Source organism: Rana temporaria, chromosome 10 (genome assembly GCF_905171775.1).
Source record: "Rana temporaria chromosome 10, aRanTem1.1, whole genome shotgun sequence".
In the NCBI taxonomy this organism is placed as follows: Eukaryota; Metazoa; Chordata; class Amphibia; order Anura; family Ranidae; genus Rana; species Rana temporaria.
In genome coordinates this window covers 29,007,524-29,079,612 of record NC_053498.1, presented here as the reverse complement: position 1 = coordinate 29,079,612, position 72,089 = coordinate 29,007,524, and the positions used below count along the sequence as shown (strand labels likewise).

At 43.7% G+C, this 72,089-nt stretch overlaps 1 protein-coding gene across 1 annotated transcript; it reads right to left on the bottom strand.

Moving 5' to 3' along the window:
- Window positions 1–35,069: 35,069 nt before the first annotated feature.
- On the bottom strand, window positions 35,070–49,281 carry APOE (apolipoprotein E). The gene is made up of 4 exons (XM_040327459.1): window positions 49,234–49,281; window positions 47,570–47,629; window positions 44,587–44,737; window positions 35,070–36,769 (listed from the first exon to the last, which is right to left on the bottom strand). The coding sequence occupies exons 2-4, from the start codon at window positions 47,610–47,612 to the stop codon at window positions 36,139–36,141; spliced, it is 825 nt and encodes a 274-aa protein (XP_040183393.1). The 5' UTR covers window positions 47,613–47,629; window positions 49,234–49,281; the 3' UTR covers window positions 35,070–36,138.
- Between the last annotated feature and the right edge of the window lie 22,808 nt (window positions 49,282–72,089).

Genomic DNA, 72,089 nt, shown 5'->3' with positions numbered 1-72,089 from the left:
TCTTACGGAGGCGCAGCATACCGTTTTTACGCTACGCCTCCGTAAATCACGCGCGCTACGCTTCATTCACGAAGCAGTAGCTTCCGTAATTTGCGGGGCGCTCCGTAAAAATGGCCGGTATAAGCGCGCGTAATTTAAATGATCCCTTATGGGGCGTGGATCATTTAAATTAGGCGCGTTCCCGCGCTGAACGTAGTGCGCATGCTCCGTCGGGAAACTTTCCCGATGTGCATTGCGGCAAATGACGTCGCAAGGACGTCATTTGCTTTAACGTGAACGTAAATGGCGTCCAGCGCCATTCACGATTCATTTACGCAAATGACGTAATTTTCAAACATCGCGACGCGGGAACGACGGGTATACTTAGCATTGGCTGCGCCTGCTAATAGCAGGAGCAGCCTTACGTGGAACCCGACGAACGCAAACGACGTAAAATGCTTACGCAGGGCGCACGTAGGGTTGTGAATCGTTGTGAGTATGCAATTTGCATACTCTACGCTGACCACTACGGGAACCCCACCTAGTGGCCATCGTAAGAATGCAGCCTACGATACGACGGCATAAGAGCCTTATGCCAGTCGTATCTTAGGCTGCAGTCGGCGTAACGAGCTTTCTAAATACAGAAAAGTCGTTACGCCGGCGCAACTAAGCAATTGCGCTGCGTAACTATGGTTACGCAGACACAATTGCTTACTGAATCCACCCTACTGTGTTCAGTATTCCGCCAATCACGGACGTCCTTTCATGCTGGGACAAGCGGACGTCCATAAATCACACAAGGGACCAGGAGACCGTGAAATTTAAACAATGAATGGATGCCCGCAGCCTGTCAATAATTTCAGGTACACTGACTCCAGCACAGTGAGGCTGCAATAAGCACAGTAAGGATGGGCACAGTGTGTTTGCAATGGGCACAGTGAGTTTGCAATGGGCACAGTGAGGTTGGCACAGTGAGCACAGTGAAGCTGCAAATGGGCATTGTTGACCCTCTTTTCCGCTTACAGTAGCTGCTACATTTCTCACCCTAGGCTTATACTCGAGTCAATACGTTTTCCCAATTTTTTTGTGGTAAAATTAGGTACGGCTTATACTCGGGTCAGCTTATACTCGAGTATATACAGTATTTACTTTTGAGCACTGCACATAATTTCTATAGACCCACTGATTCACTGCCACTGAATCCCTTGACCTCCTCCAATCTTCACGGTGGTATCTTCCTCAAGCGTCACCCCTGCTTCTCTGCTGGGTCCCTAGCTTGGCACGCTAGATACCTCTCAAGATTCACCCCCACTGGCTTGCTCGGTCCCTGGCTTAACTCACAAGGCTGCTCTGCAAGCGTCCCCTCCGTTGGCTGGGTCCCTGGCTTGATACCCACTGAAGTTTCTCGATTCTTCACTGGTTGGTGAGAATACTGCTCTGGTACTTGCTTCAGTCACTCACTGTGGTCCCTGGTAATTAGTCCCTTACTGGCGACAGCTTCCCCTCTACCCCCGACCATGACAGGTTCTCCGGCCGGCAGAAATGTCACTTTTGGTTGGACTGCAAGCCGCAATCCCAATCCTTCTGGATAGGCCCTAAGACAGCCTAGCAGCCAGATGTGCCAGGGATAGGCCCCATCTCTGGCCTAGTAGCCAGAGCAATACTACACACATCCACCCATACAGCTGCCCAGGTGGCACAGAACATAGATTACCTGACACCACCCGAATATATCGGCTCCCTCATCAGGCCAAGGGAGGCAAGAAAACCCCTGGCCATTGGCTGAGATACCCCACATACCCGTAACCTGACCTTGCATTGCCCTTCTCGTATCTAGCACCACCAAGTACCCGGCTACCTAGTGGTAAAAGAGAAACGTACAAGGCCAAACTTAGGGAGAAATCAATAGATCTCTACCAATCAAACAGGGTAACTACTCCTGGCAAGCAAATTTGCGAGGAGCAATCCTGCCTAAACTCCGGGGTGCTACACAGGACTTACCTTTTATTTTTAAGAACGGTCCTTTGGAGCCTCTTTGGAGCCCTCGAATTCTCTGCTCTGATCCATTGCACTTTACCCAGCAACATTGTAGATGTCGGGTCAGTGACTGTTAAGCTGAATGTTGCAATAGACATAACATTTACCTTATACATAATAGTATTATTATTGATATTAAAAGTATGTTTTATGTCTATTTAACTAGTTCAATACAAGGTACTTTTACCTGCCCAGGGCATTTTTCAACTTTCAGCGCTGTCACAGTTTGAATGAGAATTGCGCGGTTATGCAACACTGTACCCATATGAACTTTTTTTTTATTTTTCACACAACTAGAGCTTTCTTTTGGTGGTATTTAATCACTACAGTTTTTTTTTTTTAATCTTTTGCTAAAAAAACAAGACCCGAAATGTAAAATAAAATGCATTTTTTTTTTCGTTTCTGTGCCACAAATGTAGGCCAAAATGTATACTGCTACATTTCTTTGGTGAAAATAACCCAAATCAGTGTATATTATTTAGTCTAGAGGAAAGTATGACTATACCATATATATGAAAATTGATGAATCCTGATGTACTGACGGCCTCATTTCTTGAGGCCCAAAAATGCCAGAACAATACAGACATAGGTGTGTGCAGCCTATTGCATTAGGGTGTGCACCCCAAAGCTCAAACACTACCTACGGATCACTCACTATCTTCATTCAGGAAGGGAAGGGGCCAATAAATAACATATTAACTGGCCCCATCCCCCATTCATCCTAAAACATTTCTGTAACACCCATTGGGAGAGGAGGGAAGCCGGCAGCAGTGCGAGGAAGGTGCTAACTTTATTGGAGGATGCACCATATTTTATGATGCCTTACAGTCATAGGTGTGCACAGCCTATTGCATTAGGGTGTGCGCCCCAAAGCTCAGGAAGGGAAGGGGCCAATAAATAACATATTTACTGGCCTCTTCCCCCATTCATCTTAAAACATCCCTGCAACAGCCATCGGGAGAGGAGGGAAGCCGGCAGCGGTGCTAGTGCAGTAGGGAGAATCTATGCTGCGCAGGGTGATTAGGGTGTGCCTGGGCACACCTGGCACACCTTGTGTGCACGCCTGTGAGTACAGATATCCTCAAATGACCCCATTTTGGAAAGTAGGCAATCCAGGGTATTTACTAAGAGGCATGACAAGTATTTTGAATTTCAATTTTTTTGTAATTTTTTTGAAAATAGTACCACCATCTGTCTGGATTTTGAGGACAGGATCGGATAGTTGCAGATGACAGGTGGACCTGATCAGGCAGCTTGAAAAAGGGCTTTAGGTGCTACCTGCTCCTAAACAGAAGGTGGCCTGCAGACACACGTTTGCATTGTCTGTTCTAGAACAATCCAAAAGGTACCAAACTTTAGGTACTCTATTATGAAAATACCTTTCATCTCCTGTAATTGTGGTCTTTAGCTCACTGTCTCCTAATTAATGTGACTTTTCTTGTAGTGATGGGCCAATAATGATGTAACTCTTCTTCTGCAGGAGCAGACACACAGAATTTTTGGTACTCTTCTTCTGTCTCAAAGATTAATCTAGGGGTTTCTTTATTTTAACAGTAACTTGGTTAGAGATGGGAAGCATAGGATGCCCCAGAACTGTAGAACTAAACAGCTTGATGGGTGCTTATCTTCTGGCTGCTCTTTTAAAAAATCAGGCTGTATTGTACAACCTCTGGCTGCACTGCACTCTCTTGACCAGGGCCGGTGCTACCACTAGGCAGCCGCCTAGGGCACACTGCTGCCAAGGGCGCCTGGCCACTGGTGTTCTGATTTTCTTCTCTCTGTAGCATCGATGGGAGCTGGTAGGCTGCATTGATGGGCGCTGATGAGGCTGCATTGATGGGTGCTGGTAGGCTGCATTGATGAGCGCTGGTGAGGCTGCATTGATGGACACTGATAGGCTGCATTGATGGGCACTGGTGAGGCTGCATTGATGGGCGCTGGTGAGGCTGCATTGATGAGCACTGTTGAGGCTGCATTTGATGGGTACTGGTGAGGCTGCATTTGGTGGGCGCTTCATTAAAAATGTGGGGAGTACATGGGCAGGGCAAAGGGGAAGAGTCAGGGGTGGAGCCAGGGGGGCGGCAAAATGAGGTTTCGCCTAGGGTGTCAAAAATCCTTGCACCAGCCCTGCTCTTGACTGTATTGCACATACAACTCCAGGCTGTACTGGGCAAACTTTCAGCAGTATTGCACTGCTTCTGGCTGTTTTGCACAATTCCTCTTAAAAAAAAGGGGTCAATGATTCACTTAGCCCTAAGATGATTGGACTTCCTCTTACAAACTCCCTTCTGGCTCAGCTCAGTCTCTGAACAAGTATCTTAGGTGGGCCCCCTAGCTAAGCCTAGCTGGGACCTCAATGACTTCACTCTGGCTCCTCTAGCTTTCTCTGCCCCCAGGGGCAGATCCCCTGTACATGGGTCTCCTCCTGCAGGACTGAACCCAGAACTCTGCACTCTGCTGCCAGGCCTCAGACTACTTATGGGCTCTCCCTACACCCTCTGGGCACATCTCCCCAGGGATTGGTTGGTGTTACATAAATATTTAGGCTGCCTCTCCTGCTCTCCCTCCCACTATGCTTCCAGAACACTTTATGCTCTACTACTGTATATACAGATGAGCAGCCTACTTTGGACTAGAAGAGTGCTACAGTGAGAGAAGGAATGTTGAAGAAGAGGAAGAGAGTTCCCTCATAGTAAATATTGTACACGATGGCTAACAGGTAGTTTGGTCTATTCTAATAAGGATGACAGAGAAGCAGAAGAGAAACACTGGAGGATATTTTGATAAATCAGTCCAAGTCTAATGAGATTTGGGAGGCTGAAGGATCCAATTATGTGCCAATCCAAGACTCCCTAAATGGGAAATACTAGAATATTTTTTGGTGGGCACTCCAATTTACCAAAATGGTGAAACTGGAGTCTCCACCAGTGGGTCAGTCCAAACTCACCAAGAAGGGAAAAGCCAGAGGATCGTTGTATGAGCCAGTCAAACCCTACTGAGATGGGGAAACTTGGAGGATTCCCTGATGAGCCTGTCTAAGCCTACCAAGATAGGGTATCCTGACTTACCCTCTAGTTAACCAGTTTAAACCCTTCCATACAGGGCATTTTCACCCCCTTCCTGCCCAGACCATTTTTTAGTTTCCAGCGCTGTTGCACTTTGAATGACAATTGCGTGGTCATGCAACACTGTACCCAAACTAAATCTTTATGTTTTTTTCCCCCCACAAATAGAGCTTTCGTTTGGTGGTATTTGATCATCTCTTCGGTTTTAATTTTTTGCGCTATAAACAAAAGAAGAGCGACAATTTAAAAAAAAAAAAGCTATTTTTAACTTTTCTATTTAATAAATATCACAATTAAAAAAAAAAAAAAAAAAATTTCCTCAGTTTAGGTCGATACGTATTCTTCTACATATTTTTGGTAAAAAAAAAATCGCAATAATCGTACATTGATTGGTTTGCGCAAAAGTTATAGCGTCTACAAAATAGGATGATAGATTTATGGCATTTTTATTTTATAATTTTTTTTACTAGGATTTGACGTCGATTTGCGATTTTTTTTACTGTGACCGTGACATTGCGGCGAACACATCGGACACTTTTGACACGTTTTTGGAACCATTCACATTAATACAGCGATTAATGCTATAAATATGCATTGATTACTTTGTAAATGTGACTGGCAGGGAAGGGGTTAATGTGACTAGGGGGCATTGAAGGGGTTAATATGTTCCCTAAGGTGTGTTCTAACTGTAGAAGGGATGGGACTCTCAAGGGGAGGAGACCGATGTGTGTTCCTCTGTACTGGGAACACACATTGGTCTCCTCACCGCTGACAGGAGGTGGATCTGTGTGTTTACACACACACATCCACACTCCTGCCGTGATTACCGACAATCGCGTGCACCCGGCGGCAATCGTGGCCGCCGGGCACCCGCGCGCCCTAGATCGCCGGGAATACAGGAAGTCATATGACGTCCACCCGGATCGGCGAGGGGTTCCTGCCGCCGTCATTTCACAATGACGCGGTATGGAAGTGGTTAAACTTCTTAAGACTGGCACCACTGGAGAAATCTTATATGGGCCAGTTGAAACCTACTTAGGACCAGCCCTCTATATCAAGCTGACAACCTATGCACTTTTCTGGCATCCCTATGCAGTATGAATTCTGCAGCAGTGGAAGCTTCAGAGTTTTGTTCTGGGACCCTTATACAGCACACGCGGAAAGGTTGTTTCATTCTGGCTCCAGCCTTTGTATTTATGATAGGATAACACAGTGTTAAAGCAGCTGGGGGATGGTGAACATTATTAATAATAGGATTACCAGATTAGTTATTTGAGATGCTCTCACGGAAGGTGTTTACGTGATTTTTTTTTTGTTCAGCGAAGCAAAAATACATTGAGGTGGGAAAAGTTTTTATGAACACAAGGGAGAAATTATTTCAGTATAAACAAGCCACACAAAAGAAATAAAGGAGGGTAATGTCTGGGGATTAAGAAAGAGACGAAAACTGATGATTATGAAAATCGTAAAATAACAGTGCAGCTTGAAAATAACAGAAATATTACCAAGAGAAAGGAGAACTAGTACTACACACTCCAAATGTATAAATGAGGTCCATTGTTACAGCTACTTCTAAAGGTGGCCATTGTTTTGGGCTATTTCTATAGCTTCTCATACTTGAAAGCAAACGGTGAGCTACTAATGACATCAACTATACAACGCAATTGTGCTAGAGTGAGAACATTCATATAAAGGAGTTGTAAAGGAAAAAAAAATTTGCCTAAAATTAATGTCTGCAAGGTAGACAGACAGAATAGTGTAATGATTCTGTTAAAAAACGAGTAAATACCTATTAAATTCCTTCATCTATATCACCTCTGGCGTTCTAGTTTCTGTTCTCTCATTCACTTCCTGGTTTGCATCATTCGTTCATGTAAGAACTACATTTCCCAGTATGCATTGCGGCACGCCCAGTAATTCACACCTCCTTGAAGTCTCTAACACGTAGAGAGCGTCCTGTCGCACAGATGTAGTTCCCAGGAGGGGGTGAGCACGTTACTGACCACCGCAGTAAACCCTCCCGTCATGGTGGTCAGTAAAATCAGACAAGCAGGGAGTGAACAGAACAGAGAAGAAATAGAGCAACTTCTGAGCAAAAACGAACAATGAGGAAGTGAAAAGAGGAATGTCTGCAGGTAAAGGATGCTTATTATGAAAAAAAATTCACATGGATGGAAAAGGGGCAGTAAAAACAGAGACCCGATCCATGTTTTATTCAACCCCTGACCAGCCACCTAATTTCTGACATTATAGCAGTGACTGTGGTGCTTTGCGGCCAAAGCAAATTTATCTCAGCTTTCAGAGTTTGGCTGGTGGCAGGCACCACCTGTGAAACCCGCCCATTGAGGTCAACAGGGTCCCACCCAATGCAAAATCCCCCTTGAGATTTGAAAAACAGACATTCAAGGGGGCAGCAAGCTCGCCTCCTGAATGCCTAGCAGCCATTGGTCTACCACTCTCTAAAACCCTATCCACCATGGAACGCTTTTCAGAAAACAGTAGAGACTGCCCTCCACATGAAGGATGCAAAGACCAAAGTACTTAACTAAATTTGTGCTCATGCTACTGCCTGGGTGAGGCAGAGTCTTCCTGTCCAGCAGTGGCGTAGTCTAAGGCAGTGTTTCTCAACTCCAGTCCTCAAGGCGCACCAACAGGTCATGTTTTCAGGATTTCCCTCAATTGAAACAGCCGTGGTAATTACTAAGGCAGTGAAACTGATCAAATCACCTGTGCAAAATAATGGAAAGCCTGAAAACATGACCTGTTGGGGCGCCTTGAGGACTGGAGTTGAGAAACACTGGTCTAAGGTTACAGAGGATGGCACTGCATGATGACGCCACAAAATAGGGGCAAATCAGAGTGGGCTTGCTCTGGGGGTACTCGGCAGGGGAAGGAGCCAGGAGTGATTGGAGGGGACTTGAGAAAAAAGGATGGGGCTGTCCTGTGCAAATTAAGTATAACTTGTTTGTTATTAAAAAAAAAACATTGGATTTGCGCTCCCACGTGCCCCCACGCACACAGGAGTATCCCTGACCTTCTCCGGACCTGGCGCATCACGGATCATGGTAAATGGCCGCATGGGGTGATCACTTGTAAACAAACCGGCGTCATGTCTGGTTCCTCTCTCCCCTCTCTGTACCGATTGGTACAATGTGAGAGGAGAGGGGAGAGATCGGGTGCAGCAGCGCTGTGGGCTGGATGTGTAGTGCCCACAGCGCTGCTCTGTGACAATTCCATCCCTCCATACTCGGCCATCCCTCCATACACAGCAATACTCATCCATGCTCAACCATTCATCCCTCCATGCTCAGCCATCCATTCATACTCAGCCATCCATTCATACTCAGCCATCCATTCATACTCAGCCATCCTAACATACTCAGCCATCCCTCCATACTCAGCAATACTCATCAATGCTCAGCCAGCCATCCATCCATACTCAGCAATACTCATCCATGCTCAGCCATGCATCCTTCCATACTCAGCAATACTCATCCATACTCGGCCATCCCTCCATACACAGCAATACTCATCCATGCTCAGCTAGCCATCCATCCATACTCAGCAATACAAATCCACCCAAATTAATGCTCCGCTATCAATCCATGCTCAACAATACTCATCCATCCCACCCATGTTTAGCCATCCCATCCATACCCAGCCATAGGAAAAAAGGAGAAGTTGCGCTGGTTAAATGTGTATACCTAAACAATAAATTGATGTGAAATATAATGCATGGAATTGAAGCCAATAAACCCAAAATCAATGGGAAGCTGTGAAAATAAATGAAAAAAGCTCAGTCCCAGTATATCCGCAATAGATATAGTTCATAATAAAGTGAATAAATGATCTAGAGAAGAGCATATGCGATAACCACCACCACGAATTAGTAAAAATTGGAGGCTTACCACATGGCAAGCAATTAATGCTTGCGGCTGCAAACCCCAGCCAGGGCCTTTAAACGATCCTCACAGGGGGGGGGGGATGAATGTTGAAACCTCCAACGAATCCACGGTGTTGAAGCGTGTCACAAGAAAAACACTCAATGGTGAAGTATGACAAGAACCGGCACACACATGAGGTAAAATGTGACTTATGGAACCACCAACACCCTATAGATAGGAGGCTTACCAGAGCGTATTAATAAACCAGCATGTGGCTAAAACCCTAGCCAGGGCCTTTGAAAATCCTGGGCTGTAATTAGTATGTCCTAGAATCCTCCGATGTGTATATTCAGTGGATACATGAAAGGAATAACAGGACCCACATAGTGAAGTACGTTACCAGTAATTCGTTTAATAAATAAAAGGTTGCACTTACAGAATCGCAAATAGATAAAAGCAGAAAAAAGCCGGCCGGCTCAATCAAACGCCCGTCCACTCGGAACGACACGTCTTGCGTCAGCACGCTACCTTCCCGACGCACGTTTTGGTAATTCGGTAATTTTTCTTTGTTTCCATACCCAGCCATACCCAGCCGGACTGTTGTTTTTAGCGCGGTAATTTTTCTTTGTTTCCATACCCAGCCATACCCAGCCGTACTCAGCCATACCCACCCATCCCTGGCTTATCCATCCCCATTCATGCTTATCCATGCCACATCAGTTCTCATCCATGCCACATCCATGCCTCTACAGTGCCCATCAGTGCCACTACAGTGCCTCACAAAAGTGAAATACTGTAGGTAGTCAAATTAGATTTGAAATGTATGCCTCTAGAACACCCGATGGTGCTCCCTGCATATTGGGCCTCTCGATGTGGCCAGGCTGTTGAATAAATCTCACATATGCGGTACTGTTATACTCAGGAGGAGTAGGAGAATCAATTTTGAGGTGTAGTTTTTGATATGTGCATGCTATGTGTTAGAAATATTGTATAAATGGACCACTTTGTGTAAAAAAAAAATGCGTTTTGATTTTCTTTCCACATTTTCCCAAAACTTGTAGAAAAAAATGACATGTTCAAAAGACTCATTATGCCTCATAGATTATACGTTGGGGTGTTTTCTTTCCAAAATGGAGTAATTTTTTGGGCGTTTCTATTGTCCTGGTGCTCCAGGGCATTTAAAAGTGCAAGAGGTTGTCAAGAAATGATATGTGTAATTTCTGCTCCTAGAACACCCGATGGTGCTCCCTGCATGTTGGGCCTCTGTATGTGGCCAGGCTGTGTAAAAGTCTCAGGCCCTGTACACACGTCCGAGAAACTCGACGGGCAAAACACATCATTTTGCTCGTCAAGTTCCTTGTGAAGCCGCCAAGGATCTCGGCGAGCCGAAATTTCCCATTGAACAACGAGGAAATAGATCCTCGTCGGCCAAAAGTGTACACACGACCGGGTTTCTCGGCAGAATACGGCGTGTGTACGGGGCCTTACACATGCGGTATCGTTGTACTCAGGAGGAGTAGTAGAATGTATTTTGGGGTGTAATGTGTGCTATGCACGTGCTGTGTGTGAGAAATAAGCTGCTAATATAACAATTTTGTAAAAAAAAGAAACAAATATCTTGATATTGCAAAGAATTGTGGGAGAAAATTACAACTTCAAAAAACTCACAATGCCTCTTACTAAATACCTTGGAATGTCTACTTTCCAAAAAGGGGTCATTTGGGGGGTATTTGTACTTTCCTGGCTTGTTAGGGCCCTTTCACACGGGGTGGATCAGTAATGATCCACCTCCGTGTGTCCGTCAGCTCAGCAGGGATCCTCCGTAAAATCCCTGCTGAGCCGTCGGCTGACAGGGCGGTCCCCGCACACTGTGGTGGGACCGCCCTGTCTTTCCTCCGCTCTCCCCTATGGGGGGATCGGATGAACATGGACCGTATGTCCATGTTCATCCGATCCGCCAGACGGAAGAAAAATAGGTTTTTCTTCCATCCGAAAAATCTGAGCTTTGCGGAGGCGGGTGATTACGGGTGTCAGCGGATGGTCATCCGCTGACACCCGCAATCACATAGGGACCAATTTATGTCCCGTTTTCATCCGCAACGGATGGATGAAAATGCGGACATACGGTCACCGTCGTGAGCATTGGCTTGTTCCGGGTTAATTTTGAGCATGCGCACTGGGATACCCCCACGGACGGCGCATGCGCAGTTAAAAAAAAATGTTGTTTACGTTGGGTCACGACGTATTTACATAAAACACGCCCCCATCACAGCGCAAATTCTTTGAGGATTCGAAAGTGTATCTTAGATACGCTACTCCCGGCGCAATAATGCACCGCTGTACGTGGATCTACCCCTATAACTTTTACAAAGACCAAATAATATCCACCGATTTTGGTTATTTTTACCAGATATGTAGCAGTATTAATTTTGGCCAAAAATTTATGAAGAAAAGTTACTAATTTGCTAAATTTTATAACAGAAACAAAGAAAAATACGGTTATTTACAGAATTTTCTGTATTTTTTCTTTTATAGCGCAAAAAAATAAAAACACAAGTGATTAAATACCACCAAAATAAAACTATTTGTGTGAAAAAAATACCAAAAATTTGTATAAGTACAGTGTTGCATGACTGAGTAATTGTCAAAATGTGAGCGCACCAAAAGCTGAAAATTTGTCTGGTTAGGAAGGGGGTTTAGGTGCCCAGTGGGTAAGTGGTTAAGGGGGCGTGGCAAGGGGTGTGTCCTATGCCTGTATACTTATGGTGATAGGTGTCCCTCATTCCCATTTCAGAAAGTTGGGAGGTGTGCATTTGCATGTGCATCAATCTTCAGGGAATTTATTCTTGGGCTGAGCAAGGGGGAGAGCAGTTTTTGGGGGTGAAAATTCTTTTACAGGCACACTCATAAAGCTCAAGGGCCGAAGATGCCTAAGCATGCAAAAAAGAAAAAAAAGAGTGAAGCACACTCTACCTTAAGGCCCCTTTCAGACTAGAGCGGGAGCCACGATGGCGGTATAACGCCGCTAAAAATAGCAGCGCTATACCGCCGGGATTGCCGCGGGAATCAGCCGCTAGCGGTGCGGTATTAACCCCCGCTAGCGGCCGATAAAGGGTTAATACCGCCCGCAATGCGCCTCTATGGGAAGGAGCGGTGAAGGAGCGGTATACATGCCGCTCCTCTCACCGCTCCAAAGATGCTGCTGACAGGAGATTTTTTTGTCTCCCGCCAGCGCATCGCCTCAGTGTGAAAGCCCTCAGGCTTTCACATTGAGTCTACAGTGAAGGAGTTTTTCAGGCGGGATAGCAGCGCTATTTTTAGCGCTGTACCGCCTGAAAACTTCTCAATGTGAAAGGGGCCTTAGATAGATGCTAAAGTAGTGGGTTTTGTGTGTACTGCCAGTGCAGGTAAATTTAGGCAAGCCTATGCTGTGAGCTAGGCCTGTTTGTTTTGATCTGGGGGCAGTGCAGTGGTTTAGTATAGCAGCAAGTGACTGACTTGTGCCTCAGTTCTTGGACGACTCCTCTGTTTCCAGGAAGAAGGTTCTGAAAAAGGGTCAGGGCAGAGAGCTGGAGTGACATGGGGTGTATGTGGGATCCCTGACCAATCCCTAACTAGGATTGGCAGGGGACAGGCCTCCTATGTATACCCATGGTCAGCCTGCTGTGGGAGGAGTTGTTGTGTGGGTGAACTGAATGATGGATTGTTAGACTGTCATGGTCTGAGGGAACCCTCTTTCTGGGGGGGGGGGGTGTACCTCAGGCTGGGAGCTCGGGAGCTGGGAGGGAACCTCAAATTAAGCGGTCATTGGAACAGGAGCAGGAAAGAGGACAGTTGGGAACATGTCTGGAGAAAGTCATTCAGGAGGGGTCCAAGCTGGGGTCAGTGAGGGAAAAGCACAGTGGAAAGTTCTGGAAGATACATGCCAGGAGTTGGATGTAGAGTCAGAGGGATAGACTGTGGGGTTGTTGTTAAGTCAAGTTGCTGCAGTCAGGAGGGCTGGCAGGATTTGCATCGGACCTGCTGGGATCAGTAGTCCATCAAGTATCAATTACTTGTATCAATTAGCACATTCATTCTTCTCTCCAAAAATGGTTGCTACCTCAAAGGGGACTGCAGACCCTTGCCTGTAATGGCCTATCAGGAACACATTAGAACTTATTCAGAGTGAGGCCTAGCCAGGTGCTAATGTGACAGGAATCTAGATTGAGACAATGCAGTGAAGTAAGTGATCTCAAGTATTGTGCTGGAGGAGATGTGCAGAGGAAGAGACTGTCAGATCTAGACGCAACTACTTTTATTCTACTAAGAAATAATCATTATCTGGGCATCCCATGTCCCTTTTCCTCATCCAAGTTTTACCCCCTAAAAAACAAACAAAAAAAAACAAAACAAGCAAGAGACTTTTGGGAAAGTGTGCCAAAATGGATGTCTGACCAGCAGAGTGAAATGTGTGGATGTTGAAACACGCAGTGATGGGGCCATCACTTCAAAAGCGTGTGTATTTTTGTGAGCATAGGTCGACTGACTGAACAAGTGTAAACAGAGACCATTAGAAAGAATAGGATTGGAAACTACCTGAAAAACAAAGTGTGAATGGGAGCTTATTAATCTCAAATGTATTGTTTTGTTTGTTCCCTTTATTTCATCAAACATGTTTTCACCTTGTTGCCTATTTTTGTGTGTGTGTTTTTATGAAGATGCATAATTTACCCTTTTACTGCTCAGACCAACCACTTTTACTCCCCCTTAAACTTTAATAAATAATGAGACCACCACTGTAATTTGGAGTAAAAAACTGGCCATAACAGCTTCCTTTTATTTAAATAACTTTAGATATTAAATAATAAATAACACATAAAACACATATCCCTGAGAAAAACAACCATTTTAACTTTCCTAGTGCTGGACTTTGCAGGCACCATTAACACTAACTTGTAACCATTCTAACATTTTGGGCACTGCGGTACCTAACCTCTGGTCATAGGCCTCAAGCCGACAAGCTGGCTCAGAGACGACCACTGACCGCAGTGCCCCCATTAACCAACCTCCCAGCTACACTTGGTAAACTGGCAACTAACACCCCTTCAGAACCCATACCACCTCTGGGTAATGGCATCCATCTTTGGGGTAATTTCTTCTCCTGCAAAGTCCAAACACCCGCCACCGCCACAACATCTTAAAACTCGACCTGTATGGGAGAAACAAAAACAAGGAAAGCACCCAAAACCAAACCAACTATCACATACCTTACAACTACCATACCAGCAAAAAAAAACATAAACAAGGGAGGGTGGGTGGGAAACTTTCTCCCCACGTTGTGTTGCCCGGGAAAGCAGGGAGGAGGAATTTATAACCTCTCCACGCCTCCCCACTGCCCTCTCTCTAACCACTCCCCACCTCCTGCCAAGGGTTTCTATTAACCCTGTCATGGCCGGCCCTTCGCCTATTGCAGATTTTGTCTTCTGCTCCGGGCCTCACTCACTACCTATAACACTATTATATACAGTAGTTTGCTCATTTTGTAATATGGTCTAAGCCAGTGGTTCTCAACTCCTGTCCTCGGGACGCACTAACAGGCTAAATTTGTACGTATTACCTTGGGGAGATGCAGACTAGAATACTGCAATCACTGAGCAGCAAATTATATCACCTGTGATGTATTTCAGTTATGTTGCAAACCTGGCCTTTTAGGCCCCTTTCACATGGGGCAGTGGAGGGGGGCGGTTGCGGTATAGCGCCACTAAAAATAGCGACAATATACCGTCGGAATTGCCGTGGGATTCGGCCGCTAGCGGTTCAGTATTTACCCCCGCTAGCGGGCGATAAAGGGTTAATAACGCCCGCAATGCACCTCTCCAGAGGCGCATTGCGGGCGGTATTACCGCGGTTTCCCATTGTTTTAAATGGGAAGGAGCAGTGAAGGAGCGGTATACATACCGCTCCTCTCACCGCTCCAAAGATGCTGCTTGCAGGAGATTTTTTTCTCTCCTGCCAGCGCATCGCCTCAGTGTGAAAGCCCTCGGGCTCTCACATGGAGAAGGCTGGGCAGGAGTTTTTCAAGCGGTACTTAGGCGCCTTAGTGGGCCCTGAGGACAGGAGTTGAGAACCACTGTTCTAAGCAGTCTATATACCATTCACACAGGGGTGGTCTGACCACTCGGGCACTGCCCGAGGGCCCGATGCTACTAGGGGGCCACATCAGGGTTGCCAGCCTCAGTAAAGCCAGGGACAGTATGTAAAAATCTGTGTTCTTTTAAAAATCATAAGTTTATAGCTGCCCGCCTCTCCAGTACCTTTTCAGTGTGTGTATGTGTTTTCTGTGTGTATGTATACTGTATGTGTGTGTATACTGTGTGGCCCCAAAATCTATTGCCTGGGGGCCCCATAATCTCCTATTGCCCAGGGGGGCCATAATCTGCTATTGCCCGGGGGCCCCATGAATTGTCAGTCCGCCCCTACATTTACAGTCTGGTGCTTTTTGAATCTTCCTTTTTTTTTTTTTGTTCTGTTTTAAAATATACCTAATTTATGCAGTTATGAATTCAAGTGGTATCCTGGTCACACAATTCTAAGGTAGGATTGCAGAGGAAGTTCTACTTAGTTAGTTGGTCATTACTTCTCTTGAGGACTGCCCACCTGCATTGTTCTGTATGTGGCTGCCTGTTTCCTGGTTTTGGGTGCAGGCCCATGCCCGCCTCCCACTGTGATTGGACACAGCAGGATTTTTTCAGCAGGTCCCAGCCAACGATTCATGGTGAGGACCTGCTGATCTGCTGTGTCCAATCACAGCCCAGAGCTCTGTTTTGACAAACAAAACGGGGCTTTGTACAGAGGGAACAATCTCTCTGTTTCTTGCAGAGAGAAGAAACAAACAGATTTTTAGTAAAAAGCAGCACACATTACCACTTGTTAGGCACACAGTTAACCCTTTCATTGACCCTAGATGTTAACCCCTTCCCAGCCAGTGCCATTAGTACTGTGACAGTGTATATTATTATTACTAGTCACTGTATTAGTGTCACAGGTGATGTCAGTGTCAGTTCCCACCAGGTGTCAGTTACTGTCAGATTGCTTATTACACTATCACAATCTCACTATGAGCCGCTGATTACGACCATTACTTGTATACAAATAATGATATACAGTATATATGCAGTTATTTGTGGATGCTACAACACTGTGGCCAGTGAAAGTAGAGTGTCAGTGGGAATAAACAGTGACTAAACAGTGAATAAACAGTGACTCAGGCTTGGTGGTCAGTGGGAGTAAAAAAATTGCATAACACTTGTGGTCACCAGAAGGAATAGTACCCCATTGTTGGTGTCGTGGGAGGAATAGTGCCATATTGTTGGTGTCAGTTTGATGACTAGTGCTCTGTTGTTGGTGTCAGTGGAAGGAATAGTGCCCCCTTGTTGGTGTCGTGGGAGGAATAGTGACCCATTTTAGGTGTCAGTGGAAGAAATAGTACCCCATTGTTGGTGTTGTGGGAGGAATAGTGACCCATTTTAGGTGTCAGTGGAAGGAATGTTGCCCCATTGTTGGTGTCAGTGCAAGGAATAATGCCCCATGGTTGGTGTTGTGGGAGGAATAGTGCCTAATTGTTGTTGTTATGGAAAAAAAAGTGTGCCATTGTTGGTGTCAATGGATGGAATTGAGGTTAATTTATTAAAAGCAAATAGACTTTGCACTCTGCAAGTGCAGTTGCTCCAGAGCTCAGTAAATGAGGTAAAGATTTACTTTGCAGAGAAAACCCAATCACATGCAAGAAAAAAAATGGATTGTATGATGGAAGTCAACAAAGCTTCCCCTCATTTACTAAGTTCTGGAGCAACTTCACAAAGTGCTCTGTCTATTTGCCTTTAGTAAATCTACCTCATAGTGTCCCATTGTTGGTATTATTAGGAGGAATAGTTCCTCATCGTTGGGTCGTGGGAGGAATAATGCTCCATTATCAATTTCAGTGGAAGAAATAGTACCTTGCATCAGTAGAAGGAACAATACCCCAAGGGCCAGAGAAAGGCAAGCAAAGGGCTGTATCTGGCACATGGGCTGAAGTTTGGAGACCACTGGGCAAGGCTAATGAATATTTACAACTCAGATTGTTAACTGGCTAAACAGTGATCAAGCAGCTGTAATTTGAACAAGCAAAATCTATACGTATAGTAGCGGCCTGCTCCTTTTTAGCCAGCGCTGCTTTAAATTTAGAGGTTAGTCTGAGAGTTAGTTATAACGTATGATTTTTTCCAAATTTGGGCCTCTGTTCCAGCCATGGTTGTACTGTGAGTGACCACTATTGTTGTCTGGGGTGCAGTTACCACCCCAGACCAAGGGTGGCAGCAGTCAGGTCAAGGTGTTTTGGGTGTTCCCCTTCGGCAGCCAATCAGTGGGGGTTGATCGTCCTGCTGTGCATGCTGGGGAGGAGTACTTAAAGGACAGACGTCATTGGACCGGGGTCGTCGATCCTGAGACTGTCGTCCCACCACCCCCTGTGTGTGGCCCTCCTGGCCGGGTGTGCGTGTTCAAGTGTTCCTGGCTCCAGGACCACATTGGTCCGGGGTTTTGATCTTCTAAGTAGGCCCGGTAGTCAGACTGGGTCTATGTTTGCAGAGTGGTCCTGTGTCCTCCTTCCTGGAGGGAGGAAGCCATTCGATGAAGAATCTTGGAGAGCAACAAAGCACGAGGCTGGTATCTCAGGAGAGGTCTTGAACTTCATCGAAGGACGCACCATTACTGAAAGGCTGAATCATGGTCGCCTGTCCGTTTTAAGTTTACAAGAAGTTAATCGGGAGAGATCCGGGTGCTGAATCCTGTGTTGAGAGGATTTTGGACCGAACATACCTCCATCTGTTGGAAGGTCTGTGGCAGAGACTTTACCAAATTTCTGTGCGCCATCTCGGCTGCTAGGCTAGTTAGAGAGGCCTATCTGGGTGCGCAATACCTGCTCTGGCTAGAGTGGCGATGAAAGCTGTGTTGCTGGAAGCAGGAGTGTTTTCGGGCAGTGCACCTGAACCTATTACCTATTACCCTTCCACTTCTTTTATTCTTTTACCAAGTTCAGCAAATAAAAGAAAAAGAAGTCTAAAGTGTGGACATTGAACTTTTTCTCAACTCTCATCTGATACCCTAGATGGCAAGGAAATAGAGGTAGCATGCCACCCAAAACAATTCAGCAGCTCCTCCGGGGGTAGTGCTACACGTGTATGGCTATCCTAATGGTCAGCCTACTTTCTTCAACATATTGTTTTCATTTTCGATCAACCTCCCCAATAGGAGTAATCGATCCACAGTCAACAACCCATTTGATTGATATGGCACGCATTGGGAAGTGGATTTCAATCAATATTTGGAATATGCGTTTGTAAGCTATTGATCGCATCTCTGTTTCCACCATGCAATCTCATAATCAGATTGATCTAAATACAATTCAGTTGTAGCTCACCCAGTCAGTAACCAAACGATAATAAGTTACATATCAGATGGTATGGAGATGCATCTTTGGAAGGTACTATGATTTTACGATTAATCATCTACTTTTTTTTCCTGGGATCACGAGCCACTCAAATAACATTTTAGAAGACCGCCCACACACTGGCCGGAAGGAGGCAAAAGTTGACTTATCTTTCCCATTAGGTCAGAGCATCGTATTTCTTATGAAATGTTATTTTTTGCCATCGTTCTCGCTGCTCGCATCAGATAAACTCCAGAGTAGGGCCGGATTAACATAGGGGCTATGGGAGCTGCAGCTCCAGACCCCTTCCTCAAGATAGGCCCATTTGCCCAAAAATAAAAAATAAATCACAAAAAATAAAAACATAGGCCCAGATTCTCATACATTTACGTTGCTCCTGGGCAGCGTAACGTATGTGATTTACGTTACACCGCCGCAGGTTTACAGCCTGATTCTCAGAACACTTACCTGTAAACTTGCGGCGGTGTATCGTTAAATCGCTCGGCGCAAGCCCGCCCTATTCAAATGGGGTGGGCACCATTTAAATTAGGCGTGCTCCCGCGCCGAGCGTACTGCGCATGCTCCGTCGGGTAAATTACCCAACGTGCATTGCGCTAAATGACGTCGCCCCGACGTCATTTGCTTAGACGTTTACGTAAATGGCGTCCAGCGGCATTCACGGACGTCTTACGCAAACGACGTAATTTTTTTTTAAATTTGACGCGGGAACGACGGCCATACTTAACATTGGTTGCCCCTCCTAATAGCAGGGGCAACCTTACGCGTCGCGTACGCTACGGAAACAACGTAAATTCTCTGCGTCGACCGCGCATATGTTCGGGAATCTTCACTTCATGCCCCATAGCCAAACAGGAAGTGAGAGGAAATCTATTCAAATTAAGGGAATCCAATGCCCCCCCGGCCCTAAGAACTAGTGTCCCCACTTGAAAATTTCAGGGCAGGTCTTAAACAGAAAGGAGTGTGGCCTTGACAGGAAGGGGTGGGTCATATTTAAATTAGGGGGTGCACGAGTTTTGTCAGGCCTAGGGCAGCACAAAACCTAAATACACTACTGGGCTGCTAGTACCGCAAACCAAAATTAAACTATCACCCAGAAAAAGATTTTGTATATATGGACTTTCTCGGTACTCATGACACAAGTAGATACAGTAAAAATTCATTTATTGTACATAAAAAAATATACATTTAAAAACAGAACTTATGACAATCAACCTCACACTAGTTACAGCAGTGAAATATAAACGGAAATCTGTATGGTATCTAATGTTGTGAGGTGAAGTCAGAAGGAGACCTCTACCGGTTTCGCGGGAGACCGCTTCTTCAGGAGGTAATCACCAAGAGTCGAGGACCACCATGTCCCCGGCGGCGAACAAGGGGGAAAAAATGTGTTCTCAAGGCTGATAACAGCACTTGATTAGGGCAGCTGGAATGTGAGCGTTGTGGCAAGTAAAAATACAGGTCTGTTGATACAAAGCACGCAGAGGGTAGTCAGCTGTTGACCATCAAGGATGTATGGTCCCACAAGACACACTGTGTAACAATTGACAGTGGTGGGAGCCGGGTGGAAGGGTAACCGCACAGAACCGCTCAGATCCCAGAAATATAGCCCATGGAGAGTCACAGAGAGCTCTCTGTGACTCTCCATGGGCTTTATTCCTGGGATCTGAGTGCATCTTAGTTTTTTGTCAACCGTAATTACAATCGGAGGACAGCTGGTATAGATTTAGGCTTCTGAATTTCCATCGGTTGCTATTTTTATTTAAACGCAATAACCAGTGCTTTCTACCCCAGGTGATGTCAAATATGCCCAAACTCTTCGGGTCAAGCTCCTGTTTGTGAGATGTCATTGCATGCTTTTTCCCCAACTCTTTGGATCACATCTATGACTGGTATTTTTTTAACAGCGCTGTTTTTCTTCAGACTCTGCGTAAGTGTTCTGTAAATGTTTTAATAGATTTTAAATTAGGGTTTTACACTATGTGTGGATGCTTAGTGTTGCCACATACAGTATCTCACAAAAGTGAGTACACCCCTCACATTTTTGTAAATATTTTATTATATCTTTTAATGTGACAACACTGAGGAAATGACACTTTGCTACAATGTAAAGTAGTGAGTGTGCAGCTTGTATAACAGTGTAAACTTTCTGTCCCCTCAAAATAACTCAACACATAGCCATGTCTAAACCGCTGGCAACAAAAGTGAGTACACCCCTAAGTGAAAATTTCCAAATTGGGCCCAATTTGCCATTTTCCCCTTCCCGGTGTCATGTGACTTGTTAGCGTTAGGTCTCAGGTGTGAATAGGGAGCAGGTGTGTTAACTTTGGTGTTATCGCTCTCACTCTCACATACTGGTCACTGGAAGTTCAATATGGCACCTCATGGCAAAGAACTCTCTTAGGATCTTAAAAAAAAATTGTTGCTCTACATAAAGATGGCCTAGGCTAATAGAAGATTGCCAAGACCCTGAAACTGAGCTGCAGCACAATGGCCAATACCATACAGTGGTTTAACAGGACAGGTTCCACTCAGAACAGGTCTCGCCAATGGTCGCCCAAAGAAGTTGAGTGCACATGCTCAGCATCATATCCAGGGGTTGTCTTTGGGAAATAGACGTATGAGTGCTGCCAGCATTCCTGCAGAGGTTGAAGGGGTGGGAGGTCAGCCTGTCATAGCTCAGACCCTACGCCGCACACTGCATCAAATTGCTCTGCAAGGCCGTCGTCTCAGAAGGAAGCCTCTTCTAAAGATGATGCACAAGAAAGCCCCAAAACAACAATATCTGAATGATGCCTACAGCTGTAGGCGTCATTCAGATCTCTCCACTACAACCTAAGGATATCATATGACGTCCACCTAAGGTTAAGTGGTTAAGGGCTGACCTAGCCACCCTGCCAAAACATTCTGTCTGGGTGTTGGCCAAGTCCCCTCAAGCATGCAGATCACTCCTCCTTGCCTCCGCCCACTAACTTCTTGAAGTTTCTCCAAACTTCCAGATCCAGGGGGAGGTACCAGAGACCTGTCTCTGGGAGTCATCCAGCCTGTTCTGCGGTAAATCTTGACCAAATTTCAGACTCACAAACTAACCATGAGTCTTAACATAAATTTGCCTACACTAGTAGCACACTAGAGGGTGCTACACACTTGGGCCCAGATTCAGGTAGGGTGGCGTAACTTTGTGCGGGCGTAGTGTATCTTATTTACGCTACACCGCCGCAACTTAGAGAGGCAAGTGCAGTATTCACAAAGCACTTGCGTCCTAAGTTACGGCGGGGTAGCGTAAATGGGCCGGCGTAAGCGCACTTAATTCAAAGTAGGCTGGTAGGGGGGTGTTGACCGATGGCGCCCACGTAAATAACGCACTTTACGAACGGCGCATGCGCGCATTCTCAGTATCACGTCAAATTTTCAAAGTAAATTACGCCCGCTCAATGCTTAGGCGACGTGAACGTAACCCTTTCGCCCAGCCCCATTCACGGACGACTTACGCAAACGACGTAAAATACGACGCAGTTCGGACGTTTCCGACGTCCATACCCAACATGACGTACCCCTGCTTTATGAGGGGTAACTTTACTCCGGTCCAACGCCTTATGTAAACGACGTATCTTGATACGCCGGGTGCACGTACGTTCGTGAATCGGCGCATCTAGCTCATTTGCATATTAAACGCGGAGATCAACGGAAGCGCCACCTAGCGGCCAGCGTAAATATGCACCCCAAGATACGACGGCGTAGGAGACTTGCGCCGCTCGTATCTAGGCAACAGTGAGGCGTATCTAATTCTATGAATCAGGCACAGAGATGCGACGCCTCACACTCAGTTACGAGGGCGTATCTGGAGATACGCCGTCGTAACTCCTTTGTGAATCTGGGCCATAATTTAATTTCTATGTTGAGGGCCCCAGAGCTTGAATCACCCCAGACCCCCAAGGTCTACATTCGACACTGCATGCAGTCACAGTGCTTTTTTTCCAGAGCAGCACAATGCAAAAAATCCACCGCATTAAACTGCACAATAAAGTTTGTTAAAAAAATAGAAAGTAAAAATAAAAAAAAGTGTGGTGCTTCAAAATCAGCGCATCATCAATACGCTGGTCTCAGCTGGGCCACACTGCACGCCAGCATTGTAATGCAGAGGCTGGTATGAACCTACCCTACCCTACCCTTGAGAAACTTGTTAATAGATATGGTATAAAGAAATGTTTCTTTCATACCCTATTTGTAAAAACCACATAAGTCTGCTGTAATAGTATGGCTTAATTTCTCTTTTCTTCAATTCTCTTTTCTTAAAACGTCCAGAAGCAGTATCAGTGTCGTATTTACAGCTCATGATGGCATAGCTGCATTATGCTGCCCCTTTGTGGAGGATTGATACTTCATCTCCAACCATGCTACACAATTCATCTGCTGCAGTGATAACCTCTGAAGTATTCATTAACTCCAATAGGTTACAGCTTGAAGCTAGGATCCACAGCAACACTGTTCCTGCAAAATTATGCATAAAGACACCCTGACACTACATTACATTTTTAATATGTATATAAAGGCAAAGCTTTTCTTATGGCTTTGGATATTGTAGGAAAAGGCTAAACCTTCTGCCAAGTTTTTATTGCAAGAAAGTAAACTGAAGCACCACACCATTGCTAAAAGCTCCAGATAAGACTTTGATTCAGCAAAGATCAAGAGAACAATGAAAAAAATAGCCAATGCATTTCGGGGGTTCAAAACTGCTCCCTGCATCAAGGCTATAAAAAAACAAAAGGACATCTCCGGGGTCATAGACATTGTATAATATTGTATTCACATGGACATGTCCTTTTATTTTCTCCAGCCCTGCTGAAGGGGGTATTTTTGGGTAGCGTTGGCTACTCTTTCAATTTCCCCCCTGACTTTCCTTGAAATACAGTTTTATCTGGACCTTTCAGCAGCGGTGTGGGCTTCGATTTTCATTTTGCCTCCAAGCCAGGGAGACCACTGAGGTTTTCTGGGATGTAGAAGCCACCTGTCCATGAACCAGATCACCTACAACAACATCAATACCTTAAAGTGATACTAAATCTCAGGTTTTTTTTCTTAAAAAATAACAAACATGTTATACTTACCTGCTCTGTTGCAGTGGATTTGCATAGAGCAGCCCAGATCCTTCTTTTCTTGGGTCCCTCTTCGGTGCTCCTGGCAACTCCCTCCTGTTGAGTGCCTCCACAGCAAGCAGCTTGCTATGGGGGCACCCAAGCCAAGCCGCTGCTCTGTGTGTCCATTTAGACATGGAGCCGCAGTTTAGCCTCCCCTCTCTCTCATCATTGGCTCACTGACTTTAATTGACAGCAGCAGGAGCCAATGGCAACTTGCTGCTTTCTTAACAAATGAGGAGAGAGAGTCCCGGACAGCTGAGTCTCTCGTGCAATCGCTGTATCAAGATGGGCTCAGGTAAGTATTAGGGAGGCTGAGGCATACAGAAGTTTTTTTTTTATCTTAATGCATAGAAACTTTGCACTTATCTCTGTGATGTGATCTCTTGCATTAAAAGAAACCATTGGACAGAAGTTGTTGATCCATGGTGTGCTGGCGAATATGTACACTTAAAAATAGGGTTGTCCCCATACCGAGTACTCACATACATGCTCCTGACACCTTATCCGATACCTGGTCGTCGGGCGGAGTCAGTGGGTGGAGAGGGTGGGCGGAGTCAGCGGAGCTGAGAGCGAGTCTTCATACCTGCAGTGAAACTAGCTAGGTAAGCTGGCAGGATGCAGCCGCATCAGGATCGGTGACCAGAGCCGTCACATTCTGTCGTCGTCAGCTTGGACATCCCGACACCCATCCTGGTACACCCTGCACGCAGCCGTAGTAAGCCAGCAGCGGACATCTTGTTACATGTCCGCCATACAGTTTGGGCTGGGTGTAACAAGATGTCTGCTGCTGCTCTCAGCATAGCATTTCAAAAGAAATCCTTTCCTCATGTCATTTATTGCTGCATTTCAGTGCCTGCCCAAAAGTGACAGCCATCAGTCAGTGCCCATAAGTGCCGCCTATCAGTGCGAGCCACCTGTCAGTGCCTTCTATCAGTGCCCATAAGTGCCAAACATCAGTACCAGACACCTGTCAGTGCTATATATCAGTGCCCATAAGTGCCGCCTATCAGTGCCAGCCATCTGTCAGTGCCACCTATCATTGCCATCTATCAGTGCCCATAAGTTCCCCCTATCAGTACCATCCATCAGTGCCACCTATCAGTGCCCATAAGTGCCGCCTATCGGTGCCATCTATCAGTGCCCATAAGTGTTGCCTATAAGAGTCTATAAGTGCCACCCCTAAGTGCCATCTATCACTGCCCATAAGTGCTGCCTATCGGTGCCATCTATCAGTGCTAGCCACCTGTCAGTACCAATTATCAGTGCCCATCAGTCAGTGCCACCAATCAGTGCCCATCAATCAAACTCACATGACATTAAAAAAGTATTGTAATAGGTATTGGCGAGTACTTGAAAAAAAGTATTGGTACTTGTACTCTGTCTTAAAAAAGTGATATCGGGACAACCCTACTTAAAAGTATAAAAAAAGGTATTCCCGTGCTACCAAAGAAAGGAAGTATAACACTAGTTGCAGCAAACACGGCAATGATCCGTAGCCCAAAAAAATTTGGTAAAATAAATGAATGGTGCTGCACTCTAGGCGATAACAAACAAGGTAATGTGTAAGCAATATAAAGTGCTGAGTGCTTAAAATGATATAATGTAAACATGGATAAGATCCAAAATTATGAAACAAAGATAAATAAAATGTTGGTACCAAAAGAGACAGTGTAAAGGAATAAAGTCCAGGTGAGTAAATGTCCTTAATCCAAATAAATGAATGCTGATGAATCTTGAACAATAAGGTGCTAGAGTCCCTCTAATGCCGCGTACACATGGTCGGAATTTCCGACAACAAATGTTCGAATGTGAGCTTGTTGTTGGAAAATCCGACCGACCATGTGTATGCTCCATCGGACATTTGCAGTCGGAATTTCCGACAGCAAATGTTTGAGAGCTGGTTCTCAATTTTTCCGACAACAAAAGTTCTTGTCGGAAATTCCGATTGTCTGTAGCCAATTCCGACGCACAAAAATCCTACGCATGCACGAAATCCGACGCATGCTCTGAATCATTGAACTTAATTTTCCTCAGCTCGTCGTAGTGTTATACGTCACCGCGTTCTTGACGTTCGGAATTTCCAACATTTGTGTGACTGTGTGTATGCAAGACTAGTTTGAGCGAACAGTCTGTCGGAAAAAAATCCACGGTTTTGATGTCGGAATGTCCGATTTTGTGTACGCGGCATAACACTCTGTGCAAGTGAAACAATGTAAACAGTAACTTATCTCTTCATTGCAATAACACCTCAGTGTAGAATGGCCCTTTACCTTACAGCTTATAAATAGAGACCATGGAAATCCGAGGTCCTGCAGTGAATCACGCTAGGGGCTTCTTATAAATGGTGTAACCTAGAGATCATCTAGGGAACGTTGTATCCTGATAGATGGTTCTCATTATAATAATATGTATAGGCTTCCTTTGTGCAGATGAGCAACAATGAAAGTCCTCCCAGGTTGGTTCATATACGATGCGGAGAAAGAAAAGGGAGTCCAAAATAGTGTAATATGTACAAACTAGAGTATTTTTAATTTTTTTTTTAACAAAAGAGATAGAGTATTTTATTTAAAAGCAACTGTGGTAATCACATTAAAAACAAAGATACAAGCTATTCACCACGAGCGGCGAGCTCGCACACCGACGTCACTTCCGATGCCTGTCAGTTCCGATGTGTAGCGTCACAATCGCGTGACTTCATCAGGACCCAACTGGTAATCGCTGCAGAACCCACCATTTTAAGAGCCATACTTGCCAGGAACATGTGCGATAGGAATATTGACAAGACAGCCTGTGCGTCTTCTGGTCTGTTTCAGGTCTGAATTCAACCAAAAATATGGATCGAAACCAGACCGGAAACCAAGAACAGGGATCTGCTGTGAGCCGCTCTGCACTGCAGTGTGAACCCAGCCCTAAGGGGCATTCACCACTAACCAGAGCACTAACATAAGAGAATACTTGCTCCTGACTCTGACACCCTGACCATACTCTATACGCTATATTGTATGTTACATAGTGATTGACAGCAGCGGGAGCCAATGGCTGCGCTGCTATAAATCTATCCAATGAACACAGAGACTCCCTGGAGAAGAGAATGCCGGGGGACGCACTGAGTAGGTGAACGGGCTCAGAAAAGTAAAACGGGGGAGCTGGGGGGCCCGTGACAGCAAGGTGTTTTTTCACCTTAATGCATAGGATGCTTTAAAGGGGTGGTTCCCCCTAAAACAAATTTCTAACAATACATTCGTAAGACCCGTTACACTGCGGGTAGGCTGGCTTTTGTTTTGTTTTTTTAGTACATACCTCGATCTCGGCGTTTCGTCCCTTGGCGGTGGGCGTTCCTAGTTGATTGACGTTCCTCCGACAGGCACATACGTGACGTCACAACTTTCCGAAAGAAGCCGAACGTCGCTGCGCAGGCGCCGTATAGAGCCGACTCTATACGGCGCCTGCGCAATGACGTTCGGCTTCTGTCGGAAAGTCGTGACGCGCAGTATGCGCCCGTCGGAGGAACGTCAATCAACTAGGAACGCCCACCGCCAAGGGACGAAACGCCGATTTTGAGGTATGTACTAAAAAAACAAAACAAAAGCCAGCCTACCCGCAGTGTAACGGGTCTTACGAATGTATTGTTAAAAATTTGTTTTAGGGGGAACCACCGCTTTAAGGAGGAAAAAAAGCACGAACCTTTAAAACCCCTTTAATGTAGGCCTAGGCGGTGTGCTATCTCTCCCTAAATTATGTGCTGAGAAAAGCATTTGTATCATAGGATTCTAATTTGTTTAAACAATGGGCCAGATCCACAAAAACCTGACGTAACTTAAAAAATCCAATTTAAGTTACACTGCCTTAAAGTTTCTACCTAAGTGCCTGATCCACAAAGCACTTATCTAGAAATTTCAGGCTGTATAACTAAAATTCCGCCGGCGCAAGGCGTTCCTATTCAAATGGGGCGAGTCCCATTTAAATGAGGCGCGCTCCCGCGCCGGCCGTACTGCGCATGCGCGAAGTTACGTTACGCCGAGTTTTGAGGATCGCGACGGCTTAAAGTTGCGTCGGGGAAAAAAAAAATGACAGCGGCATGCATTCCTGAGGGAGAACTCCATGCCAATTTTCAAAGAAAAAAACGGCATGGGTTCCCCCCCCAGGAGCATACCAGGCCCTTAGGTCTGGCATGGGTTGTAAGGAGACCCCCCACGCCGAAAAATTGACGTAGGGGGTCCCCCTACAATCCATACCAGACCCGTATCCAAAGCACGCTACCCGGCCGGCCAGGAAGGGAGTGGGGACGAGCGAGCGCCCCCCCCCTCCTGAGCCGTGCCAGGCCGCGTGCCCTCAACATGGGGGGGTTGGGTGCTCTGGGGCAGGGGGGCGCACTACGGGCCCCCCCACCCCAGAGCACCCTGTCCCCATGTTGATGAGGACAGGACCTCTTCCCGACAACCCTTGCCATTGGTTGTCGGGGTCTGCGGGCGGAGGCTTATCGGAATCTGGGAGTCCCCTTTAATAAGGGGGCCCCCAGATACCGGCCCCCCACCCTAAGTGAATGGATATGGGGTACATCGTACCCCTATCCATTCACCTGGAGGCAAAAAGTAAAATGTAGTAAACACACAACACAAGGCTTTTTAAAATATTTTATTATTCTGCTCCGGACGCCCCCCCTGTCTTCGTTATTAGCTCTTTTACCAGGGGGGGCTTCTTCTTCCACTCTCCGGGGGTCTTCTCCGCTCTCCGGGGGTCTTCTCCGCTCTCCGGGGGTCTTCTCCGCTCTCCGGGGGGGCTTCTCCGGACTCCGGGGGGCTTCTTCCATCTTCTCCCCTCTTCCGCTCTTGACTCGGCGAACCCCGGTTCTTCTGCAGCTCTCCGGTGCCTTCTTCTTCAGCGCTGGCTGCCTGCTATGTTTGTGTGTTAGCTCGATTTCAAACAGGCAGCCAGCGCGGTCTTCTGTGGCGTCAGGGTCTTCTGGTCTTCTGTTCTTCCGATGTTGCCTCGTCGCCTGTTGTCGCTGTAATGATGGAAGCGCGCCTTGCATCCCATTTATATAGGCATCACCGTCCCATCATGCTCCGGTAGGTACCCACGTGGTGGGTGCACGTGGGTAGGCACCCACCACGTGGGTACCTACCGGAGCATGATGGGACGGTGATGCCTATATAAATGGGATGCAAGGCGCGCTTCCATCATTACAGCGACAACAGGCGACGAGGCAACATCGGAAGAACAGAAGAGAAGACCCTGACGCCACAGAAGACCGCGCTGGCTGCCTGTTTGAAATCGAGCTAACACACAAACATAGCAGGCAGCCAGCGCTGAAGAAGAAGGCACCGGAGAGCTGCAGAAGAACCGGGGTTCGCCGAGTCAAGAGCGGAAGAGGGGAGAAGATGGAAGAAGCCCCCCGGAGTCCGGAGAAGCCCCCCCCGGAGAGCGGAGAAGACCCCCGGAGAGCGGAGAAGCCCCCCCGGAGAGCGGAGAAGACCCCCGGAGAGCGGAGAAGACCCCCGGAGAGTGGAAGAAGAAGCCCCCCCTGGTAAAAGAGCTAATAACGAAGACAGGGGGGGCGTCCGGAGCAGAATAATAAAATATTTTAAAAAGCCTTGTGTTGTGTGTTTACTACATTTTACTTTTTGCCTCCAGGTGAATGGATAGGGGTACGATGTACCCCATATCCATTCACTTAGGGTGGGGGGCCGGTATCTGGGGGCCCCCTTATTAAAGGGGACTCCCAGATTCCGATAAGCCTCCGCCCGCAGACCCCGACAACCAATGGCAAGGGTTGTCGGGAAGAGGTCCTGTCCTCATCAACATGGGGACAGGGTGCTCTGGGGTGGGGGGGCCCGCAGTGCGCCCCCCTGCCCCAGAGCACCCAACCCCCCCATGTTGAGGGCATGCGGCCTGGCACGGCTCAGGAGGGGGGGGGCGCTCGCTCGTCCCCACTCCCATTCCTGGCCGGCCGGGTAGCGTGCTTTGGATACGGGTCTGGTATGGATTGTAGGGGACCCCCTACGTCGATTTTTCGGCGTAGGGGGGGTCCCCTTACAACCCATACCAGACCTAAGGGCCTGGTATGCTCCTGGGGGGGAACCCATGCCGGTTTTGTTTTTTACAAATTGCCGTGGAGTTCTCCCTCGGGAAAGCATACCAAATGCCGTCGCTGGAATGGGCCTTTACAAGGTGTTACTAACTTTACACTTTGTAAAACGAGCCCTAATTTTACACTTGCAAAATAACACTTACGGCGCAAAAAGGAAGCTAGAAAGCTTTGTGGATCGCCTTAAGTGCTAATTTGCATACTAGCAACGGCATTTCGACTCGAAATGCCCCCAGCGGCGGATGCGGTACTGCATCCTAAGATTCGGCAGTGTAATTCAATTACACATGCCGGATCTTCTGTCTAACTTTGGAAAAAGCCTTTTGAGGATCGTTTCCAAAGTTACACACAGACTGAACAGCAGTTAAGTCGGAGTATCTCTTTTGAGGATAACCCCCAATGATCCTTTGTTCTGAGGTTTATTTGTGTATGAGATTCTTGCTTATGTCACTTTTATTAGGCCTATTTTGTGGAAACAAGGGCTACTCCATATGTATGCAATGTATACAGCAAGTATGCTAAAGTTCTATTTAACCATTTCCCTCTAAGTCATTCTCACTGTTACATGAGATCTGGCTATGCTCAATATTTGCTGCAGAATTTCCTTGCCTAGGGTTTTCCAGGATGCCTAATGCCGCGTACATACGACCATTTTTCAGGTTGTAAAAAATGACGTTTTTAATGGTCTACAAAAAATACGTTTTCTTTAACCCGATCATTAAAACGGCCTTGCCTACACACGATCGTGAAAAAAAAAATGCTCTAGCAAAGCGTGTTGACGTACAACACGTATGACGGCACTATAAAGGGGAAGTTCCATTCGGATGGCGCCACCCTTTGGGCGGCTTTTGCTGATTTTGTGTTAGTAAAAGACCGAATTACGCTTTTCAGTGTGTTACAGCGTGATGATTGTGCTTACTCCATTACCAGAACGAGCGATTTCGTCTCATAACTTCTGAGCATGCACGTTTTTTTCACGTCGTTAAAGCCCACACACGACCATTTCTTACGACGTAAAAAACGATGTTAACCACTTGAAACCCGGTGCTTCGGACCGGGTGGCAGTCACGCGCCTGCGACCCACGGCTGGGCACTTAAAGAGGACGTACAGGTACGTGCTTGTGTCCAGCGGTGCCATTCTGCCGACGTATATGTGCAGGAGGCGGTCCTTAAGTGGTTAAAAGCGACGTGAAAAGTTAGAGCATGTTCGAAAAATTTTAATGGCCATTTTTTACATCGTGAAAAATGCTCTGGAGCCCACACACGATCATTTTTAATGACATTAAAAAAAAAAGTAATTTTTTACAACCCGAAAAACGGTCGTGTGTACGCGGCATTAGTTTTTCTCAAAGCCTAGCAATATTTTTTAATAGAATCATGCATCAAGGAGAAGTAGGGCCAAAGCTCTTTTGGTCCTACTTCTCCTTTGGGTCACAGGAGTGCATTTCGGTCTGCACTCCTCTGACCCAACAGAGGGCTAAAAGACCGCTGTTGGCTGACTTCACTCTACCAGTCCAGGCTCTGGAGCGATCTCGACTTTAATGTCAGGATCCACCTAGATGTCTGGACCAGCAGCCTCTCAATGAGCCTGCCTTCCCACCCCCTGCACAGCCCGGTGCTCCAGTGAGCACTGGAGGGGCAGAACAGAGAGCTGGTGACTGCTTATTGAAGACCAAGAATTGAACAATCAGCGGTCTTTGATTGCTTGATTGTTCTCATCTTAGAGGCAGCTAGTTAAATATAAATATATATATATTTTTTAATTCCCATACTTCTCTTATAACTGAAAAAAGATCATCTTGTTTTATATTGTTCTTGTTATCTTACCTGTACCAAGGTCTGGGAGACCAGCATTTTTCCAGTCTTACATTTAATACATGAAGTGTTTATATTGGACCAGAGCTGCTTCAAAAATGTAGTAAACAAGAAGCATACATTTTATAGAGGCAAACTAGGGTTTATTTTACAAAAAGAAAGAATGTGAAGTGCATCTCAATCCAAAACATCTTTTGTAGCATGAAGAAGAATTATAACCTCTTGCCATGTTTTTTATCACTGTCTGTGTTCCTGATAGGCCTCTTTCACACGGAGCGGACCGTTTTTGTGTCCGCTCCGTGTGTGTCCGTCGGCTCAGCGGGGATCATCCGTAATCCCCGCTGAGCTGTCGGCGGACAGGGCGGTCCCCGCACACTGTGCAGAGACCGCCCTGTCTTTGCTCTGCTCTCCCCTATGGGGAATCGGATTAAGACGGACTGTCTGTCCGTCTTCATCCAATCCGTTCCGCATCCGCTAACGTCCGCAACCATCCGCGTCCGTCAGGATCCATTTTTTCGGACGGAAGAAAACCCTATTTTTCTCCCATCCGAAAAACCGGATCCTGACGGACGCGGATGGTTGTGGACGTTAGCGGATGCTCCATCCGCTAACGGACGCGATCCCATAGGGATGCATTACAAGTCCGTAAACGGACTTGTAATAAACAGACGAACGGTCCGCCAATGTGAAAGGGGCCATAGGGAAATTCTGTCTCTTTCTCTTGATTTGTCCTGGTGATCATAATTACATGGACATGGAAGTGATTGAAAACATTTACAGAGGGGTTCCCTTAACTTTACAGATTTAAGCTCTGTACACACGCCAGAGATTCACGGCGGTATAAAGTCCGCTGGAAATCCCGACGGGAAAACTGAGAACCTGCTCGGTAAGTTTCCCCATGTACACACGGCCGGGATTCCCATGTGGAAAGCTGCGGGAGGGCTTTGGCCGGGAATCCCGGCCCGGTGTATACTCCTTTGCAGTGTTTCCCCATAGGAAAACTGCCGGGTTTAAAACCACCGGGAATCCCGGTGGGAAAATAGAGAGCAGGTTCTCGAGAAAACTGCGAGGAAGCATACACACAGACGGTTTTCCCGGCCAAAAGCTCTTCTGGCAGTTTTCCCGACGAGAAACCCGGCCGTGTGTACGAGGCTTTACTCTCACTGTTGTGTCTGCGGGAGGAGGAGTGAGGAAAAATCTTAGACCTCAAATAAAAACCCCACAAAGGATTAAATCCTTCACTACTCAATCTGGAATTAAAAAAATATATATTTTCATTTATAGAGATGCAATATGAAGCCATATATCAGGGGGCCCCACACTTTTTTTTTAAACAAAGGGCCAGTTACCTGTTTTTCAGACTTTGGAATGGGGGGGGGGGACTGTGGTCCCTGAGTGTAATAAAATAGACCTAATGGGCCAGATTCACATAGGTTACGCGGATCTTTAGATCCGCGTAACCCATCTGATTTAAGATCCGCCGCCGCAAGTTTTTGAGGCAAGTGGTTAATTCACAAAGCACTTACCTCAAAACTTGCGGCGGCGTATCGCAAATCCCCCGGCGGAATTCAAATTCCGCGGCTAGGCGGAGTGTACTATTCAAATCAGGTGTGTCCCCGCGCCGATCGAACAGCGCATGCGCCGTCCGGAAATTTTCCCAGCGTGCATTGCTCCAAATGACGTCGCAAGGACGTCATTGGTTTCGACGTTTGCGTAAATTACGTCCATCCGTATTCGCGAACGACTTACACAAACGACGTAAAAAATTCAAATTTTGTTGCGGGAACAACGGCCATACTTAACATTGGCTGCGCCTCATAGACCCAGGGGTAACTATACGCCGGAAAAAGCCGAACGCAAACGACGTAAAAAAAAAAGCGCCGGGCGGTCATTCGTTTGTGAATCGGCGTAACTCCTCATTTGCATAATCGTTGCGTAAAAAAAACGAAACGCCACCTAGCGGCCGGCCTGGAATTGCAGCCTAAGATCCGACGGTGTAACACAGTTACACCTGTCGGATCTTAGGAATATCTATGCGTAACTGATTCTCTGAATCATTCGCATAGATACGACCAGCAGAACTCAGAGATACGACGGCGTATCAGGAGATACACCGTTGTATCTCTTTGAGAATCTGGCCCAATGTCTGTGGTCAGTGGACAGAGGAATATTACTTCATCATTGTAAGAGAAAATTTCCTTGTTGATGTCAGCGGGAGTAATAATGCCTATTCATGGTGTCAATACGAGGAACTGTGCCCCATCAATGGTGTTACTGGGAAGAAGTACAGTATGTTACATTTTTGGTGTCGGTGGAAGGAATAATGCCTTATTGTTGGCATTAGTGGGAGGAATACTGCTTTATAATGTCAGTGAGAGGAATAGTGCCCCAAAGGCCGACTAAAGGCAAATTAAGGGTCACATCCAGCCCGTGGGTTTCAGTTTGGGGACCGCTGGAATGGATGGTCCAATAGTTTCAAGTAATACTATAAATTTTGAAAAATTATTTGCAGTTACTGGGCTATTTCTGAACTTCAACACACATATGGGGATGTCCCGTGTGTTTGGCTTTCATCCCATGACTTTGGACAAATGTTCTTCTTTATAGACGAGGAAAGAATATGAAGTACCACATGTGTGCCATCATCACGTGAGGATCTGGTGAGTACAAAATGCAATACTCCTAATAGGTATTTATAATCTATCCAGTCTGGCTTTATTAAGTTGAGATTGTGACTGGTTGCTATGGGTTGCTGTCTTTTGCAGTTGGTCCCCTGTTTTTATCTGACCACTTCTTAAGCCCTGTACACACGATCAGTTCATCAGAAGAGAACGGTCCGAAGGACCGTTCTCATCGGTTAACCGATGAAGCTGACTGATGGTCTGATGTGCCTACACACCATAGGTTAACTTACCGATCGGGTCAGAACGCTGTGACGTAAAACACAACGACGTGCTGAAAAAAATGAAGTTCAATGCTTCCAAGCATGCGTCGACTTGATTCTGAGCATGAGTGGATTTTTAACCGATGCTTTTGCATACTAACCATCGGTTTTGACCCATCGGTTAAATTTTAAAGCAAGTTCTCTTTTTTTTTGACTGAAGGATAACTGACCGATGGCGCCGACACACAATCGGTTTGGACCGATGAAACTGACCATCCGTCCGTTTTCATTGGTTTTGACCGACCGTGTGTACAAGGCCTTAAAGCGGTTGTATACCCTTTTTTTAAACTTTTACCTACAGGTAAGCCTATAATAAGGCTTACCTGTAGGTATAGAGAATATCTCCTAAATCTGTACGGTTTAGGAGATATTCCCCTTGCAATGCGCCGCTGACGACATCGCCGCTCCAGCCAATCACAGCGCTGGAGCGGCGATACCCGGAAGACATGTCGAGCCAAGATGACATCTCGCTCGGCGTGGACCAGGTAAGTTCTCTTCTCCTCGTTCCCAGGTAAGTATTTCATAATGAGCTACTATGCAGTGCATAGTAGCTCATTATGTCTTTTGCCCTGCAGGTGTAAAAAAATAAAAAGTGTATATGCGGGTATACAACCGCTTTAAAGGCAATATATCCATATTACACAATAATCAATAATTCAGCTGTTCCCTTTATTTGTAAATGGTTGACATAAAATGCATTGTACAACTGACAAAATAAACTGTGTATGATTGGTTTTCTGTACACAAACATTGTGATTGCACACAAGTATTACAAAAACACATACAACTATTTATATAGAAATGAGTATTAAAGACATACAATTTTACATAAAATACTATTTAGTAGAAAATTGAGGTCCTACAAGACCTTTTGATTTTGGCTTGTTGCAGTACCAAACATTTTAAGGGATCATACATCAGATAAGGCTTATACAATGTGTTTGGTAGCTTTTATTAGGCATTGCTTTTTATCTCATGGTTCTTTCTGTGCTTTTATTGTTGTATATGGCAAAATTGCAAGAAAAAACGAAAGGATATTTATTTAGTAAAAATATGCAAGAGGGCATGGCATGTACATTCAAGTTATTTGAAGGTGCAATCTCCCTTTATTTTTTATCCGAAAACTAGCATTCATCTCCAAAGAAAAAAAAAAAAGAAATAAAAATACTTTCTGGATATGCTAAAGTCAGATTCTTATATATTTGTCTAAAGACATACAGCATACGGGTCAGATAGCCCCAAGCACACTGAACAAGGTCCTCGAGATGATTTCGGAGTTACCAGATGTTTTTAGAAAGTCTGAGTGCTTGTCTTTTTCCTGGAGCACCCTGGTCGAACTGCAGATGTTTCAGCAGGCACCATTACGTTGGCAGATAGTATTGTTATGTTTGGCCTTGCGTTGGTTAAGAGGTATTGTTAACCAGTGTTTGGCTCGGAATCCCTGTCTTTTCTAGGACTGTAGCTATTAAGAATTTCAGGGCTTCAGATGCACTACCACAAATATATATAATGATTACGCCTGGAATTGGCTGGACTTCACTAAATTTTCCTAACTTTTTGGCTTGTCCAGAGGCAGTAAAAAAGTGGGGTTATGTGTAACTGACTTTAAATCTACAACCTGTGGCAAGCTTTTGGTCTAAGATTAGCAGCAAATGGCATATGTATTACAAATTAAATGTTAGGAGCATGGCAGTAAAGGCAGAGATAAGGGTCAAGGTTTTACGCTTTCTTGGGTGGCAAGCTTTTGGCCAGGCCCTGAAGCTGGTTCCGGAGATTTTCTACAGAGGGGTTGAACCATTTGCGCATCTGGTCTGACAGCTTGTCCACGCTGCTCTTCACATCTGAGGCCATCTTTTTAACTTTGCCTTGGACATCCTTGGCCACGGAGGCAAATCGATCTCTTAGCTGCTTTCCTTGCTCATCCATGGCATCTTTCAGAGACTGAAGGCGCTGTTGTCCTTTCTTCTTTAGGTTGCTGACAATGGGCTCAACGTTTTTACGGAGGTATTCTACTTTCTCCTGGGTGTTCTTGTTCAGGTCATCTCCATACTGGTTGAGTTTACTCTTGAGGTCTTCACTGTCTTTTGCAAGGCGCTTCTTCAGCTTTTTCATGTACATACTGACCTTTCCTTGGACATCTTCGATGTTCTGATCAAACATGGATTTCAGGTCTCCAGAGTACTGAATGGCTCTTGTCTTGGTGTCCTCCATGTCATTCTTGAGCTTGTCAGCCAGAGCAGATATCTCATCAGTGAAACGTTGGTTAGCATCTTGAGCCATGGGGCCAACCTTGCTCTTTAGATCTTCAGCATAATTGCTAAGCTCTTCCATGGTTTCTTTGATAAGTCCACTACAAGTAAAGAGATGTAGGCCTTAGCAAATATGCCATAAAATGTACTTAATAAAGGAAACATAATTATCCTTAACGTATACCTAAAGCCCAAATTATATCTTTAGTTCAGTTTTGAATAGCATGCGGAATGTTATTTGAGGGGATCTCACTTCATTTCTCTTCCTGTACCAAAGACATACCAGGAAGTTAGAGGAAATCTCTCCAAAGTGAGTAAAAACCCCCTTCTGGATAGTTTTCATCAGAACAGGTTTTACCATTAAAAAATCAACCCTATGTTCTTGTTTTGGAGAAACAGTTAAAATATTCTGTTACTTGCTGTCCCAGTGGAACCAGAACAAAGAGACTGAATCTCTCTTACGCAGACACAAACAGCAATTGAAATTTAATAAAATGGTTTTAACATTTTCCCCACTCCTTCCAAAATGTTAAAAACAAGTTTGGGTTTTAAAATCTCAGCTCAGCTTTAGGCTTTTTTTTTTAGATGTGGATATAATAGTGGAAGATAAAACATCTTTCCGGGTTTTATTGTTACCTGAGGGAGATGTTCTCCTCAATTCCTGGTCCCTGGTCTAATCAAGACAGGACAATATGAGAAATATTTCCAAAAGAGACAATTTTCGAAGTATAGTAGAGAAGAGATGGAACCTCTAGCAGGTTTTTATTGCTGTTTGTGTCCCTATTGGGGAGATTTACCCTTCCTTCCTACATTCATGATACCTTGGACAGACATTTACAGTACCCAGCAGAGATGGTAACAATTTACTGTATTTATTAGCGTATAACACTCACTTATTCACCCTGCAAATCGGTTGCTGTGTTATACGCCAATACTGCAATTTGGGCTGCCTTGGAGAGAACGGGGAGGGGCTGAGACGAGCGCCGTCAGATTACATTCAGCAAGAATCTGCAGTTTACTCAAGGGCCTCTGTAATAGGAAGTCCTGTCTCCTGGGCCGGCATTGGACCAGTGTTCTGTCTATCATAGAAGCTGGGTGGGACTTTGTATTAAAGAGGCCGCCGAGTAAACAGGAGATTCTCGCTGTATGTAATCTGACAGCGCTCAGCCCTGGTTCACACTGGGTACGATTTGGAACGATTTGAGATGCGATTTGACATGTCAAATCGCATCTCAAATCGGCGTCAATTGCCGGCAATGGCACTGTCCTAATCAGTGCGACGCCGCATCTGCGATTTCAAAAAGTAGTTCCTGTACTACTTTTTGCGATTTCGGGCCGCGATTTACATTAAATTGCGGCCGAAATCGCGGCAAAATCGCGGCCGCAAAATCGCGGTAAAATCGCGCATTTTACCGCGATTTTGAATTCGCAGCAGTGTGAACCTAGGCTCAAAGTACAAGGAATGCTCACAAAAACAAGCACATGATTTCACAAGTCAGGCCATGCTTATTCCACATTCCTCTATGAATGTAGGTGAAAAGCCGACAAATAGAAACAGTGAGGTTGCTGCAGGGCAACAGGCAGACATGCATTTCAATTTCAAATGCATACAAGTTGCTGTGATTAGAGCATTTGTCTTTAAAAGCAAAGTGATTACAGATCTTGTAATACATAATACTTAACACAGAAATGATTGATTGAAAGCTTCACACATATGAGAACTAGATGCTCAGTAAGCATGAAACATATGCTGTTTTAGAAGCAAGCATTTGGGGTTACCTAGGGTGGGAGTACATCTGTTCAAGATGACCCACAATCTGCCTTCATCTTAATCTAATGCTCATTTAAAAAAATCAAAGAGCTATGAGAAGTAAAACCTGGCATTGGCAGCCAGCAGTCATCTTTTCTTTTAGGCTTCATTTCCATGGACGTTTTTACAGCCACTTTTTTTTAGCCTTTTTTACAGCTTAAAAACGCCTGTCCATGTTAAAAAAAAAAATATTTTTTTTGAGCTGGAGCTCAAAAACGCTGCGGTAGCGTTTTTGAGCGTTTGTGCGCGTTTTTGAGCGTTTTTTAATGTCTGGCGTTTTTACAGCTCTAGGCTGGAGCTTCAGAACGCACTGGTCCTGTTTTTTTTTTTGCAGCTTAAAAACGGCTCAGGCATCTACAGCTCAAAAACGTCATGGTGGGCATGAGGCCATAGACTAACATGGAGAGCTGTTTTTAAGCTGCAAAAAACGCTCAGAAAAGTGGATGTAAAAACGTCCAAAAACGTCCATGGAAATGAAGGCTTATACTTATCTCTGCTTCATAGCAAAGGAAAGGACTAAACTATTCTCAGTGTGAAAAAAAAAAAGTCTTTAACCATAAGAAACATTTATTATCCACTTGTAGGATATCGGAAATGGGCCAAACATGTGCAAATTTTTGAGCATTGCTTGTTTTTATTAGACTTTTTAGGCCAGGTTGACTCCTAAAGTTATATGGAGGTGAGGCAATCAAACCTGGCAGCATGGCCAACATAGTGTTGCAAACGAAGATTGCAGGTCTGAAACCCACACCTTTATTAACTTGACCTTGCGACACAGCACTATAGCTGACAACTGCGCTGTCGTGCAACGGTGTACCCAAATAAAATTTAGGTACCGGTAATTTTTTCCCAATAATAGTGCTTTCTTTTGGCGGTAATTGATCTGCGTTTTAAATTTTTTTGCTCTATAAACAAAAAAAGACTGACAATCTTGAATAAAAAAAATATTTTACTTTCTGCTATAAACATATAAAAAAAATCAAATTTCTTCATAAAGTTAGGCCAATGTGTATTCTGCTACATGTTTTTTGTATAAAATAAATAAATCCAAATAGGTGTATGTTGATTGGTTTATGTGAACATTATAGCATCTAGAAACTATAGGATATACAGTGCCTTGAAGAAGTATTCATACCCCTTTTCCACATTTTGTCATGTTAGAACCAAAAACATAAATGCATTTTATTGGGATTTTATGTGATGGACCAACACAAAGTGACACATAATTGTGAAGTGGAAGGAAAATGATAAATGGTTTTATTTATTTTTTTACAAATAAATATGTGAAAAACTTTGTATTCAGCCCCCCTGAGTCAATACTTTGAATAACCACCTTTCCCTGCTATTACAGCTGCAAGTCTTTTTGGGGATGTCTCTACCACCTTTGCACATCTAGAGAGTGACATTTTTGCCCATTCTTCTTTTGAAAATAGCCCAAGCTCTGTCAGATTGGATGGAGAGCGTCTGTGAACAGCAATTTTCAAGTCTTGCCAAAGATTCTCAATGGATTTCGGTCTGGACTTCTTCTAGGATATCGGAAATGGGCCAAACATGTGCAAAATTTTGAGCATTGCTTGTTTTTATCAGGCTTTTTAGGCCAGGTTGACACTTAGCTCCTAAAATTATATTTCGGTCTGGACTTTGACTGGGCCATTCTAACACATGTATATGCTTTGGCCTAAACTATTCCATTGTAGCTCAGGTCGTTGTCCTGCTGGAAGGTGAACCTCCGCCCTGTATTTGGCTCAATCCATCTTCCCATTAACTCTGACCAGCTCCCCTTTCACTGCTCAAGGGAAGCATCCCCACAACATGATGCTGCCACCATCATGTTTCACGGTGGGGATGGTGTGTTCAGGGTGATGTGCAGTGTTAGTTTTCCACCATACATAGCATTTTGCTTTTAGGCCAAAAAGTTCAATTTTGGTCTCATCTGACCAGAGCACCTTCTTCCATATATTTGCTGTGTCCCCCACATGGCTTCTCGCAAACTGCAAACAGGACTTCTTATGGCTTTCTTCTTGCCACTCTTCCATAAATGCCAGAGTTATGGAGAGCACGACTAATAATTATCCTGTGGACAGAATCTCCCACCTGAGCTGTAGATCTCTGAAGCTCCTCCAGAGTTACCATGGGTCTCTTGACTACTTCTCTGATGAATGCTTTTCTTGCCCAGCCTGTCAGTTTAGGTGGACGGCCGGTAAGTTTGCAGTTGTGCCATACTCTTTCCATTTTCGGATGGAGTGCTGAAATCTTGGGATTTTTTTTATAACCTAACCTTGCTTTAATCTTCTCCACAATTTTATCCCTGACCTGTCTGGTGAGTTCCTTGGCCTTCATAATGCTGTTTGTTCACTAAGGTTCTCTAACAAACCTCTGTGGGCTTCACGGAACAGCTGTATTTATACTGAGATTAAATTACATACAGGTGGACTCTATTTACTAATTAGGTGACTTCTGAAGGCAATTGGTTCTACTAGATTTTAGTTAGGGGTATCAGAGTAAAAGGGGCTAAAATACAAATACATGCCACACTTTTCAGATATTTATTTGTAAAAAAAATTGAAAATCATTTATTTTAATTCCACTTCACAATCGAGTTCCACTTTGTGTTGGTCCATCACATAAAATTCCAATAAAATACATTTACCTTTTTGGGTTGTAACATGACAAAGCCTAGGTTCACACTGCTGCGAATTCAAAATCGCGGTAAAATGCGCGATTTTACCGCGATTTCGCGGCCGCGATTTTGCCGCGATTTCGGCCGCAATTTAATGTAAATCGCGGCCCGAAATCGCAAAAAGTAGTACAGGAACTACTTTTTGAAATCGCAGATGCGGCGTCGCACTGATTAGGACAGTGCCATTGCCGACAATTGCCGCCGATTTGAGATGCGATTTGACATGTCAAATCGCATCTCAAATCGTTCCAAATCGTACCCAGTGTGAATCAGGGCAAAATGTGGAAAATTTCAAGGGATATGAATACTTTTTCAAGGCACTATATTTATGGATTTTATTTCTTTATACTTGTAATCAATGGCGGCTGGTGCTCCCCCAGGTCAGTCGGTCGTCCCCACATCGCTCGCACATTCGGTCGTTCGTCTACCCCACCAGTCCCACACTTATCCCTGTGGGAAGCGGGACCGGCTATCCTGCCTGGCTATACCCTGCCCCCTGTAAACTGACCACAGTGTATTATGACTGCTGAGCCCTGACACTGTGGTCAGTCTCTGTCGTCCGCCACCTGCTATCTGCTCTCCTGTGTCCTCCTCCCCTCCCCCTCCCTGCCTGTCTGCTCATACCAGTGACCACCCCCCACTCCTGCTGGTATCATAAGATATTGTTGTTGTTACAATACCCTCTGTTATAATAAATGCTGTTCCCCACTGTATATGTTTTCTAAAAGATCAGCCGATAAATACCTTATTTTATAGTGCACCCTCTCCTCCTCCCAGCTGATGTCAGTGGGGGTTTCTCGGCTCCGCCCACTTTGCTGTCAGACCTGGAGAGGAGAGAGACGGCCGGTCACGTGGCCCCTGATGGGTACTATAAAATAAGGTATTTATTGGTGGATTTTTTAGAAAACACATACAGTGAGGCACAGCATTTATTATAACAGAGGGGATGGTAGTGACAACAATTAGTGGGTTAACAACCACTTTAATAATAGTTGTGCTGCACTGTGGCTATACAATCTGATTGGACTACCCTTGTGAAATGACCCTAAATGTGGGTTGGAAAAAACTAGAACACTGTCTGGGGTGCTTACAATGGTTACTTTTTTTATTGGCAACTGTTTTATAGAAAAAAATGAAATGGTATTAATACATGTATAAACTTTTTACAGTTATAATAAATGTTTTTTTTTTTTTTTTTTTGGAATAGTGGTCTCTTAAAGCGGGAGTTCACCCGAAATTTTTTTTTTAACCTTAGATTGATGCTAATTTTGTCAAGGGGAATCGGGTAGTTTTTTTAAAATCGAAGCTGTACTTACCGTTGTAGAGAGGGATCTTCTCCGCCGCTTCCGGGTATGGGTCTTCGGGAGCGGGCATTCCTACTTGATTAACAGGCTTCCGACGGTCGCATACATTGCGTCACGAGTAGTCGAAAGAAGCCGAACGTCGGTGTGGCTCTATACGGCGCCTGCGCACCGTCGTTCGGCTACTTTCGGAAAATCGTGACGCGATGTATGCGACCGTCGGAAGCCTGTCGGAAGCCTGTCAATCAAGTAGGAACGCCCAGTCCCGCAGCCCATACCCGGAAGCGGCGGAGAAGATGCATGTCTAAAACGGTAAGTACGGCTTCGATTGTAAATAAACCACCCAATTCCCCTTGACAAAACGAGCCTCAATCTAATGTTAAAAAAAAAAGGTTTTTGGGTGAACCTCCACTTTAACTTGGCTAAATTGATTTAAATTTTAAGCTATAACATTTTATTTAGTAACACAATGCTAGAATCAAAGCACAGTACGCTGTGAAAAAAATCACAATCCATCTCACTGCTGATAAGGCAGTAAAGCTGGCCCTCCTGATGAGCAGGGGGGCGGCTGTACTGCCTTATTGCCGGCTCGTGTGGCTTCCCCTAAACGTTAGTATCTTTTCCTCCTTTTTCTCCCTATGCTGTCCAGGCGCCCTCGTGTGACCCCTCCCCTGCAGCGCTGTTGGGTTCCCTCCTCTCTCACCAGCAACTGCTGCAGTCACATAGTGGAATGGTTTTAGGATGGACAGCTATTTGGAAATGGAATGGGTTTTGGATGGAGACCTATGCCCTTTTTACAGGTCCCTTCATTTCCTGATTGAACACAGTCAGTAATTCATACTGTTCACTCTTGTGTCCATTCATCATAGAAGCATGGTAAACTTTATTTACTATACTTCAGTTTGTGAATGAACAGGGAGCCTCTCAGCACAGAGCACTTCCCAACCATTCACTGTACAGTGCAGCTGAGGCTGCAGAGAAAGGGACTGGGGGAATCTCTTTTCTCAGTCCCTTTCTCTGTCTTGAATGCGTGACATGAGCCTTTTTAGACCCCCTGATATTTAACAAAAGGCCCCCAAACAGGGCAGTTAAAAATATTTAAATAATAAAATAAAATAAAAAAGTAAAAAATAAAATAAAAAATAAAATAAAAAATAAAATACAAAATAAAATAAAATAAAAACTAAAATAATAACAAAAATAATATGAAAAAAATGAAGGATTCCTTTAGCAGTCAGCATTTGGGTCGCTCTTCAGAGAGCATTTGACAGGTGGTGAAGAGGCAAACTGCCTGCTTTAACCCTGCACTAGCACACCACAACTGCATGTGGTTGCGGGGCACTTGCTGAGCAGTGCTTTTCACCGGAATGGGTCTTGTTCAATGGGGTTATAATTTCTGCCATGGCTGCGAAGCAGAGCATCACGTATGTGGCATTTTAGCAATAAGATAATTTGATATTTATGGAGGGGAAGCCCTGTCAGGTAGGCTGTACAGGGCCCCATGATTTCTAAAAGTAGTCATGCTCACACTGGTTGCATGAATTCTGATTGGCTGCTCCAGTTTAATGCATTTTGATCCATACATGGTTTATATAAATAAGCCCAATAAATTAAAAAATGAAAGATGCTATCACATCAGTATTTGTTAAATCGCCTTATATAGTAACAAGTGTGAGCAGCAATAGATGCTGACAACCTGTAAATACTAATACCTGAACACAGCTGTTACATGAGCTGTCAAGAGCCATCAATCTAGATATTTTATTACGTATCCACAGGCTACCATCATACACATCTATACCATGTAGCCTTGAGCTAGTCTTCATGTCTTTTCTTGTTCTGGTCATTCGTAAACAACATTCATTACACAGCTGTCATTTTTTTGCTCAACTATCTGCTGAGTCTCATGACAACTTTGCGTTCAGAAGAGCACAACGTGAAACGACTTGTCATAATTATACACCAGAAAGTGAAAGCTCTATAAAACTGAGTTAACCTGTGAGATCGTACATGAAGAATAATTTGTGGTTTTTAGCTCGATAGAAAAATACAAAACAGTCCACCATTTTTTTTTACCCCACAAGGCATTAAGAACAAGGTTACCATTTTTCCGTGTGTCCTACTTACTCAAGTTCTTTACCAAGTTGAGAGTCTTTCATCTTTGATGTAGCTTCATCTGCGGCCTCTTCCATCTTGTTGAGGGTCTGCCAGAAGCTGTCCAGGGCAGATTCCCATTTTGCTTTGGGTTCATCTTTGAAAAGAGAGCGAGCCTGGGCCCCTGCGAAGAGAACATAAATGAGCTTCACATACTATTGTTTAACAGTGGAGATGTTTTTTTTATTAGAGAGGTTACAGTATGTCTGGGTTCACCAGATATCAAGAAAAACTTTTAGGCCCCTTTCACACGTGCGGACAGTATGTCCGTATTTCATCCACCCATTTTTGGATGAAATACGGACATACATGTATCCCTATGGGATAGCGGATTGGACTTTTTGACAACAAACCTCCGACGGACCTGTTTTTCCAAACAATCCGACCGTGTGTACGCTCCATCGGACAAACTTTTTTGCTTTTCCTTCGGACAAATGTTCGCTGTGTGAACAGACAAACTTTCCGTCAACAAATGTCCTACGTCGGCTAATCCGATCATGTGTACATAAGTCCATCGGACTAGAGTCCAAAGTACAAACACGCATGCTCATAACCAATGCTAAAGATCTGACAACAATAGCAGAAGTTGCCCAAAGGGTGGCGGTAAAGAGCAGAAAAAACACGTAGTACGTCTACTACGTACCTACGTTCGTGTTTGTTGGCTGAAAAAGTCCTACCGTGTGTATTAGGCTTAAGGATCACAGACCTACAAACCTCACCAAACTGACAGGGGTCTTAACTATCCCCTACTCTATCCCAAAAATAAAACAGTTTATTAAATGTTTTGGCCTTATATACACTTTAAAATCAGAAATAAATGCTATATGATGCTTCAACCATTATGGAACCACGAGATTTAAAATCATCAGTTTATAAATTACACATAAAAATTCTTCTTTAAAATGTTAGACTACAGAGTAAGAAAAGGCTTTTTGTGTTCTTGAAGCCTAACTCCAACCAAAATGTTTCCTATATATTCCTGTTTAATAGAGTGAGGGAGAGTTAACATTTCTGATATGCGTTCATTTCTGTCTGTGGCCCCACAGGGAAGATTTTTCCTTACTTACTGTCCCTGTTAGGGATGAGCTTTGTGTACGAGTCAAACTCATGTTCGACTCTAACATCGTATGTTCGATCGTTTGTCGAAATACAAACAAAACGTGTTGTTCGCGCCAAATTCGAGTTACGTTTCACAGACCATAATTCACTGCGGCATTGCTGGCTGATGATTGGCCAAGCATGAACTATGACCCGCATTCTTGGCCAATCACAGCTTGCAAAAAACAGAGAGCCATAATTGGCCAAAGCCAGGGTGGCTTTGGCCAATTATGGCTCAGGGGGTTTAGTACACGCCCCACACTATAAAAGGCCCGCCTGCAGGTCGGCCTTGTGTAGTGTGTTGCGGTCGTTAAGAGAGGACAGAGAGAGTGTCATTTTTTGCAGGTTGATAGAGCAGGCAGGCAGGCAGGCTAGTCAGTTAATGTTACAGTGTGTAGAGGATATATATACATCCCAGGTGTTGTACATATATTTATACACTGTATAGTTTAGCTAGATCAGTTCTTCCTAATTTACTGGCAGGCAGGTGATTGTGCTAGCTGCAGTTTTCTTACGTAGTTTATTGCCTGTGTCCTCTGTAGTTTGCACCTAAAGCTACTTGGTGTGTACTGGCCGTGTGCTCTGTAGTTTGCACCTAATGCTACTTGGTGTGTACTGGCCGTGTGCTCTGTAGTTTGCACCTAATGCAACTTGGTGTGTACTGGCCGTGTGCTCTGTAGTTTGCACCTAAAGATTCAGGAGCAGTGATGTTAATGATGCTTAAATAATAATAAAAAAAAAATAATGAAAAATTCCTTTAAATATTGTACCTGCTGGGTGTCTATAGTATGCCTGTGAAAACTTCTTTGAGAACCCGGGTCTTGCCCCAGGGAACATGTATCAATGGAAAAAAAGTTTTAAAAACTGTTGTTTTTTCAGGAGTCCTGAAAAAAACGATCGTTTTTAAAACTTTTTTTCCATTGATACATGTTCCCTGGGGCAAGACCTGGGTTCTCAAAGAAGTTTTCACAGGCATACTATAGACACCCAGCAGGTACAATATTTAAAGGAATTTTTCATTTTTTTTTTTTTTTTTTCAATTTAAGTGTCATTAAAATCACTGCTCCTGAAAAAACGACCCGGGTTCTCAAAGACGTTTTATGACAATAACTTGCATATTAGGCTTTAAAATGAGCACTTTTGAATTTGAACGTTCGAGTCCCATAGATGTCAATGGGGTTCTAAATCTTCGCGTGAACGTTCGGTCCGTTCGAAGGTTCTGGTGCGAACCGAACGAGGGGGTGTTCGGCTCATCCCTAGTCCCTGTGACACATATACGAGTATAAGCAATGAAAGTGAAGGCACTAAAAGCACAGGAAGGCACACACAGCGGCAAAGCATTGTCAGAAGTTGTAACCCTTCACCACACTTCTAAAGTGTATTTTTGGTTTTGTCTGTATATCTGCCTGCAAAGATTTCCTATCACTCCCTGTTCTAATAGAAAGGGAATGGAAAGCTCCTGAATAGAGAAAACATGACAGAGTCCCTAACACTTGCCCACTTTGTACAAAACACGGCCTGGCTTTAAAGCTGGTCAAACTCCATTTTACTGAGAATCTGTAACCAAATTGTCATTTTGTTTGTTGGAAACCTCTATGGCAAAACCCTTGTACCTTTTTTTCAATAGAGAAGGAGAGGGTTAGTGTGCACCCACACAATAATTTCCCAACATTCTCAAAAATCTATTTGTGTATTGATTACAGCTTCAGAAGTTTGGAAGCATGTTAGCCTCCTAGCGAAGAGAAACATGGCCCAATCCTTACACTATTGATTTACATTGTAAATACCATTTGGGCCTTGTATAGCCACCTTTAGCTTCAATACATCAATAGATGTAATACATCATACAATGAATTACCTGCTAGGAGCCCAATTGTCAGGAGTAGAAAAATCACTTTCATGGTTATTCTTTATAGACCTATGGGAGAAAAAAAAAAGAAGAATGGTTAGTGTTAGGGCTGAAACAACTAATCGATTGATCGACAACTAATCGATTATGAAAATAGTTGTTAACTATTTTCATAATCGATTAATCGGCCAGTTGATTAGTTGGCCTGCATATAGAATGCATTATTTGTTTACATATCAGGAAATACAGTGCAGCACACATACAGCTCAGTACACCATCCATACATGTCACTAAGTGCCTGAGAATTTGTGAATGTGCAAGTGTGAGGAGCAATGCCTCATGGGACATGTAGTCCTGGGCAGGAAGTGAGTGGTTCTAAAGGCAGAAGTTTTTATTTTTTAAAAATTTTTAAACCTTACTATAGCGGGCGCTTTATACTATACTTTGCAGCTTGCTATTGAGGCACTCTGAAGGCAGGAGGAGCCAGAAGCATCGGTGAGGGACCCCAGAAGTGGAGGATCTGGGCTGCCATGTGCAAAACCATTACACAGAGCAGGCAAGTATAACAAGTTTGTTTAAAAAAAAAAAATCACTTTAAAGACTCTGTGCAGGTAAGATCAGCATCTGAACCCAGAGAAAATGGAAGTAATAGAAGGCATTACAATTACAGTAGTTGGGTATTTATATTTACCACTGCATATGGATATTTAAGAATAAATTGCCTTTTTTTTATTCACATATTAACTAAATTGTACACCACTTTTTTTTTTAATTATCCGATTAGTCGAATAATCAAAACAATAATCGGCCAACTAATCGATTATGAAAATAATCGTTAGTTTCAGCCCTAGTTAGTGTAAGAGGATACTAGATGCCAGACCTTTGTATGCTTTATTCTATCCATGGATGGCACCACTGAAACACTAAACTTTCCGTGACATCTATCGGCAAAAAAAAAGAATTAAAATTCCAAAATTAAATTTCCATGGGATGCTTTAATCAAGCTTTATCTACCAAATTAATTTTGGAACTTTAGAGGTTCTAGGAAAAACTAGAAACCAAAGAGTGGGATTCTTGGCTCCACAACAGCTGGGGAACATCAAAACATACCATACTTTAAAGAGAACCTGACTAAAGCTGAGATTTAAGTTCTTGGTAGATACTATCCACTCGTCAGTTTCTTTTGTCTATAAGAAGTCTGGTTGGGAAACCTAGCACTTGAAATCCTAGTTTCTTCCCCAGCTTTGGAGTCAAACTTCTGTTGCTCCACCATGGAACATCCCATTCTGCTAATATCATTTTCTACAGAAAACTACAGATCAAATTATCAGAAAGATAAAAGAATCCGCTGGGTAGGGCAGCTTATCAATATCTAAAAACTTGATGATGTTAATCATGATAATACTATATCACATTTGGATAAAATAACCCTCATTAACTGGCCACCCCCACCATTTACACACACACACACACATATATATATATATATATATATATATATATATATATATATATATATATATATATATATATATATATATATTAATATATATATATATATATATTATATATATATATTTTATATATATATATATATATATATATATATATATATAAAATATCAGCACTCTTTCCTACAACCTGTCTTTTAATCCCAAGTCCATGTACCTCACCTTCTCAGTAGCAGCAGTCTCTGTCCCCCCCCTCCTTCTCTGTCTTTATATAAGCAGCAGGCTGTGAGCTGGAAGGGTTGCACTCTTGCACCTTGAAGCCAGAGGCAGACACATGATCAGTGTAAGGTTGGAGGGGGCGAAGTCTACTGAGAAATGTATTCCCTCTACAGACTTAACCCTGGGCTGCCTGTACAGTGAAATATTAGGAAGTGATGAAAGTATTATATGATAAATGCATCCTCAGACATTAGTGAACTTTGACCAGACCTAGGGATTTCATTCATTTTCCACTGCTTGTCCATCACTTAGGACTTCAGTGTAAAGGTGGGGGTAGAGCAGACCTGGGCACTCTACGGCCTCCGGGTCACATCTGTGTCTTTCACTGTCACTGTTGAGCTTTCATGAGGTCAATTAGAAATTGACTGTAAATACCGTATTTATCGGCGTATAACACGCACCCTAACTTTTAAGAGGGAAGTTTAAAGCAAAAAACTATCCACGCCCCCCTGCGTATAACACGCAGGCACAGTTTACTCTCTATTTTCAGGGTAAAAAAAGTGAGTGTTATACGCCAATAAATACAGTAAGTGTCAGAGAGTTACATAGATGGCAGCAGCTATGCTTCTCCCAGTTGCCAAGATGGTGGTGGTCCCACTTCCACACTTTCTCAGTGGCTTCGGCCATATAGGAGGAGCAATGCCACCCCTTAAATGGCTGGCGTGGATCATGGGAGGTGAGCAACAAGGATATGATGCAGGTGAGGACATCTGGGGAGGTGTTGCCATGTCCCGCACTCTACCCCATAGGTTTATATTTTAAAATTGAATGTTTTAGGCTTATTATTAGGCCACTTATTGGTGGTCTTTTAACATACAGCAAAACATACACATTTTCAGTATTGTTTTTGTGAAGGTTAAAAGTATGTTTTGGTAAAAAATTCAGCCTAAGTTAAAGGTCAGCCTATTGGTTTGGCCCTCCACAACAGTCCCTGTTTCTTAAGTGACCCCTTGGGAAAATGTAATTGCCCACCCCTTGTGTTGAGTATGCTTCAACACACTGGCCTGCTCTCAATTAGAGGCAATTTTGGAAGATGTGGGCATACACATGCACATTCAGGTCACCATAGCATGCATATTTAGGCTTATGAAGCAGGGAGGAGAGAGCTCAGACAGATATTTCAAGTGCCAACTTGAAAGCAAATAACTGGACAAAGACAAATGCCTGCAGCATATACTTTCCTTTTCTTCCTTTCCAAACTCAGCTCAGTTCAGCCTAAGAAAATACTGGTGTTTCTAGGTATGGAAGAGCATGTGAATGGCTCCCTATACCAGCGCTGGGCCTATCAGAGCTTTCACGTGATTAGTTCATAAATCTGTGTAAGCTAACTCTCTAGCGTCCTGTACCTTGCATAGGGCTTTCTTTTAGGCCTGACAGATAAATAAAGCAATAGGGGTAGTGAAACCCAAGTTAAGTTAATCTTGCAGCAATGGACAGAGCTACAGTGTACCTGTTACTTTGCACCGAGACAACCTTCTTAAAATGAAAGTTACCCCAAAAAATGTTTTGACATCTGGGGGTCCTTCATTCAAGCCTTAACAACTGACACACATTCAATAGCACAATGCTTTCGATACACACAGTATCGTAAGACCAAATTACGGTACTTCTTAGGCCTTGTACACACGATCAGTCCAAACTGATGAAAACGGACTGAAGTTCAGTTTCATCGGTCCAAACATTTTTTGAGACTAAATTTAAGTTTAAAGCGGAGCTCCACCCTAAAGTGGAACTTACGCTGATCGGAACCCGCCCCCCCCTCCGGTGTCACATTTGACACCTTTCAGGGGGGTGCAGATACCTGTCTAAAGACAGGTATTTGCACCCACTTCCGGCCACACGTCTCGGGCAAAAGATGGGTTTTTCCAGACTTCCCGTCTGTCGCCCGTTGTGTGCTGGGAACACTCGGCTCCCAGCACACAGCGTGTGAGCCAATCGGCGGGCGCAGCGCGACTCGCGCATGCGCCGTAGGGAACCGGGTAGTGAAGCCGGAGCGCTTCACTTCCTGGTTCCCTCACTGACGATGGCGGGGGAAGCAGCAGAGAGACGAGCGATCGCTCATCCTCTGCTGCGGACGGCGCTGGACTCCAGGACAGGTAAGTGTCCTAATATTAAAAGTCAGCAGCTGCAGTATTTGTAGCTGCTGGCTTTTAATATTTTTTTTTTTACTGGCACATCCGCTTTAACAAGCAAATCATTGCCTCAAAACATGGCAATTTATAAACGCTTTCACCCAATATTCAAACAGTTTTCACTTAAGATCCATTTAGAGTAGTTTGTGAATCTTGGATGAAAGTTGTATGAATCTTGGGTGGAAATGTTGATAGATTAGTCCCATGCAATAATGCACTGAAATATTCTTATGAATTTTTGAACAATAAAGACATTTTTTCCAAGCAAAATGTGCAGTCTGCCATTGCTGAACATGTTAGTTGCCTGGCTGTCACTCTACTCCTCCTCCTTCAGCGTTTTCTGAGTCACTAACCCAGAACAAGGTAGATGAGAATTCTGACTATACTGGCCGCATATTTGTTCTTGGTCAGTGATCCAGAAAGTGTTTCAATTGGAGAGAGCCAGGCAGGTGGCGTTTTTAGAAGGAATACAAACCTTTGATTTCTTGCAACACATTTTCTTCATTATACCACAAATAATGAAGTAATAAAGCAAAATCTGAAATTAACACTTACAAAATTCTTTTTTTTTAGGTAGAAGTAATGTGATGCCACGTACACACGGCCGTTTTTCGGGTTGTAAAAAATGACGTTTTTAAGGGTCTATAAAAAATTTTTTTTTTCAACCTGATCATTAAAACGGCCCTGCCTACACACGATCGTGGAAAAAAAATGCTCTAGCAAAGCGCGGTGACGTACAACACGTACAACGGCACTATAAAGGGGAAGTTCCATGCGGATGGAAACTGCTGCTTTGTGTTAGTAAAAGACGATTTGCGCTTTTCAGTCTGTTACAGCGTGATGAATGTGCTTACTCCATTACGAACGCTAGTTTTACCAGAACGAGCGCTGCCGTCTCATAACTTCTGAGCATGCGCGTTTTTTTCACGTCGTTAAAGCCCACACATGACCATTTTTACGACGTAACAAACAACGTGAAACATTAGAGCATGTTCGAAATTTTTAATGGACATTTTTTACATCGTGAAAAATGCTCTGGAGCCCACACACGGTCGTTTTTAATGGCATTAAAAAGAAACATCATTTTTTACAACCCGAAAAACAGTCGTGTGTATGCGGCATTAGAGTTTTTTCCAGGGACAGATCCCTAAAGCCAGGAAAATATGCCTGGAAGTCAAGGCCAGTTGGGAATTATGCAGCTATTACTACTATCAGTCCCGTTATCCCTCTCCAGAACAGAAAATCAGTAATGCCGCGTACACACCATCACTTTATGTGATGAAAAAAAACGACATTTTTAAAAACGTCAATTTAAATGACCGTGTGTGGGGGAAAACGTTGTTTTATGTCTTGTGAAAAACGACAAAAAAAAATTGAAGCATGCTTCAATTTTATGTGTCGTTTTTCAAAACGTTGTTTTTTGTTTCACAGAAATTGACCGTGTGTAGCAAAAAACGACGTTTAAAACAACGTTTTTAAACCCGCGCATGCCCAGAAGCTAGTTATGAAGCGAGCTTCAATGGAAAAAAGTGGTGAAATGATGGTGTGTAGGCAACGTCGTTTTTGAAAATTGAAGTTTCAAAAACGTCGTTTTTTACTTCACAGAAAATTTCGTTTTTTTCCATCACATAAAGTGATGGTGTGTACGCGGCATTACAGTCATTTAGAATAGTCAACTTTGTCTTAGACAGAAATAGTTCATCCATACTTTCATTCTGTGTGTCAACACTTCCCCAGCTGGCAGTCACACAGATCATTGCACAACACTAAACATTTTATAACCTCGGCACAGCAGATAAAACAATGACAACTTAGCAATCGAAAGTGTTCACTGTGTACAAAGTGTCATCTTAGTTTATTCTGTCTACTGTGTAAGATGTGATGGAACTTTGGGATGGGAATGGATGCAGCCAGTTAGTCCAAGCTGATGAAGACTCTTCAATTATTGGGATGTCAAAGGTTTTTGAAGAATCAACCATGAAGAAGTTCATAATACAAGTGTTGCCTGTGAAGCTTGAGCAACTCAGCATTGGACCAAAATGACTGCTAACAGTTACAACTACTATGATTTGCAGCTTCCACAGGGATTAGTCAAGTATGAGATAACCATAGTTACATTTGTAGTGCTACCTCGCAGGAGCCTCTTGGTAGATTGGGTCCTCTGATCTCCTGCCCTGACTCAGAGAACAACCTCAGCCCTACTAACAAACCAGGTTAAGCAAATGGATACTGCACTGCTACTGGGAGCACAAATATACACTACATTGACAAAAGTATTGGGATGCCTGACATTACACATACATGAACTTTAATGGCATCCTAGTCTTAGTCCCTAGGGTTTAAGATTGAGTTGGCCCACCCTTTGCAGCTATAACATCTTCAACTCTTCTGGGAAGGCTGTCCACAAGGTTTAGGAGTGTGTCTATGGGAATATTTGGCCATTCTTCCAGAAGCGCATTTGTGAGGTCAGGCACTGATATTGGATGAAAAGGCCTTGCACACAGTCTCTGCTCTGATTCATCCCAAAGGTGTTCTATTGGGTTTAGGTCAGGACTCTGTGAAGGCCAGTCAAGTTCCTTCACCCCGAACTCGCTCATCAGTGCTACACTTTTAAGTAAGCCAGGAGTGGTCAAGCTAATCAGTGAAGGCTGGATTTGGGTTGGAGACATTATTGTATGCAGTCAATGAACTGATTATTGAAAATAATGCAAGAAGAGCTAATGGAGTACAGCTGATTTTTTCATATTCCTAAATGTATCCTGTCATAATAAAAACGGATGTTTCTTGTGAAACCAGCACTTTCATGAGAGTCTGTCTTCTGGTCCCCCAAAGTCTTTTGTGGTTGTACCCACCAACTCCTCCTTCACTACTGTACACAGTAATTTTGTGGAGGTACGCAAGTCGAGAAGTGATGCCGTAGGATATAGGAAGTCGACATTCATTGAACTGTTGGTTTCAGTGAAAAGAGGCACAAGATTTATTGGTAGTTTTGGTTTTGTGATAGTGTCACTTTAAGCCGAAGCATCCCCATGACAGCCAGGTTGGGCAATTTATTAAAGGGTCCAGTCCAGGTTTTCCCTTATGACAAGTTCTATTTATAAGTCTGGACTTGCCCATGGGAATGAGTAGCAGTTGGTAATTGTGATTATTGAGATGATGGTATGCGCCTATGTCTCTTGTTGACTTGTCTCTTTATATTTGTTTTTGCTACATGTATCAGCTTACCTAAGTGAACTCAGTAGGTCAAATTATTATTTTTTCAATCCTAACTGGAGAAGACCCCAGACCACAAGTGTAAACTTGATCTATGAGTTGTGTACTATTTCTATCGATCTTTGGAGTAGCTTGTTTTCTCCCATCCTTTCCACAACATTTTGGAATGGTATTTTTAAATACGGGCTGGAGATTTTACCTTCACAGTGGGTCTGCTTCCACACTTTAAGGATTGTTTATTTCATCTACAGGATGATGAAGATGGTGAATTATTTACCTTATTCCTCACTCCCCTGGTGCACTCCTCTACTACTAGTGCAAGAAAGTCATCTTGTGAGATTTAGAATCCTTAGTATTCTTAGGATCTTGATGAAATTTTGTGATGTACCCCTCACCTAGGCAAAAGACTTCATTAAGGTCCGCTTTGCTTTGTATCTTTCTTATCTGTCTGAAGTTTAGATTTACTAAACTTACTGCCTAAATGTTTTATCTTTTACTGTAATTTATATGCAATACCACTGGTACAATGTGTTTATATACATAAAAATGTGAAAACAAATTTGTTAACAGTCTGGTGGGTCTATGGAATTACAAGTAATTTCTGCGTTTGCCATTTTATTCCATTTGACGCCTATGGGGCCAAGCATGCACCCTTTTTTAAGCAAACAAAATAAAGAATAGCGCTCACAAAGCAAAATAAATACGATACAAGTGTGACATTCAAAAACTTGCGAATATTCATGAACATAAACAATAATGTCATAGCCTAGTACAAAATAAAAAAATGTGACAACATAATCATTAATTGACAAAGAAATATAGTAAAACGTCCAATGTGACAATTCCCAACACCAGTGCCAGTGCACATGGTGTGTGTTCATCTCTGAGAGTGGAGGTCCTCCTTAAAGTTGAATATTCCCCCATAGGAGCCTTGTCCCCTAACATAGTCCTGAAGAACCCAAACAGAGAAGGCCTTCCATGTGACCCAATACTTGGTACCCAACTAGTTAGGGGAAAACATGGAGCACGTGACAAACAATCACAGCACCGCCCACCTGTTTCAGAGGGTCTCTGAAATACAAAATGTCTTAGCGATTTCTTATCATTTTTAAAAGATTAGGCCGGAGTTTGTATGTGTATTATGTAGAGAAATCCATGTCCAGTGACTGTCCAGAGTCATCTCAGGTGACATTTCTTCCAGTCCTGATGCAGCTGTGATATCACACTGTGAGTTCCTCCAGATGCACAGCCGGAATGTTCTAGCAGTGTCCGCATATCTCTGTGTAAGCCTCATTCTTGCCAACCACCTCTCCTGCAAAGGTTTGCCAAAGACTTTCCAAGTACAATACCTCTAATTTGCAAAAACAATATTGTATGTGTTTGTTTGTACTATAATGAGAATAAATATCCTTTTGAACCTTCAACCCAAGAGAGTTTGTTTACTTGTACACTACACGCACCCGTGTTCAAAATGAACAAAAAATGCAAAAGCATTTCAGATTCCAACAAGTGAAACCAATCAGTAAAAGTCTAATCAAGCAGGACTACAACTCTGCTAAAGACAGAGGCCCGGATTCACAGACAGCGGCACACATTTATGCCGCCGTAGCACAAATAATATACGCTACGCCGACGCAGCGCAGAGAGGCAAGCACAGAATTCACAAAGCCAGTGCTCCCAAAACTGCGCTGGGTTTCTAAGGCCTAAGCCAGCGTAGGTAGAAGTGGGCGTGAGCCATGCAAATGAGTCGTGACCCCATGCAAATGATGGGCCGAGCGCCAGACAGATACGTATAACGAACTGCGAATGCGCCGGGACGTGGACGCATCCCCGTGCGCATGCTCACAACCACGTCGGAACAACTACCTAAGATATGCTGGATCACTGCGTACGCCCTGAACGTAATCTACGCCCAGTCACACACGTCCAACGTAAATTGTGCCGGCTTGGATTCCCTGGTGCAGCCCTTTGCATGGATGCTGCTGAGTTACACCTCCTTTATGGGACATAACTTTACACCGGACGTATAACTTGTGCGCACTGCGTCGGGCGCGCGTACATTTGTGAATCGGTGTATTTTCCTCATTTGCATATTTAAATGGCTGATCAATGTGAGTGTAAATATGCGCCCAGTGTAAATGTGTGCCCACCAGGGCTCAAGTCCTGCAGGAACGCGTGGGAACGGAGTTCCTGCACTTTTTTCACAGCAGGAACGCAGTTCCCTTTGCAGGACTAGAGCAGCCAAGAGCAGTCGAGCTGCCCGAGCCGATCCTTCACTAAGCGGCGATGCCCAGCTTGAGTCACTGTCAGGGGTAGGTGAACCTTAGTAATCCTTTCATGTATATGGATTTATCAGGTAGTGTGCGGGTATTCCGTCACTTCCTCGATGCCGCAATGTCTCCTGGGAGCTTTTGTCATTGTTCCCAGGAGACATTGTGTAGGTCTGCTGCGAGTTATCGTGGGATTTAGAAAGAACTTGCGGTTTAGTAGTTATGCATATCAGCGTATCATTGTTTATTTTTTTTTGGTGGGGGAGTGGATCTTGGGTGGGAGTTCCCACACTTTTTTCCCCAGGACTTGACCCCTGGTGCCCACCCTACGCCGGCGTAGGCAAGTTACGTCCACAGGATGAAGCCTGTTTTTAGGCGCATCTCAGTTTGTGGGGCGGGCGCACAGATACGACGGCGCATATTTGCACTTACGCTGCGTATTTGGAGATACATCGGCGCAAGTGCTTTGTGAATCCGGGCAAGAATGTTCACCCGGTTTACCTCAAAGTAGAACTAAAGACCATTTTTAGCTTATTGCTTGGTCCAAATAAGTAGTGAAGTTTATATTGGGTCCCTATGACTGCTGATTAGTTACACAATCCTTCAAGGTACAACAGAAATAAAAACCCTTCTCCAAATCTTACAAGGAGTTCTTTAAATCCACACCAAAGGCAGTGGCTAAATGCAGGAGTAGATGGGAGGTGGAAGTCCCAGACTTGCAGGGAGAGGACTGGGATGAGGTTTAGAATCAACCCTTTAGACATTTTATATCGGCCAGAGATAGGCTGATTCAATTTAAATTCCTTCATAGGAGCTATTATACGCCGGTCAGGCTGGCAAAGATTTTTGGTACGGTTTCAGCGGAATGCTGGAGATGTGCATTTTCCCCAGCTGACGCTGACCATATATTCTGGCAGTGCCCACATATCAGATGTTATTGGGAGGAGGTTTTATCCTGCATTTCGGACCTTCTCACAATACCCATTCCTTTAACTGTGAGGGTGTGTTTATTGGGGCTCGTGGCGGAGGTGATTCAGACCAGGGCTTTGAAAACATTACTCACTATCTTGCTATTTTACGTGAAAAAGGCTATATTGCTTAACCTCCCTGGTGGTATGATTATTTCAGATTTTAGGTGCTGAAAGCAGTACCATTATTTTGCATGGAAATTTTGCGTTTTATACTGTAGGCCTGTAATTCTTAGGAATAACTCACTTAAATCTGTCCAAACAAGTCTAGTAGACATCCCGGGTATGATAAAGTTTGAAACACAAAATCATAAATTATATTATAATAAGTAACTATAAACAATTATAACAAATAATATAATAATAATACAAATTATTCAATAATGTAATCAAATCAAAAACACTGAAATTTGCTCAATTGCAGAATTGTCACTGTCATTACTTGTAGTGTTTGATGATGAATTTCCCCACAAATCGCAATTCTGCAAGTGATTGTAATTTATTATCGCCGGTTTCTAGCTGGTCTAAAACCACTTTTGACATAAAGGGACACTTTTTGGTTGCTATGGACAATCTACAGTTTCCAGGCAGAAAACACAGTATTTATAATATAAAAGTGCATGCAGCACACTGGACAGACCACGAGGGACAAAGGGGATATGTAATTATTTTTTACAGTACTGTAATCTGTAAGATTACAGTGTACTGTATCTATACTGTGTTTTTGCTTTTTTGAATTTGGCGCTGATCTCCACCCGTGCGTCGCAACGTCACCGGCAATGGAGCTCGGCGGCACTCGGGCATAGTGTGAATCGAGTGAGGAGGTAGCTCGCACACACAGAGGGGAGACATCGCAGGATCCAGGGGACAAGGTAAGTTACTTTGCCTGGATACTGCAATGCGATCCTGAGTCGGGGTTACCGATAATAGTACTGAAATTTCACCCCAAGCCAGACACAAGAATATCGCTCAGGAGGTTAAATGGAAGGATCCAAGGGCATTGGACATCACCTTTTGTAGACTTTGGAAAATACCATGTTGCCCTTCTACAAATCTACCTACAGGGCTAGGGGATGTGGGAAGAAATTCGATAAGGTGTGGCAGGCCTGGTACAAATCGGATAGCACGGGGGGATAGGCTGGACAAGTTAGGTGTCTAGGCATTTCCAAGATGTGTCACTATCTCCTGGTGTGGGTCTCTCCAGGGTGGAAGGTGGTGGCAAATGAGGTACAACTGAGGGGAACTTGAGGCTTGGTTTCAGGCTTTTGTTTGCCATGCTCAATGGTGGAGTGGCCACAGATAAGAGTGATTGGTGGGAACCAGCGGCTAAGATCCTTACTATCATCCGGGAAACTAGGCTGTGACAGGAGGTGTGGGGGGATAGGGTTGGTTGGTTACAATTAGATGACTTTGTTAGTCAGGACTGAATTTTATTTTTATTTTTTTGGGCCCTGCGAGGCCGCAGTGTCGGGTGATTGCCACGTTGGCAACCCGGATGTTGTTATATTATTAAAATATAAACTTAATAAAAAGAGATTTTCAAAAAATAGGTAACAACAGAAAGAACTGTCAACCGGAGCACAAGAAGATCACAGCTGACAGTTGTCTGGCATGAAAAAAAACAGGATTTGTACCATTCCGGTACAACTCCTGCTTTTATTCAGTCCAGATGACCGTCAGCTGTGGTCTTCTTGTGCTCCGGGTGACAGTTCTTTCTGTTGTACCTTGAAGGATTGTGTAACTAACTTTTCTTCTCCCCTTGACCATTACATCTTGTAGCCTGTTCACAGAGAGGATTTTTTATTTTATTTAATCTTTTATTTTTAATAACATTTTCATTTAATTTCAATTGTAATTAAAACCTAAAACTACAATTATTTTTAATTAAATATAATTTAATTAAAATCTAATAACATGTTTAATATTTCAAGAGAGGAGGGGAGGGTAAAAGAACAGGATCTCCCTTTGTCCTTTCACAGAGTGCCTTGTATTCTATGATTCTATTATGAATGGGTGAGCGGAGAGGAAGGGGAGAGTGATGCTTCATTGTACTATAGCCAGAACTATCAGTCACAGCACAAGAAGTTCACAGCAATTCAGTTGCATCTTGAATAAATAAAACTAGGATTTGTACTGTACTAAAAAAATGGCATTAGAAGTAACTTATTTGGACCAGGCAAACGTATGAAAGCATTTTCTTCCTGGAACTCTACTTTAAAGTGTAATTTTCAGTAAAAATCAAGGTCTGAATAATATTCAGGACCCCACCCCTATAATAAACAACAGCATTCATGGACACAGGCCTTAGCTCTGAAGGGACTTTGGGAGATGTGGGGATGCCCAACTCCTTTCCAACCCTGTCACCCTCCTTAACACCACCTGCACTCTCTATCCTTCCTCACCTACTACCTTCTGATATACAGTATACATATTAGACCCCCCATTCCTCCTCTTCACCACTTAAAATCTGAAAACCCATTCACACATTACCAATATTCGTCTCTACTGTTCCTCTTTGGAAAGCTCAACTCTGTGACTGTGATACATACACTTCATGCAAATTAGTATGTTTGATGTGTGTTAGGGAAATTTCATTCTTGGAGAAACAGATGCTTTTTGTTTGGTGATGTGATCCATGTAATGTGCTCAATGCATGAGATGTGGTATGAATAAAAAAATGCATAAAAATAAATAAATAGCAGCATTGAAGTGAAAAAAATTATCAAAATTGAAATCTAGGAATTTAGCCATTTTGTAAAAAGTGAAGGCACACTATGAGGTAAGTCCAAGGAGCTGCACGACACCCACCGGGGTTATCTATTGTTTACATTTAAACAGGCTTATTGCTCTGCAGGAGAGACACTCCAGGGATCAGTGAGGAGAGAAACACGCTGAGCAGCTATGCCTGCCCCCCCCCCCTCTGCCCATTAACAGAAGCCTTTGTATTTTTGAATGGGTTTACAATAATACCAAGGCTTCTGTGATGGGGCAGGAGGAGGGGACGGGCAGATATAACTGCAGCGACTCTCCTGTTTAAAATACAGAGCTCAGAGGGGACCAGCATCGCTGGAACTACAGTCATAGCCATTTCCTCGGAGTACACTAAAGCTGTCAGATATAAATAATAGAGCTAAGCCTAGGTGCTAAGGTGCTTCACAGGACTTAAATCATAGTGTGTCTTCATTTTTTACAAAGGAGCTGAGCTCCTGGAATTCAGCTTAAATATTTTACCCCTGGTTTCCAGCAGCACCCAAATGAGGGTGATTGAAGCGTTCTTCTGTCTAGATACCGGTAAAAAAGGGAGCATCCTAACTCCCATGAGAAGTTGGTCCTGAACTGTGCTGGAGCATCTTCACATATGATTTAGGATACTATGTGTTCTCTTCCACTTTGAAGGCTCATGATGTCACACTCTGTAGTACGGAAGTTGGGGGTAAAGTACTGTATATACTCGAGTCTAAGCCGACCCCAATTTAAGCCAAGGCACCTAATTTTACCACAAAAAACTGGGAACACTTATTGACTCAAATATAAGCCTAGGGTGAGAAATGCAGCATCTACTGTAAGTGGAAAAGAGGGTCAACAATGCCAATCTGCAGCCTCACTGTGCCCATTTGCAGCATCACTGTGCCCATCTGCAGCCTCACTGAGCATGCCATCTCCCTGCCTCACTGTGTCCAACTGCAGCCTCATGTACCTAAACTCCAGAACACCAGCGCTGTGACTTGCAGTCAGTCTAGTCAGCGGCCGTCCAGTGTTACAAAGCCCCGCCTCCTCTTCGTTGCTCGTCCTTGATGGAACACCAATTCAGTTTCCCAGTAGTGAGTCAGTGTTCCGCCTATCACGGATGAGGAGGAGGCGGGGCTTTGTTACACTGCATGGCCGCCTACTAGACTGAACGTCACAATGCTGGGAGATCAGGCACATAAGGCTGCAGATGGACACAGTGAGACTCGAGTATAAGCTGAAGGGGGCATTTTCAGCACAACAAAAATGTGCTCAGCTTATAGTATATGCGAATAAGTATATTTACTAACTTTTTTACCTGCAATTTACTGAATTATGGTGGGGAGAGGTCTGATTTAATAAATGGACCTCGTTTTTTACTGGCATATAAAATATAAGCCCACGATTATTATTGTGTATGAAGCCTGACTCCATTACAGGAAAAAAATAGGAATCTATTCCTATTCCATGCTTGCAGAGAGGTAAGCATGGAATTCACCAAGCCAGTGCTCCCAACGCTGCGCTGGGTTTCGAAGGCGTATGCCGACGTAGGTGGAAGTGGGCGTGAGCCATGCAAATGAGGCGTGACCCCATGCAAATGATGGGCCGAGCGCCAGACAGATACATATCACGAACTGCGAAGGCCTGAGACGTGGGCACATCCCCCTGCACATGCTCGCAACCAGATCGGAACAACTGCCTAAACTACACCAGATCACTGCGTACGGCGTGAACGTAACCTACGCCCAGCCAGACACATCCAACGTAAAATATGCTGGCTTGTGTTCCCTGGTGCAGACCTTTGCATGTCTGCTGCTGGGTTACACCTCCTTTATGGGGAATAACTTTACGCCGGACGTACAACTTGCGTGCACTGCGTCGGGCGCACGTATGTTCGTGAATCGCCGTATTTCACTAATTTGCATATTTGAATGGCTAATCAATGAAAGCGCCACCATGCGTCCAGCCTAAATGTGCGCCCACCCTACGCCGGCGTAGGCAAGTTACATCGGCGGGATGAAGCCTGTTTTAGGCGCATCTTAGTTTGTGGGTCCGGCGCACATTTGCACTTACGTCGGCTTATCTTGTTATACGTTGGCGTAAGTGCTTTGTGAATCTGGGCCTATCTGTACACATCCGGTGGATTATCCCTTCCGCAAGTGAAGCCCAGGCATCCGGTGGGTTTTCAGGTGTTTGATAAAAGGAAAAAAAGAACTCCAATAGTGTAGAGGTTCCTTCAATTCTTTATTTAAAAAAAATTCAAATAGCATCAAATCCCAAATGCATAAAAAAACTTTCCTGGCAAGGAATAAAAAAAGCTCTATTTGTATCAGCGGAGATAATTCGCACATGCGCAGTGCATGTATACGTGACAATCCTACGACTGTTTCGTCACAATTGACGTCATCAGGGGTACGCCTGATGACGTCAGTTGTGACGAAACGGTCAATGGACCCATTCCCTGAGCCCTCTGCTTGTATTTATGTGGCTTAAAACAGGGGTAAGGACCCCAAAAAAACCTGTAAAAAAATTGAAACACAGTTAGCCCCTTGACATCCCAGGCAACTCACTATGTACATAAATAATGATGCAGTGGACACCGGAAACCTGCAGTGCAGACAGGGCTAAAATATAAACATGCACCCTGCAAGCACCTACTTCCACAAAACCCTGGGGTTTTCCTCAGATGTTTCTAAGGGTTCATTGAGCAACTTCTGCCGCTAAGATGAGGACCCACTGTTAACTATATTTCTAGCCTTCTGTAAGGGAGAGGCATCTTCCCAATCACCACAAATGTATGAAGAATTATTATACAGTAAGTGGCCATCACCCTAATGTACTGTGAAACTTTTATATAGTCATTATTAGCAGATGTTCCCTGAGCTTGGATAGCTATTTCAAGGGATCCTCCATGTTCAAAAGATTCAGAAAAAGGCTGATTTGGAGTATTCTGTTCCCCGCTAAAGCCCACTGTCGGTTGACGTCACTCAGCCGGTCCAGGCTCTGAAGAGATCATGGCTTAAATGTTGGGATCCACCCAGCTGCCTGGACTGGCAGCTGGCTCAGCCTCTCAGCGCACTACTGGGAGACTGAGCCAGCCACTCCCACCCCCCCTGCACAGCCTGGTGCTCCTCAAAGCACTTTTAATTGCTAGGTTCTCGGTTTTAGAACCAGCGGGGGATAGGTGCAGCATCGGAGAAGTGAGTATGAATGTTTATTTTTTTAATTCCTATACTTCTTTTTTTAAAGTAAAGTTATCCAATAATAACAACACAGAAGGCTCTTTTTCTCTTAGATGTTTAATACGTTACCAAAATTTCACTGTACCCTAGACCTATGAAATGCATAATTTTCTGGGCCCCAACCATTCTCTCCCTTAGTAACAGCTCTATGCCCACACTTAATTCTGTACAAACTAAAATGGTATTTGTCTTCACTTTACATTCCTAACTTCCTTCTGTTGTCTGTGAATTAAGTGTGAGCCTCTAATAGGATTATTCGATTAAATAACTCCAGGTGCGTATTTTGTAAAATGTAAGATAAATCAATACACAATTAAGAGTCTAGTAGCCAACAGCTCATAGACTTGTTGCCTTACTTATGGGGAGCCTTGTTCCCTCTCCTCCCTTTTTAGTTAAAAGTAGGGTTGTTCCGATACCACTTTTTTAGAACCGAGTTTCAAGTCCTGATACTTTTTTTTCATGTACTCGCCGATACCGATTCTTTTTTTTAAATGTGTCCCCAAATGCAGCCATGTGTCCCCACAAATGCAGCCATGTGTCCCCACAAATGCAGCCATGTGTCCCCACAAATGCAGCCATGTGTCCCCACAAATGCAGCCATGTGTCCCCACAAATGCAGCCATGTGTCCCCACAAATGCAGCCATGTGTCCCCACAAATGCAGCCATGTCCCCACAGAGAAAGTCAAGCCCGCCGCCGCCGTTGCCTAGTTGATCAGCGCGGGGAACATTACAGCTTTCATTTGAATAGCTGTGTGTTCCCCGCCGCGCGTCGTCATATATAGCCCCTCCCCCTTGTTTGGGCACTTTGATAGACAGCCATCCAAGACCATTGCACAGAACTGGTAAGTATAACATATTTGTTGCTAGTGTTGCACCTTCTAGTGTGCTAGAAGCAGAATGGCTGGCAGCCAAGCCTGGGTGTGTTTTGATCTGAGTGAATCCGAGCAGAGCTGGTGACTCACAGGCAACATCACCCAGCGTGTTATAGAATATTCTGGAAAGGAAGGTGGAGAGGAGAGGTGAAGCTGCCTGGGGTGTTTTGAGGAGCCCTGACCAATCCTCAACTTGGATTGGCAGGGGACAGGCCTCCTTAAATACCTAGGGTCAGCCCAGCTGGGGAGGAGTTGGTGATTGGGTGGAAGATGGAGATGAAGTCTGAGGGCCAGATTCTCGTAGATCGTCATATCTTTGCGCGGGCGTAACGTATCCGATTTACGTTACGCCTCCGCAACTTAGCCGGGCAAGTGCTGTATTCTCAAAGCACTTGCTCCGTAAGTTGCGGCGGCGTAGCGTAAATAGGCCGGCGTAAGCCCGCCTAATTCAAATTTGGAACAGGGGGGCGTGTTTTATGTAAATAACTTGTGACCCGACGTGATTGACGTTTTTCACGAATGGCTCATGCGCCGTCCGTGGAATATCCCAGTGTGCATTGCTCCAAAGTGCGCCGCAAGGACGTATTGGTTTCGACGTGAACGTAAATGACGTCCAGCCCCATTCACGGACGACTTGCGCAAACGACGTAAAATATTCAAAATTTGACGCGGGAACGACGTCCATATTTAACATTGGTACGCCACATGTACGCCACTATATAGCAGGGGTAACTTTACACCGGGAAAAGCCTGACGTAAACGGCGTATCTGTACTGCGTCGGCCGGGCGTACGTTCGTGAATTCGCGTATCTAGCTGATTTACATATTTCTAAGCGTAAATCAGCGTACACGCCCTTGGCGGCCAGCGTAAATATGCAGTTAAGATCCGACGGCATAAGAGACTTACTCCGGTCGGATCTAACACAAATCTATGCGTAACTGATTCTAAGAATCAGGCGCATAGATACCATGGCACAACTCGGAGATACGACGGCGCAGGAAGAGCAAGAGAGGACAGCAGGAGAACACTGCCAGGCAAATCTCCAGGTGTTCCACAGAGGCAGTCAATCATGGCTCAGGGGGAAGTCCATACCCCACACTATATAAGGCTGCTAATTTAAAAGGAAAATGGTATGGGGGTCCCCGTAAAATTTATACCAGGCCCTTAAGCTCTGGTATGGATTTTAAGGTTAACCCCGCGCCAATTAATTTTTTTAAATGGTGTGGGGTCCCCCCAAAATCCATACCAGGCCCTTATCCAAATAAGCAGCCTGGCAGGCCAGGATGGGGGGGAGCGAGCGCCCCCTCTCCTGAACCATACCAGGCTGCTTGCCCTCAACATGGGGAGGGTGCTTTGGGGTCCCCCAAAGCACCTTGTCCCCATGTTGATAGGGACAAGGGCTTCATCCCCACAACCCTTGCTCGGTGGTTGTGGAGGTCTGTGGGTGTGGCTTATCAAAATCTGTAAGCCCCCCTTAACAAGGGGATCCCCATATCTCCCCATGTGAGTGGGTATGGGGTCATTTAGGGGTATACAGCTAAAGTGAGCATACTAATAGAGAAGTCACTAGAGGAAGACGTCATTAACCCTTTGCATTAGTATGCTCACCATTGCTGTATACCCTTAAATGACCCCTGCCACTCGTACAGTAGGTTACTTGGGTACAATGGAGTCTTAATAGCCAGCCTAACATTACATGGTCTTATGCATGGATGAGCGACCTGATTGTTATATTTTTTTGCTTGTCTCTTGGGTCTATGTCTGGAAGGGCACAACCACAACTTCCTCTTTCTAGTATGTGACCATTATAAACTTTGAATCATATGCCACACACTAAACATAACAATATAAGACATCATCCTTTAGAGACATGATCAGAAGGAAAACTCTAAAAAGAAAATATGGATGGCCGCACACCAAAAGACCTTTGAAAGGTAGCCTTTAATGGTAAAAAATGAAAAAGCACAGAAAGCAGTGGGGTATGTAGCTGACGCAATTTACACTGGGATTCAGTGCTTAGTCACGGTTAGTTCAGTGCTTAGTCACGGTTTCTGAGAGGACATTGATTGATAGTGCACTCACCTGGACCGGCAGTTTCTCCTTTCTCATGATCAGAAGGAAGGTGAGATGCCATCATCCAAAGTAACACTGAAAGAAGATCAAATGGGGACAGCGGTTAGCAGCAAACAGATGTTACGGCCATGCCAGGAAAGCTACTGAGGCCCATGTCACACTAGTTATATATATTTATACACTGCCTAAGGTGCATAAAAATCCGATGACACCACCAGCACGTCCAATTGTCAACAGCATTGGATCAGTGGCTGTTAGACTTGGACAGTACCTTGACACCTTTTTAAAGGACACAAAGAATCTTTTGCAAATCATTAGTCAAATGGATTTATCAGACAAACATGAAGTTTACCTAGTGACAGCTAACGTCTCTTCATTATACACCATTATTCAGCATGAAGACGCCTTGTTGACGTTGAACTGAGCATTAAGCCAAAAAAACGATATTCCATATGAGCAAAAGATTTTTTTGAGACAGGTATTCGGTTTTTGCCTGTCTCATAATTATTTCTGGTACAACCACAATTTTTACTCCCAAAAGATGGGTGTTGCTATGGTGGCTAAGTTTGCTCCCAGTTTAGCAAATTTATTCATGGGGGAATGGGAGGATAAGTCTGTGTTTTCAAAAAAGCGAGATCAACTCCTATTTTACAGGAGGTATATTGATGATCTCCTGTTTATATGGAATGGTACTGAACGCCCATACACAAATTTATGGCTGAACTTAACTCCAACAATAACAACATAATGTTGGATTATGAGTTCAGCAGAGATCAAATACATTTTTTGGATGTGAATATCATAAGACAAGGCGGCACTTTAACACCACTGTCAGGAACAATTACCTCCCTCTCAGCAGTGGCCATCACCCACACTGGTTATGGAATATTCCGAAAGGCCAAGTGATGAGAGTTAGGAGAAACTGCACGTTGGATGCCGATTTTCAAGCACAATCTGAAATCATTAAGGAACGATTCATACAAAATGGGTATAATGAACAAGATTTAAATAAAATCATTGGGGAAGTTGGTAATATCCCACGTGAATCACGTTTAGAAAATAGTGTATATGAGAGGAACTCCAAACATGAATGGGAGTTCATCTCTAATTTTCATGTGCAATATAAAGAAATAGAAAACAATTTAAAACGGCACTGGCACATACTCTGTATGGATAAAGTTCTGAATTCAGCCCTTCCACCAAATCCTTCTTTTATATATAGAAAAGCACCCAATTTTGGGCATAGGGTCATGAAAAAAGTTCTCGACCCACCAGTAAGACCGGTGATGTTTTGGGACTGTGCAGGTTTTTTTGCCTGTAGAAGATGTAAGACATGTGCTAAGTAGGCATGTGCACAGAATTTTTTTTCGTTTTTTTTTGTTCTGTTTCGTATCGTTCCGTAGGTTCGTTCCCGTTCGTTTTTCATAAGATGCCTGTTTTCCTGTTCGTTCCAGTTCGTTTTTCGTACGACGCGATTTTTACGTATTCCGATCGTTTCGTATTTTGGTTACCGTTTTATTTTCGTACATGCGGGCTGGTTCGTTATTCTGTTTAATTCATTTTCGTTACTTGTTAGACAATAATTTTCGTGAATTTTCGTCATTTTGTACTTTCGTAAATATATTGCGGGATTCGCGGCACTTTCAACACGCGGCTCATCCATATTAACTATTGTTAAGCCCCATACACTTGGTCAGACTTTTTTAACAACAAACATAAAAACGATAGTTTTACCGAACGTTCGTTCGTTTTTAAACTCCATCAGAAAACCATTTTTGGGTTCCAGGTTCAAATGTCTGGCCAACTGATCTCCCTTCAGACGAAAATCCACAGAAAAGTTTATTTGGCTTCACTGTACTACTGTACTACTCAGCACAAAAGAGGAGCTGCTTCACTAACTAACTACACTCACTGTCCATTCAAAAAAACGAAAATGACATCTTATAACAAAAGATTTGCATTCTGTATTTTGAAACCAAATTACGAACAGAAAAAAGGAATTCAGAATACAGAATACAAATCTTTTGTTATAGATGTCATATGAACAAACATACAAACAGAAAAAGGAATCAAACAAAATACAGAATGAAAATCTTTTGTTATAGATGTCATATGAACATACGACTGAAAATCAAAATACGAACAGAACAAGGATTCAAACAAAATAAAGAATGCAAGTCTTTTGTTATAGATGTCATATTCGTTCTTTTGCCGTTTTCGTTTTGTCGTATTTTCGTCGGATCGTTCGTTCGTATTTGCGGTTGTTCGTTATGCGACTCATTCGTAATCCCGTCGTTTTCGTATTTTGGTGCTTAAATTTTTTCGTATGTACACATTATTCTGCGGGTACGAAAATGAATATTTTCGTACGAAAATAACATTCGTACGAACGGGAATGCACATATCTAGTGCTAAGGTTAGCCAACCAATTTGAGGATTGACCGAAGGTAATAATAGGAGCTTCAGGATCAAGGAATTCATAATTTGCAATACCATGCATGTTGTTTACATTATGCAGTGTCCATGTATGTAGGTCGCACAAAAAGAACCCTCAAGAAACGTATCTCGGAGCATATATATAATTATGAGATTGGTTATAAATATCATGGAGTCTCCCTGCATTTTAAAAGATACCATAGCCATTAAACTCCCAAATATCCCTTCAAATCGACAGGAAAATCTTGAAAGGCCTATTACTTCCACAAAAGTTGAACTAGCTATTAAATCCCTTAAGCTGAATAAAATACCAGGCCTGGATGTTTTTTCCACCTTATATTACAAAAAATTCTCCCATCTTCTTGCACTAATGCTGTCAGACGCTTTTAATTTGCTTCTTAATAGTCAATCGTTTTGCCCTGAAACCCTAACAGCCATAATCACAATAATACCTAAACCCCAATTTTGACACCACTTTATTAAGACCTTGTTAACACAGATACAAATATATACCTGATATACCCATATGTATGACTAACATTATAAAAAACTTCGGGACTTATTTTTCCTTGTATTTTTACTATCTTTACTTTTCTTACCTTTATTTCTCTTTCTATTTTATTTTTCTTCTCTTAACCTGTCTTTTCTTTTGATATCCATTGATGTTTATAAATTTAGTAGCAAAGCTCTTCAATTCACACTCCTTATTTTTTGTTTTTTTATACAATAAGATATTGAGTTCCATAGAATTAATATGTACTTATCAGATATGTAATAAATATCTGTTTTCACACTTTTTTTTCTCTCCATCCCACTATATGTTGATTCAATGACATATATACATTGACATTTTTATTATTTTCCATCTTAATAACGGTGTCCATTCAAACACCATTTTTATACATTATTTATATCTGTCTTGTAATCTATTAGAATTGACATCAAACATATTTTTTAATTTATGTAACACCAGTTATTGATTTTCGTAGATTAGCTTAAAGTGGTTGTAAAGGTAAAAATAAATAAATATATAGCTTCCTTTACCTTAGTGCAGTCCTCCTTCACCTACCTCATCCTTCAATTTTGCTTTTAAATGTCCCTATTTCTTCTGAGAAATCCTCACTTCCTGTTCTTATGTCTGTAACTCCACACAGTAATGCAAGGCTTTCTCCCTGGTGTGGAGAAAGCCTCTTGGGGGGGGGGGGCGAGCAGGAGTGTCAGGACGCCCACTAACACACAGCTCCTTTCTCTATCTGCAAAGTAGATAGCGTCCTGACCCTCCTGCTCGCCCCCTCAAGAGGCTTTCTCCACACCAGGGAGAAAGTGCTGCATTACTGTGTGGAGTTACAGACAGAAGAACAGGAAGTGAGGATTTCTCAGAATAAATAAGGACATTTAAATGCAAAATCGAAGGATGAGGTAAGTGAAGGAGGACTGCACTAAAGTAAAGGATGCTATTTGGTGATTTTTTGTTTTTTACCTTTACAACCCCTTTAAGCATTCTTCTTTTATTATTGGAACTCAATCTAGATACAGACATTAATTCTCTGTTTTCTATACTTGGTACTATTTATTGTAACTATGACTGTCAAATATGGATATATCTGTAACAACTCTTAAAACTTAATAAACAAAATTGACAAGAAAGATACCATAACCAAGACGGTTTAATGTTTTGGGGTATTGACCGGATTCACCCAAATTGGAAGGGATCTAATTTGGTACCGGAAATATCTAAGAGCGAGACTCGTTGTATATTTCTGATGAATACTTTTTTTATAAATTCTTTATTTATTTTTCATAAGTTTCTCCTCATTGTTTCAAACAGATATAATCATACATGTTAACAATTCCACATATCCTGTTGAATATATACATTCTATTACCATTCAACTTATTTTAAACTCTTCTTTCATTTTTTTTCCCACCCCAAAAAAAAGGGAAACCCCCCTTCTCCAACCCACACTACGATCTCCCTCCCCCTGCCGTCTACCGCCACTTTCCTTTACTCAACAACTCTCGTCTCTTCTCTATATGTCATGTAGGGAGCCCATGTCTTCCGGTACCTACTGTCTTGGTCCTTCATTGCCAAAGTAAGATTCTCCATTTGTTGGATTTCTTCAATCCTCATAAACCATTGAGCTCTTGATGGAGGGCTTTCGCTTTTCCATAGGACAGGGATACATGCTCTCGCTGCCACCAGCAAATGTCTCAGCAGAGATTTTTTATATTTTTCTGCTGAAATAGGAATGTCAAGCAATAGAAATGCAGCCGGGTTTTCTCCTAACCGCATTCCTATTATTAATTCAATAGTTTCAGCTACTGTTCTCCAAAACTCTTTAATTTTCTCACATTCCCAGAAAATGTGCAGTATATTTCCTTCTGCCTCCTTACATCTCCAGCAAAGTTCAGATACTTGGGGGTATATCCGATGTAATTTCATTGGTGTTCCGTACCATCTGGTGAGTATTTTGTATCCCCCTTTTTGGTATCTACTCGCTACTGATGCCTTTTGATTACATGTCAAGATCCTACTTTTGATAAATGTCTCTAGTTGCATCTGTCTTAGAAAATCTAGTTCTACTGCTATCTATCGGAGATGAAGTCATGTGACAGTGACGATACGCGTCAGACACTTGGACACCGGAAGTGACGTTTGCACAGTGTGAGCTTGCTGCTTGTTTCTGATATACACTACATTACTGTTTTAAATGTACCCTGTTTGTTATATGTTTGAATAAACCGATGAGTGTTTAAAACATATTACACTAGAGAGCTTCCTCTATGTTTTCCCTGCCTGGTGACACACTTTGGAGCTGTCTTATCCTGCTGACCACCCAGCCTGGAAGGAAGACTTAACCCCC

Excerpts from the sequence above, each read along its gene's own strand:
- APOE (XM_040327459.1), bottom strand. The coding sequence starts at position 47,612 with ATGAAAGTGATTTTTCTACTCCTGACAATTGGGCTCCTAGCAG. Across the intron at positions 44,738-47,569 it reads GACAATTGGGCTCCTAGCAG|GGGCCCAGGCTCGCTCTCTT; the intron begins GTAATTCATTGT and ends TTCTCTTCGCAG. Across the intron at positions 36,770-44,586 it reads CAACTTGGTAAAGAACTTGA|TGGACTTATCAAAGAAACCA; the intron begins GTAAGTAGGACA and ends CTTTACTTGTAG.